At 33.7% G+C, this 51,694-nt stretch overlaps 4 protein-coding genes across 5 annotated transcripts; 2 read left to right on the top strand and 2 right to left on the bottom strand.

Moving 5' to 3' along the window:
- Positions 1-3,446: 3,446 nt before the first annotated feature.
- Positions 3,447-20,295, top strand: LOC128182307 (uncharacterized). Its single transcript, XM_052850889.1, has 26 exons — positions 3,447-3,529; positions 3,665-3,861; positions 4,769-4,913; positions 5,290-5,504; positions 5,997-6,176; positions 6,920-6,977; positions 7,210-7,316; positions 7,744-7,845; positions 8,289-8,381; positions 8,614-9,331; positions 9,613-9,782; positions 10,023-10,125; positions 10,299-10,366; positions 11,018-11,076; positions 13,715-13,901; positions 14,324-14,462; positions 15,020-15,234; positions 15,525-15,704; positions 15,993-16,050; positions 16,423-16,529; positions 16,854-16,955; positions 17,289-17,381; positions 17,623-18,346; positions 18,721-18,890; positions 19,189-19,291; positions 20,039-20,295. The coding sequence occupies exons 2-26, from the start codon at positions 3,666-3,668 to the stop codon at positions 20,178-20,180; spliced, it is 4,434 nt and encodes a 1,477-aa protein (XP_052706849.1). The 5' UTR covers positions 3,447-3,529; position 3,665; the 3' UTR covers positions 20,181-20,295.
- Positions 20,296-23,615: 3,320 nt separating this feature from the next.
- On the top strand, positions 23,616-31,770 carry LOC128181364 (peroxidase-like protein). The gene is made up of 12 exons (XM_052849738.1): positions 23,616-24,812; positions 25,174-25,312; positions 25,610-25,824; positions 26,091-26,270; positions 26,526-26,583; positions 26,815-26,927; positions 27,168-27,269; positions 28,441-28,533; positions 29,208-29,931; positions 30,547-30,716; positions 30,969-31,071; positions 31,597-31,770. Exons 1-12 carry the CDS (start codon positions 24,629-24,631, stop codon positions 31,754-31,756), a joined length of 2,241 nt encoding a protein of 746 aa, XP_052705698.1. The 5' UTR covers positions 23,616-24,628; the 3' UTR covers positions 31,757-31,770.
- Positions 31,771-31,953: 183 nt separating this feature from the next.
- Positions 31,954-43,812, bottom strand: LOC128181365 (uncharacterized). The gene is made up of 2 exons (XM_052849739.1): positions 42,775-43,812; positions 31,954-32,085 (listed from the first exon to the last, which is right to left on the bottom strand). Exons 1-2 carry the CDS (start codon positions 43,606-43,608, stop codon positions 32,080-32,082), a joined length of 840 nt encoding a protein of 279 aa, XP_052705699.1. The 5' UTR covers positions 43,609-43,812; the 3' UTR covers positions 31,954-32,079.
- Positions 43,813-44,365: 553 nt separating this feature from the next.
- On the bottom strand, positions 44,366-51,210 carry LOC128180942 (integral membrane protein 2B-like). Of its 2 annotated transcripts, XM_052849153.1 has the most exons (7): positions 51,053-51,210; positions 49,982-50,146; positions 49,074-49,085; positions 46,655-46,975; positions 46,425-46,535; positions 45,995-46,148; positions 44,366-45,624 (listed from the first exon to the last, which is right to left on the bottom strand). In XM_052849153.1, exons 1-7 carry the CDS (start codon positions 51,131-51,133, stop codon positions 45,521-45,523), a joined length of 948 nt encoding a protein of 315 aa, XP_052705113.1. In that variant the 5' UTR covers positions 51,134-51,210; the 3' UTR covers positions 44,366-45,520. The 2 variants fall into 2 exon arrangements, with proteins under 2 accessions (XP_052705113.1, XP_052705114.1); XM_052849154.1 differs by lacking the exon at positions 49,074-49,085.
- Positions 51,211-51,694: the final 484 nt, after the last annotated feature.

The following is a 51,694-nucleotide window of genomic DNA, read 5'->3' as shown; positions in this document are numbered from 1 at the left end:
CGGAAACGCACTAATTTACAAAACTTTGTCTTGGTTGCTTTTCCTTCGGGATACGATACATACACTGTAAAATCTAATAAAAGAAGCGAGGTCAGTGTACATGCATATTTTATTACAATCTGAGAAACAGTAATTAAATAATCTGTAAATCTCTGTATTGATTTTAGCTTAATTTTGCATATATACAACTCAAGCAAATGAAAATACACACTTCGAAGGAACTGTCCTAGTCAAAACTGTACACAGGAAAGCATTTTTTGTTATACATAATGAAAACAGCCTCATCAACAATTAATCTATTTTATTGAGAACCTTGAGATGTATCTCTACAGAGACAACATTGATAACAAAGAAGAATGGTCGAACTATGGCCAAGCGTGAGTTCTCGCTGATTTTGATACCAAACGCCGCATCTTTCCATAAAAAGAATTAAGAAGATTATCCATAGTTGAGAGGCCGAAAAGCTGAAGCGCTTAATGGTCGGTCATATTCTGTGTTAGTCTCTATCGATAAAATCTGACAGAAAAAGAATATATTGATAATTTACTCTTATTAGAAGCATGCTGTTTGTAAATCCTGCAAAAAGAAAGATTTTTTTATTTATTATTCCCCAAAATTGACTGTATCTCTATTGCTTCCTAGGTAAATATATATTATGTTGAATAAAACTTAGCTCATTCGAGAGTAAATTGTAATGTACATCAATCCACGTATTACGGTTAACAATTGTAATGTACATTAATCCACGTATTACGACACCATGTATTACGGTAAACTATTGTAATGTACACTAATTAACGCATTACGATATCGACCACGTAAAAAATTGTAAAGTACATTCATCCACGTACTACAGTAAACAATTGTAATGTTCATTAATCCACGTATAATGGTAAACAATTGTAATGTACATTAATCCACGTATAACGGTAAACAATTGTAATGTACATTAATCCACGTTTAACGATACCACCTATTACGGTAAATAATTGTAATGTACATTAATCAACGTATAATGGTAAACAACTTTAATGTGCATTAATCCACGTATAATGGTAAACAATTGTAATGGACATTAATCCACGTATAATGGTAAACAATTGTAATGTACATTAATCCACGTATAACGGTAAACAATTGTAATGTACATTAATCCACGTTCAACGATACCACCTATTACGGTAAATAATTGTAATGTACATTAATCAACGTATAATGGTAAACAATTGTAATGTATATTAATCCACGTATAATGGTAAACAATTGTAATGTACATTAATCCACGTATAATGGTAAACAACTGTAATGTACATTAATCCACGTATAATGGTAAACAATTGTAATGTACATTAATCCACGTATAATGGTAAACAACTGTAATGTACATTAATCCACGTATAATGGTAAACAATTGTAATGTACATTAATCCACGTATAATGGTAAACAACTGTAATGTACATTAATCCACGTATAATGGTAAACAATTGTAATGTACATTAATCCACGTATTATGATATCGACCACGTAAATAATTGTAAAGTACATTCATCCACGTATTACGGTAAACAATTGTAATGTACATTAATCCACGTATAATGGTAAACAACTGTAATGTACATTAATCCACGTATAATGGTAAACAATTGTAATGTACATTAATCCACGTATTATGATATCGACCACGTAAATAATTGTAAAGTACATTCATCCACGTATTACGGTAAACAATTGTAATGTACATTAATCCACCTATAACGATACCACGTATTACAGTAAACAATTGTAATGTACATTAGTCTACGTTTAACGATACCACCTATTACGGTAAACAATTGTAATTTACATTAATCCTCGTATAATGGTTAACAACTGTAATGTACATTAATCCACGTATTACGGTAAACAATTTTAATGTACATCAATCCACGTATTACGGTAAACAATTGTAATGTACATTAATCCACGTATAATGGTAAACAACTTGAATGTACATTAATCCACGTATTACAGTAAACAATTGTAATGTACATTAATCTACGTATAATGGTAAACAATTGTAATGTACATTAATCCACGTATAATGGTAAACAACTGTTATGTACATTAATCCACGTATTACGGTAAACAATTGTAATGGACATTAATCCACGTATAATGGTAAGCAACTGTAATGTACATTTATCCACGTATTACGGTAAACAATTGTAATGTACATTAATCCACGTGTTACGATATCGACCACGTAATTAATTGTAAAGTACATTCATCCACGTATTACGGTAAACAATTGTAATGTACATTAATCCACCTATAACGATACCACGTATTACAGTAAACAATTGTAATGTACATGAATCCACGTATTACGATATCGACCATGTAAACAATTGTAAAGTACATTCATCCACGTATTACAGTAAACAATTGTAATGTACATTAACTACGTATTACGGTAAACTTTATTATTATTGTAAGGTGCATTTATCCACGTATTACGGTATCATCAATCCACGTTTAACGATATCACGTAAATTATTGTAAAATACATCCATCCACATATTACAATATCATGTAAACAATTGTATTATACATCAATCCACGTATTACGATATCACGTAAATTGTAATTTACATCAATCCACGTATAACGATTTCAGGTAAACCACTGTATTGTACATCAATCTGCATAATAAGATATCACGTGAACAGTTGAAAGGTACATCAATAAGATATCACGTGAATATTGTGATACATGAAAATTGACTGACATGTAAAAGTGATTTAACTTCAAATATAAAACACAGGCAGCGTGCACCGTTATACAGCGTGAGAGGAAGAGTGTGTAGTGAATTGAGATGGCAATACAATACATGTATATTGTTAGTATATGTACAATGTAAATGGGTAAAACTTGATTTGAATTTGAATTAATAAAAAACATTTATCTCTTTAATACTGTTTTATTGATTTGGATATTCACCGAGTATATTTATTGAAAACCAAAGAATTGTTTTAACAATAAAAGAAAACGAAACGAAACTCAAGCTGAAATGAATATACTTTAAAATTAGAAGATGAAGCAAAAGTACTTTGTCATGGTCATACAAAGAAATTATTTTTACTCTCATGAAATAAATGCACTTATTCTATGTTTAAGTGGAAATAAACATGGAACTGTTAGCTTCCTATTTATCAGCAAATTCAGTGCCGGACAGAAGAACATCCACAGTAAACCCTGACTCACGTTCAAAGCTTCGCTATATTTGTCATTTGGTTCGGTCGGTTCTTGTTCGTTCTCACATTTAATGATAAGTTTACAAATCATCCTCCAAAAATGTACGATGAAATGCAGAAAAAGCCATGTTTTCCTATTGTCGTCCCTGTGAACTTAGCAAGACATTGCCGTGTTTTGGAGCGGATGACAGGGTTTTCTTGCTGAAACATGGCTTTTCTATCACGCGCATCCTGTGTCAATACGCCACATTTTGAGACGCTTTCTCTGACAACCGTGCGCCCGAGCAGACGATAGGTAGGTAAAGCGGGAAAACTATTCACTAAATCTCGCAGAAAATTCAGACTGTTTTGAAGAAAAAAGTATGTGCTTTTAATTCAACTGATTACATCACAAGCCTGAAATCCTCAACCAAGTTACGTCGAATTTTAGAATGGCGGTTTGGAGTTGGCCATTTCTGGCCCTGCTATGTCTTGGTAACGTTAAGTTTCATGCTACGGAACAATCGGGGAGGGAGAAACGCCAGGTATCGTACCCCCAGATTTACCAGACCGTCAAAGAGTGCATAGAGGAGGCAAACAATGAGCTGGCCATCCAGAAGCAGATAGACAAATACATGATGGACACGGGTAAGTTATCTAACAATCTAACGATGTGAAAATATATTTAGAACATACTATTTCATTTTTGTGACGCCTCTACTCGTAACCTGGTAGCTAGTACACCATGAAAACAAAGATTTGAACTAGACGAGGATGTTATACTGACACTTTGTCAACTCGTTTTTCTCAGATTTTTACTGTTTCTCCCCTTTCACCGTTTAGAGATGAAACTGAATTATTATCATAGCTATTATTATCATAACTGTGGATAGATTGCACTTCAATGAACATTAAATTTCATGGACCAGCCTAACAACGAAATCCACGAAAATTGGTATTCATCGAACATTGGTGAAACCACAGTATATAATTGCGTGTGTAGCAGTTTTTGGTGAGATGCAGTTATGGCAGACGTTTTATGTTGTTTTAAAGTTGGTTTTGTCGTGCAATGTGTAGTCCATCATAATTAATGCAATATGAATGTTTGTTATTAAAAGGAAGGCTTTATTGCCATGTTTTAACATTCTATTTCATTACTTTCAGCTGCTTGATTTTGAGGCTTATTTTAATTTCTTAGAATCCAGACAAATATATTTCTATTTAACGTTTGTATTGAGACGATGTTCTCTGCTTCTAATGTGAAACCAAAACATTCATTATTCTTGTGATCATTTCTTTATAAAAAAAAATTATCGAAAGCATTAATATCATTATTTGAATAAAAAATTAAAATCACAACGCTTTCATTTGAAATGTATTTCTATTAAAACAGTCGATGTGCTTTTAGACAATTTAGATCAAAATGACAGAGGTTACCTTGATATATTTTCACAATCATTAGCAGCCTAAATAAAGATACTGATTTTAAGGTTACAACACACTCTAAAATGACAAGTATACAGCAGTAGTGACTCCTATGATTCCTTTGATACAGGTGTGGACCATCATGTACGGGACGGAGGAGTGAGTTACCTGTCCCACCTTGGTCGCTTCTTGTACACCAAGAATGCGGAGAAGGTTAACACGCTATCAGACAAAGCCTGGGTCACCGTGGCAGCCACCAAGAAACTACTCAGAAGGTAAAAGACTAAACTGATTATAATCCTTGATATACTGCGAAGTTAGATCCTACAATATCACATAAACCACATAGTTACATTCTACAATACCGCAAAGTAAGATACTACTATACCACATACTTAGATCTTACAGTACCACATAGATCCTAAAAAACCACAGTTAGATTCTACAATACCACATAGTAAGATCTTACAAAACCACACACTTTGATTCTGTGATAACTGGTTCACGGCGACTTATTTTAACCAAACCCTTTTATTAAAAATAAACATACAAAATAATTGATAAATGGTTCGCATAGAGAAATCTTTCAAATGATTTCAAATATTTTTTTTAAATCATCTATGAAAGTCACACATTATTTTCGTTGAATAGGACTGGAATGACACTTCCCCAACTGAAGAGCCACCCCGGTTTTTTGGACGCGTGGAGGAGGCAGGTGTCCCAGTCCTGTCCGTTCGTGGAGCCGCGGTGTGACCCCAGCGTCATATACCGCACGGCGGACGGTTCCTGTAACAACTTAAACCACTCCTCCGTGGGGGCCGCTTACACCCGCCAGCGAAGGATGATGGACAACTCTTACGAAGACGGTTTGTTGTTGTTGTTTGTTGTTGTTGGTTTACTTTGTTAATGCCCCCCCACCCCCCACCCCCTGCCAACGAAGAATAATGGGCAAATCTTACGAAGACTGTTTTTATGTTGTTGTTTGTTGTTGTGGGTTTTTTTTTTGTGATGCCCCCTTACCCCCGCCAACGAACGATGATGGACAAACAACTCTCTACCTAAATTGGAAAATTCATTGTATTATGATATCACGAAAGACGGAAGCACAAATGACAAACTTGCATCGAAGGGATTATGAATCAACAACTTACCCGATCGGTCTTACAAATGACAATTTACAAATGATCATAAAAAATTATCGAAGACTCAATAACAGAGTTAACATTTCGCATTTCTCTTTTTACATTAAACGAAGACAACTATAGAATTACATAGATAGAATATCGAACCCTTTGGCTTTTCATAGTATACATGTATACCTATAAAATTGATTTCAATAATTTTTTTCTTTTCATCAGGAATAAACCAGCCACGACAGGTCAGTTGTAAGGGCGGACCCCTGCCAAGTCCGCGCACGATTAGTAATATCATCCATAAATCCGGCCATTGCTCCCTTCCTAGCAGACGACTCACGGTTCTCGCCATGCAGTTTGGTCAGTTCATTGAACATGACGTCATATCTACACCCCTTCAAAGAGGTATATTTACATCTACCAAGTATTATTTTCTCTATTCCTACGGAAACTTATAGTTAATTCATAGCTCTATAAAAACAGCCAGACTGAAATCTACACGCCCTGTTAATCAATTGGTCGAAATCTACAGCGACTGAAACTGACAAAAAACTGACAGGACTAAAAATTGACACGCCCTCTTTATCGATTGGTCAAAACCTACAGCGACCTAAGAAAAATCACGGACAGCACAAAATAATCATGATGTCAAACTCAAAGTCTCACAGGAGACGATTTGGCTGTTTCTTTTAGCTAGCGTACTTATGTACATTAACAGTAATTAAGTGAATTTTACTTACTTTTCATAATCAATTTATTAATCAAATAAAAGAAAGATATTAATATAAACTATAAAATGCTTTCTTTGATGATTCATGCGGGTTATGAAGGTAGCGATCATTGCAGAAAAAATTACATAACCCGCTAATGCAGGTTATGTACTTTTTCTGCGAAGTCGCTACCTTCATATCCCAAATGCATCACCAGAGAAATCATTTTATTGTTTAAACGTTTCACTATTCTCTAAAAAAAAAAAAGAAATGTGCGTCTTTTGTGATAAATGGTCATCCATTTTTTTTGTTCTCTATGAAATTTTTTTAAACCTTTTCTTAGAAAGTACTTTTAATTAATTAAAATCAGCCTTAACTACTTTTATATGTAGCAACTTTTTCGCAGATGTGGTTCAAAAATTGTGCATATTTTTACAGGATTCAATAGCTCAGATATTATGTGTTGTGGACTTCCGGAAGAAATTCTAAAAAAGAGGTTGGTTTTACATTGAATCAGAATAATTTGCCCATCGAACTATTTTACCAATCGAAAAAATTAACCAAAGAAAAAATTCTAATTCCCGAAAACTATGACAATCAATGAAATACTTTCAGTAAAAGTTGATGTCTGCTGACGTGTTTATGTTGTATGTATTTGCTTATAGAGATATACATGTAATGGCAATATACATCTTATAGACAACAGTTTGTCTGGTCTCTGTTTCCAGGTCTCAGTGTTTCCCCATCACTATCCCGGATGGCGACCCCCGATTTAAGGAGCACTGTATGTCCTTTGTGAGGGCCACGCCAGGCTTGGATAAAAACTGTGACATGGGTAAGTGACATCACAGGTGAGGGCAACAGGTAATCTACAGGTAATCTACTGGACCCCCAACACAGCAATGATGTCCAAAGCCGAGGGCGATACTTGTCTGAGGGTCAGTACTCTCCACTACAGAGACAAGTCAAATGATTTTATGTAGCAACCAACCACTTGCACTGCACTTCGGCTATTTCCGTTTTCCCAAGATCGGGCGAATATTAATTAGATGTGAACAAAGCGGTCCAACAAGATAACTGCAGAGAAATAAAGTTTGATGTTATTTATTTCGTGTGATTGTGAAACATCTAACAATTCATTTTGTTATCCCTATATAATTTGTTTTTAAACTACAAATTTAAAAGACGTAATTCAAATGTACCAAACTTAAATATAATGGTTTATGAAATAACAATTCATTACCATAGTTACCTTCCTGTAGGTGTGAGGTCGCCGATGAACCAGGCGACGTCTTACCTGGACGGTTCACAGATCTATGGCGTCGACGTGGACGAGCAACTCAAGCTCAGAGCTGGTGTTGGGGGTAAGAAACAGAACTCAAGATGTATGAAAAATAAATCCTGTACAATCAAAACCCTGCTTTTGTTAATTGGAAATTACCTTTGAGTTCCTTGAGAAAAAATCCATAATCAAAATGTTGGAATGAAAGAAGAGCAGTTGTCAATAATCCACGATTTAATCATAGCTTTATATTGTGGTGTCATTTAAAGAACTGCGTTAAAAAAATTGTATGTAAAATTATTTGGTTAGGTCTAGGAAAGAAACGAACATCAAAGTTATTAGTTATATATTTAATCAGAACCAGAAAACATTACATTTCTTTATACTTAGTAGTTAGAAATGTCATAGACATACGTTGATGTAATTTTTTATGAACTGTTTTTTTGTTTATAAATATCTATTGAAATGGTGTTACCGGTATTTGTCTATCAATATAAACACTAACCTGCCGTTTCCTCTGGTAAGGATTAATGAAGATGACCCCTCTTGGTTTACCTCCACCCACTGAAGATCCAATCTGTATCCAGGAGGAGCCAGGCGACTACTGCTTCGGCACAGGTGACGCTATAATCTCAAATGACTGTATAAGTTTTCTTGTGTTTATATATCGTATGTTTTCTGAGCACTATCTTTATAAAATAGAGCTCGTTAAATTATAATTTTTAGGACACTGTTTATAATCTTTGGATCGCATGCATGTAGTCTGCAAGACATCAAATAGGCTTCATCCCTTTTAACAATATCGTTATATCCATGAACTCTCAAATATAGCCCAATTGTTTTCCAACAGGTGATTTTCGGGTTAATCACGTTCCCGGTTTGACTGTTATGCACACCATTTTCCTGAGACAACACAATAGAATAGCCACTGGGTTGGCTCTCCTTAATCTGCACTGGGACGATGAACGAATTTTTCAAGAAACAAGAAAGATAATCATTGGATGTCTTCAGCATCTTGTATATAATAGCCTCCTCCCAACCATTCTACGGAATGAAGATATGGACAGATATGGGCTCTGGTCTTCAGACTACGGCTACAGCAGCTCGTATAACCCGAACGAGGACGTCTCCATCATGATGGGATTCTCGGCGGCGGCCATGAGGTTTCCCCACACCAGGATTCCAAACGTCCAGTCGATGGTGAACAAGGATTATACCGTTAGACAGGACGCCCCGATCTTTGAAACCTTCGACAAACCAAAGTTTGTGCTGCAGCACCTCGGTAAAGCTCTGGCGGATTTTGGTAGGTGGCTGGTCTCATTTCCAGTCATGGAAGACGATCGCTTTGTGGAAGACGGTGTGAGAGACTTCCTGTTCCTGGACGATAAAGGTGAAAGCTTTGACCTGATAGCCTTGAACCTTCAGCGAGCTCGGGAGCAGGGGATCCCTCCCTATAACCAGTGGAGAAGGTTATGTGGGCTGAAACCAGCGCTTTATTTCTCCACTGGACCCGGAGGCTTAGTGGATCACGAACCCGATGTTGTTAAATTGTTGTCATCGGTATATAAGTAAGTTAATGCAGTGGCTCGCTGTCATAGCCGTTATGCAATAACAAACTTTAAGTGTAATCTTACCCAGATAAAAATAACCTTTAAAGAAATTATGTATTGTTTCACACAATGATTATGATTGTCATCCCTGGCTACCGCTTAATGTGCATTACAAAAAATTTGAATGAGGTACTGGATAATAAAAATATGTACAATCATACATGATAAAGAGATCAAATTTGAGTACTATCATAGAACGTCTATTGTATATTCTATGGTGTAAATCATGATTTTCACAGACATCCGGATGACATTGATCTGTTCAGCGGAGGATTATCAGAAAAGATCCCGGTAGGGGCTGCCACTGGACCTACTTTTGCTTGTATCATAGCAACGCAATTCAAGAATGTTAAAGTCGCTGATCGGTTCTGGTATGAAAACTACAACCCATACACTGGCTTTACTCCAAGTAAGAAATGCTAATGCACTGCTTTAGGACAGGTAAACTTAAGTCAAATGCCTGTCTTGTCCACAAACTGACATTATTTTTTTTGTATTAAATTTTCATCTTTTTGGTGTATGCAAAAAAAAATGTAATTTCAAAATTTTATTATGCTCATTTGTGGTTTTTAAAAATCTTTTAAAGTAACTTGACGCCTTTGTAGCTATTGGACGGTATTGAGTTTAATTGTTTGTGTTTGCTTTTCAGACCAACTGAATGAAATAAAAAAAACCTCATTAGCAAAAATAATGTGTGAAAACCTAGATATCCAATACATACAGAGAGATCCATTATCCTTTGTTTCCGAAAAGTAAGTGTATTTTTGAGTCAAACACATTCATTAGATAAAGTGTATATTTGATACAAACACAATCATTAAATGATAGTTTTTACCCATAAGAAGAAATAAAATCCACGACGTACAATAATTATTCCATTTTGACATTTTTATAAACTTTTTATAACATTATAATTTTGTTACAGGAATCCAAGGGTTTCCTGTCAGTCACTTCCGGGCATTGATCTTCAGTACTGGCAAGAGAAGATGAAAGGTTAATTCAGCTGAGTGTACCAAAATAAATGTGTTACTTTTTGCTTTTCTCGTTATTTCTTGATAGTAATTTTTGCTCAAACTAGGACATACCTATCGTCTCGCATACGCATAGTATGATACAGGCAGTCAGAATAGAGTATGGATTATTTATTAAAAAACGAAAAAAATGCAGTAAGTTGGCCGGTCTTTCCGACGATAAAAAATAAAAAGATTACGACGATTTTTTTTTTTGGGGGGGGGGGGGATTTCAAATGCTTCCTCGCCCCTCCCCCTGATATAAAAAAAATATAAAAAATATACAAAAAATATGATTTTTTTTAATCAACAATTGTAAAAATAAAATTTATCTTCACAAGATTTTGTTTTAGAGGAATATTTCTGGTGGTAGCGATTTTTTCCCTAGATTTCTACTCTTACTTCATCTTCCCAAGTCAAGGGTTTCTGATCCGCACCGCTTCTAAAAAGGGGCGCGGATCAGAAACCCCTTGACTTGGGAAGATGCTCTTACTTCAATGTGACGGAAGTTTTGGCTGTCATTTTCCGTCTTTGTGCCGTAAAATCTCGTAATACGTGTCTCCGTTTTGCGCGTCAAAAGATGCACCTGTTAAAGATGTGGGTCAGTTTTGACGGTGCCACAGCTGATGAATAGCCCGTGAAGTCATACAGCTCACACCTTCAACTTACCTGACGGCCCTCAAGTCGGCGAATGTCAGGTAGAAAAAAGACAGGTAACAATGAGTAATGGATGCATAATTTAACGGAAGAGCAGACGATCGATTAAGGATTCAAACAAAATTTTTTTTTAGTTTTAATTGATGTTTTTGGATTTTAATAATAACTTTGACTTGATTGGCAGAATATTAATTAATAAATTAAGACTAAGATAGTTCACTTTCTCGGAAAGACAAAATGATCATAGGCTTTTAAATAAATAGCCATTTTAATGAATAAAGGCTATTAATTTATTTATCAATAATATTATCAAGATATAAACTATCAAAATGTACACTTCTTTATGCTTAATGCTACAATTTCTTTCTGTCGACCTTAACAAAAGGACAACCTGTCTCTTCAATTGATGAAATCTAATACATCAAGTCGCTGTTTATTTGTTCGTGAAATATAAAACGATATAACAGTATACAAGAGAACTTCACATATAATGAATGCCGACAGAAAGAAACATTAATATTCTTGTTAAAAGGCGTTAGATTTACAATCGAGCATTTGTTCACTGGAAGCCTGAGGATATCTATATAACTATGTATTTCGCGTATTAATACATGCTGTAGTCAATTTTTATTTTTAATTGATTGTCATCAATCAAAAACAATCATAATTTCCATAATGACAATGGAGAGGAAACACTGCGGAGACCAGTGTTACAACAGCCAGAGCCGACACAGCATGCAGTAGACATTTACATTAATATTAATGGGCTTAAAACTGCCCCTTGTCGTGGACATATTTTATTCACAAGGGGAATTTTTTCTGATAACCGTGTTCTGTATCTAGCCTCAATGTAAGGTAGGTCCACACTTTTTATGTATCCTATAATGTCTATTTTGTATTGTTTTACATTTACAAGTTAACCAATTCAGTGAAACGATAGCATATAAAAATTTACCACCGATGATTTGGTTAAGTTGTGTTCCGATCTTGTCAAGAAGGTGTTTTAAAAAATACATGAAACAAAGGGGATCTCTCACATTATAGCTTTTCTTGCTTTTTTGTATACATTGTTATTTCCTGGAACTCACCTTGTCCTTACATACACTGCATTTTGATGTCTGACGTCATTTCAGACGTTTATCTCTTGTATATTAAAATGATATAGCTTATCTCGTGTATGGATCTAGTGAAATATTTACTTGAAGCCAGGACATTTTATTTTATCCGATGCACAGTTTCATTACTGACTAAGTGCGAAATCAGAACGTATATACATGCAAATGCATTCATACCAATGAAAAGTCATCAAATTTTACTCTTTGAATAAAGGTATGGTATACTTATCGAATATCTACCCGTATTACATAATATATTTACCATGAGACCAATTCCTATCAGGAAAGTTATTTGGTTTGCATTCAAGAAATATCCCATAATATGTACTTTACCATTGTAATAGACTAGTATATTGTTTTGTTAACACTGTGTTTGTGTAATATCTGCAAGTTAAGCAAAGCGAATCCAAAAAATATAAAGAATGCAAGCAATTGAAACTTATATCGATATTTTGATACCGGATATTTAAGTACGTATAAGAGATAAAGTGTGTGATTTTATGTTGAAAATTTTAAAGAGAAGATGAATAAAGTTTTAATAATCAGCGTAAATAATGGGCATTTTGAATTTAAAAAAAAAAAGAAAAGGGAAATTCAAACAGGAACAATAGAAATATCTTGAAGTTCCTTGTATATTGCGTACAACCCAACCATACATGTATATCCAAAAAATATAGAATTGACGTAGTTTTATCATTAGAATTTAATGTTTTATTGAGTAAATTATCATTATTATTGTTATTATAATATTTATTAGTATCTCGGATCCAAAACATCTTCTGTTCTTTTTTATTAAAACAAATCTGAACAGGCCCACAAAAATTAGCAATACTAGTATTCATGATTATGTAAGCATGAATTTATACTTATCAAATGCATTCTTCTTTGTAAAAGAGCAGTTTACTAAAATGGCTTTCCACGGTTTCTTACTTTTTGAAGTTTAGCAAAATTAATTTTTTTTGACGAAGATGTAATGAAACATTTAACGATTTCTTCGTACTTTTGCTTTTGTGACTGTTAAAAATAACTCCATTCTGCTTGCACGTTTGTACCAGTGTCTTACCATGCATTGAAAAACATACGCCGAAAGAACTTTTTCTTTGTTCAAATTCAGACAAATAGATGGGGAAAATTCATATTGAAATAATAAAAAGTTGAATCAATGCACATCTTAATTCCATATTAAATTTTCTAGAAATTTAGATAACTTTAGGACATCTGACAAACTTGTTTGAGTGTTTCCGCGGTTTTGCTATTGATGTGTGATGGATTATAACGGGTCACACCGACATACACGTACGTACAGAATTAATCCGCCTTTATTATTTTCTTCTACACGCATTTGATCAGAAACCGTAAGGGCTAATATGCACATCACGTTTGTCGGAATGCTCTTCGCTGAAAACAGAACAAAAGTTTGATTTATATGAAAATGACACAAAATTATTACAACCTTTTCGTTGTGAGGATCGCAATTCTTAATTGTAAAAAAAATTTGAAAAACAAAATCCCACAAGAAGATATAATTCTAGTAATGTTTGTGTATTTGTTAATTCTAGGTCATGAGGCCTTCCCCTGGGGTTGTAGCCGCCCTTTTTCTGACCTTATGGGCTGTGTTGGGTGTGGTTGAATCACATAAATATGACACCCTCATCTCTACCTCCGACATGATCACAAAATGTATCAAAAAAGCTGTGAACCACATCGAAGCTCAAAAAGCGCTTGAGAAAAAGTACTACCTGCAAGGTTTGTATAAAACTTTCTTTCATTACATTTTAATCGTTTTGGAATTTGGAATAGGTTCCATTGATCACAAATATAATTATTCGGTATGGTTGTGGTTACAGAACTATAAAGATATTCAAATAAAGTTATTAATTAAAGTAAATACAGATAATAGATGCATGTATAAACCTGTAAGTAAAATACACGCAAAAATAATTATTACTTCCATTTAAAACATCTGATGAAAAAATTGAATTGAAGAAATTTTCTTTAACACATTGAATAAAGTATATTGACATCAAAGACGAACATTGTGAATATGTATTAAACTTTTAGCAACTTTATCTCTGGCCATATAAAATAATATTAATTCTGAAAACGAAACATTATGACATGAGTTTAGTTTGTAAATTGATTCTTTGTTGTTTATTTTTATTGAACAGGAACTGACTGGTTTCCCGACAATGGCGCGTTTAGCTGGCATCACTCAAAATTCATGGGATTTGAAGACCCCGGCAAAATTCATGTTATGAACAAAAAAGCGTCCATTGTTTTAAAAGCCATTAGCTACTTCCAAAAGCTGTATGTTTTATATCATACAATTATACGTATATCCTTTTTGTTTCAACGTTAAAATGAGAAATTTTATTATTTATAAGCATACCATAAACATCAAAAATAGATGTTAAGTTAGCCAAAAAAAAATGAATTAAAAAATTTCTGCCATAAAAACATCATATTGAAACATTAGAATATATAAGCAGATATCTGTTGTATGAAATTGTATTTTAATCTAGTAAAAAAGAGCCAGTCGTTGGTTTTGGTTATTATATTAATACAAGCGGGGTGATCAGATAAATGTATCATAATGCCCGAAAGACTTAATGATAGATTTGACCACGCCCGATCGTATTCGATCACCTCATAATATTCAGAGAATGATTTCTTATTACTTGATTAATTTTCAGCAACTGTACGATTAATTATTAAAAGAGACTAAGCCATTGGTGAAACGTATAGGACTATACATTAAACATTCGATTTGTTGTGTTATTGCAGACAAAGACACTAAAAAAATTAAAGATCTTATTTGAGAATATATCTTTAAAACACTTTACAGTTGCCAATCCTTTTATTAGATCAGGCATTCCCCTGAATGAGCTGAAGCAAGACAGCGGTCTCCTGAAGGTGTGGAGAAATGTGATATCGCCGCACTGTAATTGTCCCCAACCCAACTGTAACCAAAGGGAACGTTACCGCTCCCCAGACGGCAAATGTAACAACGTGAAGCATCCTAAATGGGGGTCCACCTTCACCCCACAGCACCGCTACCTCCCGCCGGCTTATCACGACGGTAAATTTGTAATATGAATTACGAATTTTTTTTCGGTAATTTGAAATTTTTGTAATGTGAATCTGTATTCGCATGAACAACCTTCTTGTTCTAATATACATGTTCATAACAAAACCCAGTGGTTGAAAGAAATCAATGAATGAACTATGTTTTGAACAATTTTTGCTATCTTTCTTATATCAAGAATAAACTGAATTACTTCTAGTTGCTGTCTTCGTGTAAATTTAATGTCCTTATAATTGGTACATAATCTAACATCCTCTGGATACACTGTCTCTCTTTCTCCCCAGGTGTTAACACTCCTCGCATTAAGAGCGTGACAGGAGAAGCGTTACCGAGTGCACGTCACATAAGTAACGTCATTCACAAAGCAGACAAATGCCGGTCGTCTGGGCAGTTTCTGACCATGATGTTCATGTCTTGGGGTCAATTTCTGGATCACGATTTCATTGGCACGCCGATGAACAAAGGTTAGCTTTTGGGAGTATGTGTACGCCATAGTAAATTGAGTTAACAGCTCCAGTATATACCCTTGTCATATTCATATTGGTGGTCAAGATAATGACAACGATGGCGAACCTTTAGAACTTGTCTAAATACAGGTGATTTTTATTTACGTAAATTGACCCGAATTTTATTGCCAAACAGTTGGTCATGGCAACTTCGAATGTATACGTAATCCATTTGGTACATATATATCTTAACAGTGCCAGGTATTTTCCAAATTTCTACATTTCAATTTTTATCATAATTGACAGGCTTTAATGACTCCACAATTACTTGTTGCAAGTTGAGTCCTACAACACTGGTACAAAGGTAAGAATAAGAGTTGTTTCGTATACCTGCAATATTCAAAGGACTCCAAAGCATTATAGAATATCGATTCAGGCACTTAACATCGTTGGGTGGGCCGGACTCGTCCGAAAAATCTTGACAAGCAAAAATGAAAAGGGAAATTTGAAATCCCCCCCCCCCCCGATGCTACGTGCCTGCGATTACTTAATAAACTGGTCTTTCGGATATTTTAATGGTATTCCATGCTGCATCTTTGTAATTGTACCAGGGTCTTGTCAAAAGATAAAATTATTCATAGTTGTAAAAGTACTCAAAAGAAAAGTAAGCACGAAACACCGTACTGATGATTAACTAGAGTTATACAGCGAACTAAGATAGATGCAATCGATTCAGAGAGTCCTGCTTTCCAATCCGGATACCTGACGATGACACGTTTTTCTCGGACAAGTGTATGGAGTTTGTCCGATCGGCCGCGGCACCGGAAGACGGCTGTGTTCCAGGTATGTGTCAGTGGCACCCTTTTTTAAAAATTATAAACATGGATTAAAATACCTGAGAATTTGTTACCTGTAAATTGTTAAGCTTAACTTAAATAAATCTAATAATAATGTATCAGCTAAAATCTATCAACAAAGCGACATTCCAATCTGACTAGCCAATACTTTAAACGGTGTAAACGACTCCATTTTGTGATATTTGTATTAAAATATTAACATCCGGTGATGTTAATACAGTTGAGGTCAATTTTAACCATACGCTGCTCTCCTGTGTTTTAATTCTCTCTCTCACTCTCTCTCTCTCTCATTTTGTTTCTTCTCCCATAGAATGGAGGAACCAGATCAATCAGCATACCTCCTTCATTGACGGTTCCATGGTGTACGGGGCCACAGCCAAGGACGCCAGAAACCTACGTGCTGGGTACAAAGGTATGGTCCTGTAAGGTCAAAGACTGATCACATCACAGCTAATATCGCTCTCAGAACAATGGGTGGGAGTGTACATTTAAGACTTGTTTCAAAGTACAATATTCGTATACTGATTTGGTCATTGAGTATACTAGCAGGTACTAGCTTGATATGACCATCCTTGGTAACTAGTATTTATTTTTTTGAAAGTTACTTTAGTCTAACCTTTGAAAGTCATGAATGATTTGGACATTCAATAGGCTAGCATGCGCAAATTTGATGTAATCAACGAGTTCACAGTGTTTCACTTCTGTATTTTGAGATGACTTTAAGATTTTTTGTTTGTCCCCATAGGTCTGTTGAGAGTGACAGACGACGGAATGCTACCACAAACCAATAAAAGCGACTGCATAGTGAAGAAGCCGTCGGAATATTGTTTTTATGCAGGCATGTATGGGATTCGCCAAGTTAGTAACAAAAAGACATAGTAATATTAGGTCTACACTTAACAGTTTTCAAAAATATATTTAAGTGTTTTCTCATCTGAAATCGATGCAAAACTATATGTACGATAACAATTCAAGTTAATGATGAAAAATACTTTTATGTCAGACGATTTTTTTTGGTTAGAAAATACCATTTCCGACATTTTATACGAAACGAATACAAATGTAGCTGTTTTCTTTAGGTGACAAAAGAAGTATGGTGGCCCCATCGCTGACATATTTACATCTATTGTTTGTCCGTGAACATAACAGAATAGCCCGTGGTCTCTCCGCGGTCAACCCCCACTGGTGTGATGAAACATTATATCAGGAGACTCGAAAAATTATCATTGCTGCCATCCAGCATATAACATATACCGAGTACTTACCTCTGCTCCTACCGAGGGACATTCGATCCAAATATTTTCTCCACTCGAAGAGAAAAGGCCATGACACCGTTTATGACCCAAGCGTTAATCCGTCCATCTCAAATGTGTTCGGTGTGGCTGCATTCAGGTTTGGTCACTCACAGGTTCCAAATAACCAGGTGTTGTATTCCCCCTCTCACAAGCCAATTCAAATCGTTCCCATTGAGAAAACTTTTAACAGGCCCGAGCTGATCTTGACCAAAGATCGTCACGGCCGAGGCTTCGACGGACTCGGTCGATGGATGATTGGCGATTTCATGGCAGCAGACGACAAATGTTTTGATGATGGCGTCAGGAATAAGCTGTTCTTAGATAAAAAACAAAAAAGTTTCGATCTGGCAGCTCTGAACATCCAACGAGGGCGGGATCATGGAATCCCAGGGTATAATGCTTGGAGGAAGTTTTGTGGGTTGAAACCGGTGGTTCATTTTAGCTCTGGTCCTGGAGGTATGGTTGATCACGATCCAGAGGACGCTACCTTATTAAAATCTTTATACAGGTAAAGATCAATTTATTATAAACAATTTATTTCATGTAATGCCCCCGAAAATAAACCATAACATTTCCATTAAAATTTTGATGTAAATGACATTGTACTCTATCTTAAAAATTGTGTTTCAAATACTTTTACATTTTGAATCAGATGCTTTAAATTCATCGTCTTTTATCAAAGTATTAACTGATTTACATTTTATTAAGTATTATTTAATTCAGATAGGGAAAATTTAGGTATTGCGTCCGAATTTCTTATTCTCACCCCACAACCTATGTATATAAAAATACAAAAAGTATTTAAAGGTAAAAATGTAAGATCAGATATGAAAGTATTTATGGATTTGCATGCTTTATAACTGTTTTACTACTCAACATCAGACATCCAGACGACATGGATCTGTATCCAGCTGCCTTATCAGAGCGCCATCTACCGGGGGGACTTGTCGGGCCGACATTTGCCTGTCTTATTGCAAAACAGTTCTACCACCTTAAAGCTGGCGACAGATTCTGGTACGAAAATAAGTTCTTATCAATAGGATTCCAGGAAGGTAAGAACTTCAATTTTTCAGGTCTCTAAATTTGCAATTTAACTACTGTTTACGGGGTTATTTTCGCCCCGTGTTTTTTCGCTCTTCTTTACTTGAAATCAAATTCGCCCTGTCTTGATTTGCCAAGACACAGTTGTGATAAAGAGATATAAAATTGCCAAGTCTTTAATTTGCCAGCGAGGGCGAAAAGCGGCAAAATTGAAACGTGCGCGAATATTTTCCGGTATACAGTATTTGTTTATGGCTTCAGCTTATTCGAACTGGTTACTTTGTAACTCAATTTGATTTTATGTTTTAGATCAGCTAAACGAAATAAAGAGACTAAGACTGTCACGTATCGTGTGTGATAATACACAGGTGTCGGAGGTACAAACCTATGTATTTCAGCCTTCAGGATCTAGGTCAGTGGTAAACAAAAAAATGGAGATTTTATCTCAGGTGTATTTTAGGCTGTTAGATTGATATTTTTCTCATATGCTAATTTTAAAATGTAATATTTATTTAGATATCAATCAAAATTGTGTGGCTGTATTGTAACACAAACATTTAGAAAAGAGAAAAATGAAACAAAATTATTTCATTTTTAGCTCGTCTGCAATGCTTAATATGTGATATAAACCACCCAGTTACAAATGTGGCCCAATGTGTAATGGCTCAATGTTTAACTTAAGAACTTTTGGAGAAAATTTTGAAAACCTTTTTATACGAGATCTATTCTACTATGACTACATTAAGCTTATTTTATAATGGCTATTGTTGCTCATGTAAGAGATTTGGCCCATGGGCCTATTGTTTGTTGTTAAACGCTTTTAACTTTCCGGGTAATGACAGTTGTAAATACGATGAATTGATTGTGCAAAATTTTAAGCCATAATTTATAAGACAAATCGAACCGTAAACATTAAATCTGGCCGTACCAGGATATGCATGACCGTTTTAAAGCTATCAGCGATTAGAGTTTTTACAATATGTGAATGAAATTATAATGGAAGAGCCTAACATTTCAATTTTAAATGATGTTTTAACATCTATGCTAATGTGAAATTGTTTTTCCAAAACATCGTTCCATAGAAAATGAGCATTGAATGACAACATATCTCAATGAAAGTAAATTGTAATAAGATGATATAATGATTTTTTTTTTATAGCAATGATGTTTATCCATGTCGAGATCGACGATTTTCTCTTAATTTGGAACTTTGGCGGGAAAATTCAAAAGGCGCCAAGAACATGCATCACGGATACAATGTTGGACGGAAGACTCCCCATCACATTAACTTATCATATTAAAATTTCCTACGGTGACCGAAGGTTTTGTTAACATTATTTATTTATTTTTATCCAAGATAAAGAATCTTTTTGTTGTTCTGTTTTTGTTTTTATTTGTCCAAAAAAAGATAAACAAAATATTCACAAACATTTTTGTGTTCTTGTCGTCATAAATGGGCCGATTGCTTAGGACCTACAATGAATGCACACGTTTAGTTCGTCAATGGACAAGAGGAAGTCACGTCGTTGAAGAGGAAAGAAATAATGAATTACAAGAAATGTTTGCCATTTTCTTCATGATGTAGTTGTTATGCTAAACAAGAGGTTTGAAAAATTAAATACATGATGATAACTTGCTGGACAATATACACATAAACACCTCTAGTGTAAATGGAATTTTTTAATAATCAAAGTGTTCAATGGTATTAAAAATCATTGTGCCTGAGAAATGAGTCCATTCTTTTTATTAGTTTTTGAAAACTTCTGCAAGAAATTATATGCGCATCTGAAGAAAAATAAGTACATCTGAATATAAAGTGATACAGTTATCTTTCTTTGTGTATAATAGGTTCTTAAATGGACATCGGGTTATAACAAAGCGTTAGGCATTCATAAAAATCAGCGAGTATATTTGTTATTTTCTGTCATTGGAGAAAGGTTTTAAGGAATAACAAAAAGAGGTTTGGTTTCAATTAATTTGAAAGAGGTAGTATACTTCCAATGTGTTTTATTTTGTTATAAACAGGGACGAAGATAAAGAAGGACGATGGTGGGGCAATAATTTCTCAAAAATACACAAATTAATTTGATTAAGAGCTTCAAACCTCGAACGCAAAAAATCATCAGATTAAAACTTCCGGCCAATATGTGTATCTAGTTGCTCCTAAGTCAACAGCAAAATTCTAAATTCAAAAGGGCTGAGCTTCCTAGAAAAATGATAGGATCCGAATTCTCTAGCTGAAACTATGCTCATCTACACTTTGTATCCTTACTACCAAAAAGTTTACGAAGTTATGTACAGCACTTTAAAGGGACTTGGACACGATTTTAGAACAAAATTTTTATTTTTATTTTCTATATATAAAATGGTTATCATGCACATTTTGAATGATTGACCAAAATTTGAGTGTTAGAATTTAAGTTATAAGGAAGATACAGAGGTAAAAACTCATTGTTATGTAAACAAAGCTCGAGTCTTATATTTGTTTACAGATAATGTAAAGTAAGGAATTACTATTTCTTTGACATAATAACTCCTGGGAAACAAGGCAAACCCATTTAATGTGTTTATAAAATATATTATCAATAGAAGAAGCAACATTTAATTGAAACTTATACCAATAAAACACATATTTAAACAATAACAAGGCTCGAATTTTGTTTACAAAACAATGAATTCCAAACTCTGTATCTTGCTTATAACTCAATGTCTGACGTTCAAATTTTCACAAAGCATTAAAAATACCCATATTATCCATTCTAAACAAATGGAAAAATTAAATTCAAAATTTTGAGCTCAAATCGTGTCCAAGTCCTTTTAAGAGATTTTGCATTTAAAAACTGTTCAATACTATATTCAGTATATGAATAAGTTTCTAAGTTTAAAAGAGCCGACATTCCCCGAAAAAAAATAGAATCAAAATTGTCTGTAAATATGCATATAGATCTACACATTGTATAAAAAACGGATGAAAACGAACTTGTTTACTAACAAAATAAACTCTTTATCGCCAACAAATCTTGAAGTAAGATGTCACTTAGATGTAATAAATTACACCTGTGTTTTTAGGACTTTAAATTTCTATGCATTGTATCTTGCACCAATAAACTGCATACACGTTGTGTGCATTAGAAATCAAACTGTGAACAATTATTAAAGATTGACCATTAGAGGCAATTCACTTTCTATCAAAAAGGTTACAATTGTTTGCCCCCTAAAACTAGGGTATAGATATTCCTCGTACTCTTGGCCCACTTGTTCCTACATCCCCCCCCCCTTTCCACTTTTATGAATTGATGTTTGTATAAACATCAAATACTGAAAGCGGAAGCAACATTCAGAGGAGTCATGGATTAATGTTTAAACATTCCAAAATAAAGTTTAAAGTACAAACATGAGACTCCCTGACAAGTGCATCTATTATAACATTGCCATAACTTCATGCAACTTTAGAATAAATCAAGTCTAACAGGATACGCATGTCCCTTTTGAGCGACCAGCAATTAGACATTTTACATTTTGTAAATGAAATTATAAATAACAACAAATTTATATTTTTACCGGGTTTTCCAAAGGAAAAATCCTGTTTATGAAATATTATTTTATTAGAAATGGCATGGGTGAGGGGGGAGGCGGGGCTAACAAAGTTGTACCCCTATTGTACGGAAAACTCCTACAGTTTTCAAGACAAGTTTTTGTTTTGCAGATCAGTTGTACATATATCAAAGATGTGCATGGTACTTGGATTTTGATTTTTCATAATTTAACCCGATGCATTTATTATTTTCTGTCATTGAAAAAAAAAATTGAAAGGAATGGAAAAAAGTCCTTCTAATTTTGATAAAAAGGGATTTAGTTTTAATTATCTTAGTAAAAAAAGGTTAACGCATTCAAAAGACCGTGCAATATTCGTACATCTAGGTGTGTCCCTGTTTTGCACACATTTGATAATTATGTACAGAACAATAGTAGTGAATTGTGTTTTGATAACAGTTATAGTTTGCAAACAATTAATTTGTTTATAATGGTAACACACTAATAAATATTCTATATTTTATTACGGTAACTAATTAGGCCTGGAGCAATATTTTTTACAAACAAGCTCTTTTGTATATTGCAAAAAATATCTTAACGTATAATCTTACAAGGCTATGTAAGGAATTATTACAAAAAGAAGATTAATGCTTATTTCGTCGTACAATAATAAACGTAATCTATTAATATATTGTTTTTAAACAAAATATATAATATTATAATAACATTTTAAATTAAACGTCCAGAGTTTGTGTACAGTATTCCAAGCGAAAAACTTCATTAACCTATGTTTTACATTTATTGGAGTCTCGGCAACATACGCGGGAAAGGACTGCTGGTAAGAGATGTACATGTAACATGGAAGGGAGACTATCGCAAGTTCTTTTAATGCTGTGGGCCTTTAGAATTTAATCTTTAATGTTACGATCATTTAACTGTGATTGATACTGGACGATCAGATTTTTGATGACTCCATTTTTAGCAGACTTATTTTTGTATTCTTATGCCGCAGAATTTATTCAAAAACTTGTACGTGGAAAAAAAATCCCTCGATGTGGCCTTCAACTCAACATTCAAGTTTATCGACGACGTAAATATCAATTAACAATTGTTATTTCCATACTTACGTCGACTCGATATATCCCAGTAGACTTGAAAAAAAAAACACCACAGAGTTTGCGTCATATCTTTCATATTTGGATATTTTAATGGAAATGGACATTGATTGTAACATAACAATAAGACTTTACGATGACTTCAACTTTTCAATAGTCAACTTTCCTTACTTATGTAGCAATATACCTTCAAAACCTGCATATGTTGGTTTTTTTTTGTCTCAGTTAATTCGATATACAAAAGTATGCTCTTCAAATGAACAGTTTCTAAGGCGAAGCAAGCTACTGACAAACAAGTTGATGAAACAGGACAATCAAGAGTCTCGTTTGAAGTCATCTTTTCGTAAGCTCTATGGTCAATACACGACCTTGTCTTCCACTGGGTCGCATGCTGACTGAAGTTTTTCATACTAATTGTTAGACCATAATTAATCACCTAATTGTCTACGGACTTTTCTGTTTTTCCCTGATTACGACAAAGAGCACACGGCGGCTGTGACCGGTCAGCAGATGATGCTCACTCCTCCTAGGCACCTGATACTAACTCTATCTTTTTAGAGGTCCGCGATGCTCTGCTTTGAATTTCTGTTTCGTTTTATGGATTTTTTAAAAAGGTTGACAGTTTGTTATTGTCTTTCTAAGGATTCTGACAAAACTGTCATTTGTTTGTTTTATAAGCGCTGGCATAATGGCAGCTAAGTCCTCGTTATGGATATACTTGTAGTTGTGTTTTAAGTTATTGTCTTGAATGGACTTGGATCGAAAAACAGTAACTTTATTGTTCATTATAGACATCCTCCGTAAGTACGTATTTTTTCATCCTGAGTGTAGAAATCTCCGCTTGCTCGCCGACGTATTTAAGTTTCGTTTGTACCTTGCTGATTATTTCGAATCTCGTCAGTGTCATTTTTGCAAATTGTGCAAAGAACGTGACACAATTTTGAGAAGGCGATTAACGGAACTTATTTCGAGGTATGCTTCACTTTTGCGATCGTGCTGACACTCTGACGTGTTTTGGTCTTTGTGTTAATCTGGATTTAAGTTGCTCTCTCCCATGAACATAACTCTTGTAAACTTTGTGTATGTGGTAATTCTAGGTCATGAGGGCTTCCCCTTGGATTGCAGCCGTCTTGTTTCTGACTTTATGGGCTGTACTGGGTGTGGTCGAATCACATAAATATGCCACTTTCATCGCTACATCCTACATGGTCACAAAGTGTATCAAAAAAGCCGTGAATGATATCGAATATCAAAAGACGCTGGAAAAAATGTTCTACTTGCAAAGTTTGTACAAAACTTTCTTTCATTACATTTGAATTGTTTTCGTATTTGGAATAGGTTCTGTTTATCATATAGAGAACTGTCCAGTATATTTTTTGGTTATATAAATAAAAAGACATTCATGTAAAGGCATTAATTGAAGGAAATAAAGATGAACAGATGTATATAATAATCTATGTAATACTAGTTACTTATATTTAAAACACCTGACACATTGGTCAAATTTTATTGACATCAAAAGGAACATTGTGTATATGTATAAAACTTGTAGTGACTTTATCTTTGGCCCAGAAAACAAAATAGTTTTCGTAGAATGAAACATGGTTTGTAAGTTGATTAATTGTTGTTTACTTTTAATAAACAGAAATTGACCGGTTTCCCAACAAAGCCGCTTTTAGATGGCATCACTCAAAATTCATGGGATATGAAGACCCTGGCAAAATCCATTTAATGAACAGAAAAGCATCCATTGTTTTAAAAGCCATTAGTTGCTTCCAAATGCTGTACGTATTATCTCTTTTGTAATTATACATTCTGTTTGTCTCATCGTTAAAATTTATTTAGTAATTTTATTATTCAAATGTAGAATAAAAATTAAAAATAGATATAAAATTTGTTTCGAAAATTTCGTCAATAATATCTTTTATTTCAGTATTGAAGCATTTTAATACTGGTATATGTAAATGTATTTTCATTTATGAAATTGTACGTTAATTAAGGATACAAATTAAAATGACATTACATATTAGAATGTATATTTGAAACAAAAAACACTGAACAATTAGCAATCAATTCATTAGATCAAGTATTTCCCTGAATGCCTTGAAGCAAGACAGCGGTCTCCTGAAGGTGTGGAGAAATGTGATAGCGCCACACTGTAATTGTCCCCAGCCCAACTGTAACCAAAGGGAACGTTACCGCTCCCCAGACGGCAAATGTAACAATGTGAAGCATCCTAAATGGGGGTCCACCTTTACCCCACAGCACCGCTACCTCCCGCCGGCTTATCACGACGGTAAATTCGATATTCATGTGTTTGGCACTTTTATTCTAAATTACATTTTATTAACACAGATCAGTGGCTGAAAACTCAAAGGAATCAATCAATATTAATATGTAAAGCAAAGTGATAAATTTAACATAGTTAACTTTAAGAATTTCTTTTAATTTCTTTTTTGTCTATCTTTTTTAAATCAAGGACATAGTAAGAATCAGTAGATGCTGACTACATGTTAACTTTATGATACAATCTTCTGTTATTTTACCTACCTTTCTCTCCAGGTGTTAACACTCCTCGCATTAAGAGCGTGACGGGTGAAGCATTATCAAGTGCACGTCACATAAGTAACGTCATCCACAAGGCAGACAAATGCCGGTCGTCAGGGCAGTTTCTGACCATGATGTTCATGTCATGGGGTCAATTTCTGGATCACGACTTCATTGGCACGCCAGTGAACAAAGGTTAGCTTATGAACAGTATGTACACCAAATACTTAAATGGATTTACTGCTCAAATATATAACCATTGTCATATTGATATTGGTGATCAAGATAATGAAAACACTTCTAGAATCTTTTTCAAACTTTGTTTAAACACTACTTATTTTTCCATATTTTAATGAAAGACTAAATTAAGATTTTTATGCTATCTATCCATTGAATGCATTTTTAAAGAGATAATTTTGCGAACGCAACATTTTTTTTCATTTTTCACAGGTTTTAATGACTCCACAATCACTTGTTGCAATCTAAGTTCTACAACACTTAAACTAAGGTATGTGATGATTAGAAAGTTTTCTTTTTCTCTTATTCATACAATATCCAAAGCAATTCATTGCATTACAGAATGTCGTATTTATGACTTGCCAATTTTTCAGTTATTTCAATAGTAACGCTTTTCTGCAATTTCAAATATTTATACTTAAAAAGAAATTTTCTAATGATAAATTAATGAACATACTGATGATCTACTGAGTAATATAATCACCCGTTGACTTTAATTCAGAGAGTTCTGCTCCTGCTTTCCAATCCGGATACCTGACGGTGACACGTTTTTCTCGGGCAAGTGTATGGAGTTTGTCCGATCGGCTGCGGCACCGGAAGACGGCTGTGTACCAGGTATTCACACGTGCAGTTAGCAGACGTTGTTGTCATGGTAACTTTTCTTAAAATATAACACAGAAGCATACTGAAGGTTGTCTTGGCACTAAAAATAATTCAGACATGAAATAGTCATAGTATTTTGTATTGTCAAGAATGCATGCATATGACTTATGAATTTGAGATGCATACCGTTAACGTTTCCTCTCTCTCTCTCTCTCTCTCTCTCTCTCTCTAATTTTGTTTCCTCTCCCATAGAATGGAGGAACCAGATTAATCAGCACACCTCCTTCATAGACGGTTCCATGGTGTACGGGGCCACAGCCAAGGACGCCAGAAACCTACGTGCTGGGTACAAAGGTATGGTCCTGTAAGGTCAAAGACCGATCACATATCAGCCATTCTCCCTCAGAGCAATGGGTGGCAGTGTACATTTAAGACCTGATTTAAAGTACAACATTTGGTCATTAAATAGCACATTAAAGTTCTATCTGATCGTTTTGGGTGTATACTAGTATTTACTTTTGGTTTAGTTAGTTTGACCTTTGAAAGTCTGACACAAAATGATTTAAACATTGAATATGCCAGCATACCGTGGTTAATTAGGGTCTTCCGTTTTCCAACGGAAGACCCTTTTGTTTTTCTACGGTTTCTTTTTTTTCTTATTCTTATTATTATTATTCTTTTTATTTTTTTTCCAACTCAAATATTTCAAAAACGCTTGCATCGATTGTTTTGAAATTTACAGGTTTAATGTATATATAAAAGATCTCTATGATATGAAAAAAGTATTTGATGACGTCATCAAATTCGTCAGATATTGACGTTTTTCACGTTTTAAAAAGTGATTTTGTCCGGAGCTTTTCTCATTTTCGATTTAATATAAAGCTATGAGATTTACAGAGTAGGTAGAACTACCGTTTTACTTATGACATAAGGCTGGAAACTCAATTCGGACACTTCCGGTCGAAACCGGAAGCAAAACCAATTTTTTTGAATTTTCATGTTTCTCAATTTTAAAATTTTTACGTACGCATCTTACAGTAATTTCCATGCTGAGTTCAAAACTGAAATCCGTTTGAAAATCGGACGATGCATTACAAAGTTATTGGGGTTTAAATATTGATTTTTCCGGAAATTTTCATTCCGCGTCCTTGGTTTAAAAAATAGCGTAATGTTCAAAGTAAAATTAACGCGTACCAAAAATAATTGTTAAGTCGTACTTGAACACATTCGGATTTTTTTTGGTTAAGTCGTTCTTGAAATCGGAAAGGTTTTTGTTAAGTCGTACTTAAAATCATTCGTATTTTGTTAAGTCGTACCAGGAATACTTCGATTATTTTCATCTTTTTTTTAGTTACTCTTGTTATTGGTTTGAGAGCTCTGCTTCTTACAGGAACTTCCAACTTTACTTTCGACATTAACGGAAGACCCACTCGTTGCTTTGCAACGAGCTTTGCTCTAGTTATTTCTGTGTTTTGAAGTTTTGACGTGAAATCATTTTTATTAGATATCTTATTTGTCCCAATAGGTCTCTTGAAAGTGACAAACGACGGAATGTTACCACAAGCCAAGAAAAGCGACTGCGTCGTCCAGAAGCCGTCGGAATATTGTTTTCATGCAGGCATGTATTGGATTCGCCAAGTTAGTAAAGGAAAGACCCATGCAGTTATGTTCGGTCTTCAATTAAACATCAAACATCTTTAAACCATTAAAACGTGTGATAAAATTATACATAAATTTAAGTATATTTTTTTCTAATTTGAAATTGGTGTATATATGAAATATATGGTTACTGTTTCCAAGTGTAAGTGATTTTTGGGCGAGGTTAAGAAAACTAAGCCTCGCCCTCTTCAAGTTTTCGACCCGAGCCCAAATATCCCTTATATTACAAGACAGTTATCATGTATTTTGTTTATCCTGCAACATAATGTAACATTTTGCGCCTCAAACTAGTTTTATTTGACAGACAAATTTTGCTGCATATCTGCAGTTGAAGCCATGAGGCCATGGCATAAACGAAGCAAGAAAGATGATGTCACAATCCATCTGAACGTCGAATAAATACACGAGGTTACATGATTATTGTATATTTGGGCATTGACCGAATTTAGCATAGGTTTGTTGAGTTACTTTATTCGGTCAATACAAAGTGTAGTTGCAGGATAGATAAATAAAACACCTATCATAACTTCCAAAACTTAGATGATTCATGTTGTTTGAGGAAATATATTCTCTTAGACTTTTATTCAGAGGAATTTATACAAAATGAATTCAAATGGCTGGGGTTTTTTTCAGGAGACAAAAGAAGTATGGTTGTCCCTTCGCTGACATATTTACATTTATTGTTTGTCCGTGAACATAACAGAATTGCACGTGGTCTCTCCGCAGTCAACCCCCACTGGTGTGACGAGACACTGTACCAAGAAACGAGAAAAATTATAATTGCTGCTATCCAGCACATTACATATACGGAGTACTTACCTCTGCTCCTACCGAAAGACATTCGATCACAATATTTTCTCCGCTCGAAAAGAAAAGGCCATGACACCGTTTATAACCCAAGCGTTAATCCGTCCATCTCAAATGTGTTTGGTGTGGCTGCTTTCAGGTTTGGTCACTCACAAATTCCGAATAACCAGGCTCTGTATTCTACCTCTTATAAGCCAATTCAAATCGTTCCCATTGAGAAAACTTATAACAGGCCTGAGCTGATCTTGACCAAAGATCGTCACGGCAGAGGCTTCGATGGACTGGGTCGATGGATCATCGGCAGTTTTATGGCAGCAGACGACAAATGTCTTGATGATGGTGTCAGAAATAAGCTGTTCTTTGATAAAGAACAAAAAAGTTTCGATCTGGCAGCTCTGAACATCCAACGAGGGAGGGATCATGGAATTCCAGGTTATAATGCTTGGAGGAAGTTCTGTGGTTTGAAACCGGTGGTTCATTTTAGCACTGGTCCTGGGGGTATGGTTGATCACGATCCAGAGGACGCTGCATTATTAAAATCTTTATACAGGTAAATTATTTTTTTTAAACTAATATACCAACTTCAAACTTCGTTATCTCGAACTAGATGGCCCTGTTTAAAAACTTCAAGATATCCGAGTATTCGAGATACTGAGGGTAAAATAATTTAAAAAATAAGTAGTTAGGACTCGCAAATGACTTCGATATATCCATTGTCATGATTCGAGATATTAGTGTTCGAGTTATCATAGTTCAACTGTATTTAAACACCATTTGAAAGATACCATCATTACATTTCAAACAATATCTGATTTCTTAAGATAAATAATATTGCACTCTAATTTCTCTTTGATTCAAATACTTTAAATGCATTGTGATCAAATCATTATCCGATTGACATTTTATTGTTTTAATAAGCATTTTTAAATCTAATAAGAAAATATGGGCATTGCTTCCGAATTTCTTATTTTCACCACCACCTATGGTTTTTACAACCATAACTGCAAGTCATTTCCGAAAATAATGTGAACATTAACATGTAGTTTACCCTGATGTATTTAAAAAAAAAAACGAACATTATTTTAAGGTAAAAATTGTTAGCTCAGATTATATGATATTTTTGTGCATTTGCATGCATAAATACTGTTATACTACTTAACATCAGACATCCCGACGACATGGATCTGTATCCAGCTGCCTTATCAGAGCGCCATCTACCGGGAGGACTGGTCGGGCCGACATTTGCCTGTCTTATTGCAAAACAGTTCTACCACCTTAAAGCTGGCGACAGATTCTGGTACGAAAATAAGTTCTTACCAACAGGATTTCGGGAAGGTAAGAACTTTAATTGTTCAGGTCTCTAAATTTGTAGTTTGACTTCTGTTTACAGGGTTTTAACGCTTATATTTTTTTTTTCGCACTTCTTCTCAGACACAGTTGTGTTAAAGAGATATGCAATCGCCAGTCCTAAACTCGCCCTTTGACAACGAGGGCTAAAAGTGGCAAAAATAAAACGAGATCCAATATTTCCCGTATACAGTTTATGTATTTGTTTATGGTAATAGCTTAATTGATTTTGTGTTTTAGATCAGTTAAACGAAATAAAGAAACTAAAACTGTCACGTATTGTGTGTGATAATACACAGGTGTCGGAGGTACAGACTTATGTGTTTCAGCCTTCAGGATCTAGGTCAGTAGTAAAAGAAAAAAGGAAATCTTATCTCTGTTGTATTTATGCCTTTTAGATTGATATTTTCCAAAATGCTTTATTTAAAGTAAAGTGTTTAATAAGATATCAATCAAAATCATGCAGCTGTATAGTAATGCCACATTCAGAAAAGAAAAAAAAATCATTATCATTTCATTTCATGTCAAATGCCTTTAAACTTTCCGGGTAATGAGAGTTGTTAACACGATGTGTAATTGCGCAAGATTATAAGCCATAATTTCATGCAGGTTTAAGATAAATCGAGTCGTACCAGGATACATATATATGCACGTCCGTTTTAGCGACAAGCGATTAAATTATTTATGTTTTGTAAATGAAACAATAAATTAACCACACATTTCTATTTTTAAAGATGCTGATTTAAAAATGCTAATTTATGCTAAATTGTTTTTTGCAAAACAGCGTATTGTGGGGAATTTGCATTGAATGACAACATATCTCTATGAAATTACATTGTATTTAGTGTTAACTATTTTCTAATTATAGCAATGTTGTTTACCCATGTCGAGATCGACGATTTTCTCTTAATTTGGACCTTTGGCGGGAAAGTTCAGAAGGAGCCAAGACAATGCATCACCAATCCAGTGTTGGGGGGAATTCTCCTCATCATTATTATCATTTTTATACTCAATTTATAACGGGCTAAATGTAAAAGGAAAATACTCAAAAGCGCTGTACATGAAAAAACAATTACAGACAAAAATAACAACTGCAAATTAATACTCGGACTAAAATATAAATATTTTACAAAGAATAAATAAAAAATATACAACATATTACATTACACATTAACTTATCATATAAAAATGTTCTGTCACATATGTTGTTAATATTATTTGTTTATTGATAAATAATTGTTCTGCTTTTTTGTGAGTATTTTTACGAATCTTGGAAGTCAGAAAGAACAACAATTCACAAAAACTTTGCCGGAGTCTTTGTCGAGCATTTCCATGGTTTTACATCCTCTGCTCAAACCTAAAAAGCACATGGAAAAGTTAATGTTTTGTTCGCCAATGGACAAGAGAAAAAGACAGCATTTTGATTAAATATCATGTTGTAGGATATGGAAATTATGAATGTAATGAATTTACAAAAGTTGGTCCTTTTCTTTAAGATCTTTTCCAGACATTGTCACAGACGTCGAGGCTTAATTATTACGCTTTCTTCCTTACATTATAGAGGCTGAATGGTTAACACTAATTATTCATGAGATCTACTCTTAAATTTTATATATTTTTTTTTTTGCTTTACAATCTGTTCATATATCAATATATTGATATAGTCCAGTCCTCTTGACTAATGTGGGAAAGAGAAATAATACCAATGCCGCCCTGACAACACACTCATGACATATTTAGTATTTAAAAAAAACCATAGAATATTTTTTAAATAAAAAGAAAATTACTATATATATTTTTTTCCTCATTAAAAAGGAAACTGTCCTAATATGGCTGATCATGAAAACAAGATAATGTCTAATATTTCATTTTTTATTTTTTGTTGCGTCAAAGTGAATTACAATTAATGATCGAAATTCGCTGCTCTCTTACAGGGCAAATTGATTTTACATTTTTTGTGTATCATCTTGTAGCTTTTACTAATGTTTTACCAGTTACGAATACTATCCGTTTTTCTATTTACATCCTATCAGTGGTTGGACATTAATTTCAAAACCGTTAGAAACTGTCTAGAACTATAAAGTAACAAAAATTTAAAACAAATGTTTCTGATAATACTAGCCAAATGAATCTAGGGATTAAATTCACATCAATCTTCAGTTATTTTGAGACACGTACGTTGTCCCTCTATTTGAAGATAACGAGTTCTTAAACGCTCCTTCACTGTGGATGCTTTATTACCAGTATGTTGAAATATGGCAAGTTAAAACAACAAATGATTTATGAGATGTTAAAAAACCCAAAAACATAATATCTCTATTTTAGATAAACACAAGAGTACACTTATACATGTTCTAGTTCATGTGAATATGTAAAAGCTTTTAGAAATTTCCGCCCGTTAACACCGAAAAAGTTGTCTTCTTAATTTTTCATTATTATTATTGTTTTTAACCATTCTATTTCATTTTTTCCGGTCAAAGATCATGAAAAATTTTAGACTGAAGTCAAAGTTTCAGTATCTTACCAATTACCTATTGCTAGTAATCATAGATTGACACTTGAAATGCTTAGAAAGCAACACGATATGAAATTATTATAATTAATAACATTTTTCGAAATGTTTGCAAACATGCAGTTATTAAACATTTAAAATGTGTTCAAATTATACGTTAGTATATGACAGCTTCAGATTGTATTGAACCAGTCCGATATCAAGAATATCACTTTTATCTTGCCAGTAATGTCAATTTTAGACTTCAGGAACAAAGGAATTGAAATGTGTGCAACCCGGCGCGTGACAACCAGAGAAATGTAACAAAATATTATTGTTGCTACTTTTTTGTTTAAGAATTCATTCAATTTGTATTGTAACTGTTTTTCATGTAACAAATAAAATAATCATCTATCAATAAGCGAGTTCGCTTAGGTTTCCTTCCTAAAAGTCAAGCAATAATAAACAAATGCAACGAGGCCTACAACTGCCAATATAACACGCAGTTATTATAAGACTTTCCTAGGGCATATCCTGGCTATTAATTGTAGAACAACTAACAAAAAAATTCAAAAATACAAAATCAACCTCTCATCAACTAACTGCAGACTGGGTTTAAACGACAATTCTTTTTTCTACCACTGTGCCACAACAGCCAATATCAAGTCACCAATACACGGTCAGTCGAAAGTCATTAATATACTATCGAAGTCGTTAAAATACTATCAAGTCACCAAGACACAAAGAACAGGGACAGGTTTAAGAACTGAGTGGTCTAGCTAAAAATTCTGTTGCTTTACGAAACAGCTCAAATCCCTGATCTGTATGACTCCAACCGAGGAGTTTCACCAGAAGACTGTTTGAGTCGTTCACTGGCAGAAGACTGACTTGGGTGGCTATATATATATATATATATATATATATATATATATATATATATATATATATATATATATATATATATATATATATATATACCCAACAAGTTCTCACCGAGTGGTCTAATTATACAATTCTATTGGGTATACGCTTATCACTGATAAGTTTGAAACGAATGCACCTGATTGGTTAAACACATGATACATTCAGTCCGGAAGGAAAACCATTGCAATACTACAGGGTTAATTATGGCAAAAAAAAAAGAGAGTTGATTATCATGAAGAAACTTCAAGTCCTATTCTCTCCAAATCTGATGAAAAGGTGGTGTATAAATGATGCTGAAAACATTTCAGGAGATGGGTCTGAACCCAAAGGGAGATAATCTAACTGAACTGGATCAATAGATCAAAGACTTATATCAAAGGATGAACTGCAAGATGTCAAATCAAATGTTTCCCATTACGTTTATCAACAGAAAAACAAGTATAACCAGAACAAATTCAACGATATTATTACTGTATTTTTCAAATGTCAGAAACTTTTCTGGTGGTGACAATAGAAGGGAGACAGCTTATTATATATGGCGATGTGAAGTAAAGATGTTGTTGAAGGAGTCAGGCTACACAAGACAGCAGAAAGATTATGCAATCCGTCGATCATAAACAGGATCAGCAGCTCATATGGTTAGGTACTAAGGATATAACAAGCCATTAAAAGAAATTTAGAAACATTTGAAAGTGTTTATGAAAACGTTGATAATAAGGAACAATTTCTAGTAGAATTTTGCAGTGCGAAACAACGTGATGATAATGATGTTCCTGCATGGAGTAACAGACTATAGGAATTCATATGAGAATGCCTTAAGAAGGGAGTAGTGAGACACACAGAGATTAATAGCATGTTACATGTGATTTTCCGAATGGAATTACGAAATGGCCTGAAGGATATAAGCGGACATAAATACGACACTATAAAAGATTTCAACAAGTTACGAATTGCGCTACGGCAGCTGGAGAAAGATTATAAAAATCCAACAAAGCATATCACAGCAAAATCAGTCATCGCTTTAACTTAAATCTTAAAAGAGAAATTAAACAAATGGTACATCAGCTCTCAAATATATCAAAATACCTGGAAACAATAACATATAAAAAAAACCATAAATCGGGTAGTACCCATTTCCATTTCTGATATATAGCAATGGAATGCACTTGTACAACAGTCCATGATCGAACAGCTGAAGAAAGATAATGGTATATCAACAGACAGATTCCCTTACCACACCGTGGTTTATGTCATTTATTTGTTTAACACTCGGAGAAGAGAGCTTCGGAGGAATGACAATAGACTGGGTGTAGTCAAATCTACTAGACGAATTACTCTGCTACAAAATTTAGTCACTGAAGTTGGGGGTTATCATGACAAGGAGTTACCATACCAAAATACCGCTTTTTTACCACAGTCCTCTGTACTAGGATCAGATTACAGAGATGGTGATGCCGAGCAGGCCTTCAGACCTTATCACTTCAGGAATAATTGACCAGTTACAGTAAAACTATCCAATACTACAACAAGGACGCTCATAATTCCATCAGCAGGAGTCTCGTGTTATATCCAGCCTGTTACAATAGAACAGTGCAGCCAATACTTACTGAAGAGTCTTAAATGTTAACCTGTTCAAAGAGATTGACATCACAGAGAGTGGCCAATCAGAGGAACAGTTGGAGAAATGTATTTATTTTTGAAGTTTGCGGATATATTTAGCCAAGGATGCCATGCATGATGTAGGACACGTGGAAAGAGTAAAACACTGGACTGACTTATTACACGAGACACCATTCGAACAGCGGTATAAGAGGCCCAGCAGCCATGATGCCACGACGGCAGGTCAAATATAAGACAACTGCTTGATATTAGGGTTATCAGATATTCACATCCCCATATACATCTGTGGTTCTTGTGAGAAAGAAAAAGTCTTTGTGAGGATTATAGGCAACTGAACCAATTAGCTAAGAAGGAAAGTTACACATATCCACTGCAGAGGCAAAGGCTTATTAGATAGATCAGGATACTGATATAAAGAGAGTGATAGAGTATATACGAGCCAAATTGAATAAGAAACTTTCATGGAGAGATTTAGTACCTAACCCCTTATTGAGGAATTTTAATATTTTGCGGATGTTAGATGGATTTGTGCAGAGAAACAACAACAGATGAAGGAGTAAAGCATCAGTTAGTTTTACCCATTGCTCATGTACCAAATGTAATGGATGCTTTGCACAATGACATTGGTAATCCTTGGAAAGATGGAACCCTTTCACTCATGAAAGACAGGTTGTACTGGTCTGGAATATACAGCAATGTAGAGACATGAATCATCGATCGCGAGTGTGGGAGGAGGAACATGGTGCACTGGTGACAATATTCGCCTTAATCATTTTTTTTATTTTCAGCAGTTTAACAATGATTTCAGAATAAAAATGTCATTTATAATTAGTTAACTATATTGTATTATAATATATTGTATGTTTGTTTTTCATTGGTCGTTCCTCTTTGTGATTCACCTGTGGTCACTTTCCTATTTATAGTTGTTTATAGATTTGTTTAGGAGGGAAAACTCTTGTTAAGGAAGGCTCGCTCTGTCTTGTTTTCGATGTTTTTTGGAACTAGCTGTCAGAGGGGACGGACATGTTAGTTCCAGTTTAGAGTTTTTATTGTTGAGGCATTCAACATATTCAGCATCAGAAATGCCATACCAAACCCTATTGTTTTAGATGTTTTACCTTTGCACCTCATGGGAGGGTCAACAATAGAAATTTGTTTTTGGTGCATGCCGTGCGCAGATGAAACCTACAACCAACACTGGGGTAAGTTTTGATTCTTTCAATTCCACCGGTTTCACATTATTCGGGCTATGAAGTTGTCAGCTTTGCATTTTTTTCTGCAATGCTAGCTACATTCATACATGCATGAGGCACATTTCCATGTTTAAAGAATATTCAAAAAATGAAAACTAGAAATGTACCAATGAAATTAATACCCCCTCAAGGCTAATTTCAAATTAGATAAAAATTTAAATGAAGTAACTGAAATTTATAACTGAATCATAAAAGTTTGTGCCACATAAATTAAAAAAATATTGTAGAATTGTAAAATAAATTTTACAGTTAACGAAAAAATCAAAACTGTTAAAACTTCGCTGTAAATATATATGTAGTACATTTCTGTACCTGATTATTTTCTTTTTTCAATGTTTAATTTTTATAGAGAAGAAAAAAAAACACCCCTCCTTTTGAAATGAAATGAAAACAGCAAAGAAACCTCTTCTGTGGATAAAACTTTGAATATGTTTCTGAGTCTTGACAGATGCAATTAGTTGTGGGTTTTTTTCAAAATTTCCTCACTTTTTCTAAGGTACTATGCAACTCCATATCTTAGATAATTTATCCCATGTGACGATATGATTTCTTTGATGAGCTTGCATTTTGTCAACATGGATAAACTCGCAAAACATGATCATAATTTGCATACTTCTATTATTTGAATTGAAAAGGAGGATTTGATATTACAAACTATTTAAAAAATGCCAAAACACTATTATAATCATATCATATCAATGATTATGAATTTTATTTACACAATGCCTTAAAGGGTCACTGTATCAATTTATTTGACTACCTAATTTAAACACCTTCTAAGTGTCATATTTTAAAATAATTCATTTCTTTATTTATAATGATATAATTTATTTCCTTATAATAATAGAAACTTTTGGTTTCCATTGCCCATTTTAAAGATAATCAATTTTTCCTAAACATATGCTCCATCTAAACCATGGCTCAGATAATGGCCCCCTTGGGACAAATGAATTCAGCTACACTTTATTAGCTCCTAAGAATTTATCATTTATCAAAAATTACGCATTGTGAGTTGATAGAATACTTATAAAACATAGATTTATTTATGAATTAAAGATAAAAAAAATGTTAATCTGGATGTATTAATATAAATATATATTTAAGTGTTTATTAATAATATCTGTAAGGATTACCTCTCTTACTTTTTATCAGTAGTGTACAATATATAGGATGAGGTAAATGAAAGGGTGATATTTTTATAAATTCAGTATATTTTTTTTTTTTTTTTATAATTTATTTATTTTTTGAAATACAAGCATACACATAATTACACCCTCAAAAACCACACACAAACACACCAACTCACACACTCGCCATCATATTTTAAATAATAAATTTTTTTAATTGCGCTAAGCAGTGGTTACTTGCTTGAAAAAAAAAAGTAATAACAGATAACAACAAAAAACAAAAAAGTCAGGAAAAGAAAAAAATTGTTGTAAAGTTCATAATACACAAGAAAGAAAAAACAAAACATAAAACAAATAAGAGACACAGAGAAAAGTTATTAGTCAAATATTTCTTTCCAACTATCCCACTGTTTTTCAAATTTATGCACTTTAGAACTTTGAATTGCAGCATATCTTTCAACATTATATTTTATCTTTAAATGACCAAGAAAACCAATTAGTGTTGGCACCTTGTTCAACATCAGACAAGAAAATAAGTATTGTTTCATAGATAGAATAATATAATTAATAACTTTGTTATGACATGTTAATGGAGCTTCACCGAACATGATATTTAATACATTAAACCCAATCCTTTCAGAAGTCTTTCTGTAAATATGAAGACTCAGGTCACTCCACAGAGTATGTATAATATCACAAGAAAAAAAAACATGGACTATGGTTTCTACATTTTTCTTACAAAATCCACAGCTGTCTAAAGACTTGATATTAATTTTTTTAAGGTAATATCCAACTGGAAGAATTCTGTGTAAAATTCTAAACTGTAACCACTGAACAGAAGAATCATGAGTTGTTTTAAAACAAATCTTAAAAACATCATTTACTGAAATATCATCAACACCATATGGAATATTAGTTCTGTCCTCCATTTATTTATAGCAGTTGGTACATCATCTTTCTCATTCAAATAGTTGTAAATAATTTTGGTACATTTTTCTGATATTAAAACAGGTTGCAAAAAAACTGGCATACATGGATTAGGAATTCTTTTTACAGAACTCCTGTCAATAGATAATAGTTTCAAATATTTAAAAATTGATGTTGTAATGCTATTATATTGCATAATACATATGTCATTGAGGTTATATATGCGTTTAAATACATCAAAGCTAAAACATTACAATCCTCATCAAGAAAATCTTGCACTACCTTTACCCCACTTTTATACCAGGATTTATAAAAGATTGTTTTGTTGGCTACTTTTATCTTGGAATTATACCATACTGGAACATTTAAAATGTTGTCTTTAATGGTTGGGTGGTTATTAATAGTTTTTATATAACATGACCAAGAATAGAGAACATCTTTCCAAAAAGCATTGTTTTCTTTATGTAGACATTCCAATACAAAAGTGTCTCCAAAATCATATAATTTCTGTAAAAAATCATGTCCATTGATGGTGTAAAAAATATCCATCCAAGGTTTATATGATTTTGTTAACCTTTTTATCCATGAACATTTAAGGGCTGTAATAAAGTTGTTTATATCCACCATTTTTATACCCCCTGAAAAATAATCTTGTGTTATAATTGATCTCTTAACTTTATCTACCTTAGATTTCCACAAAAATTCAAAGATACATTTATATAGGTATAAAATTGTCTCCCTTTTTGGAGTAGGCAGTGAAATAAATAAATGGTTTAATTTTGGGATAAGCAAACTTTTAATAACAGTAACTCTGCCAATAGGAGTAAGAATTCTTCTTTTCCACTGTTCAATGAGTGCAGAAATTTTTGGGATTTGAAGCCCAAAATTAATATCTATAATTTCTTTAAGATCAACTGAAAACTGAATACCTAAAAGATTAAAGGTTGTAGATCCCCAATCCAATTTCCATCTTGTATGATGATAGACTTGATCAGAAAATTTTTTGGAACCAATCCAAATTATTTTTGTCTTACAAGTATTTATCTTCAAGCCAGAAAAACTGGAATAAAAATTAATTGTATCTAAAGCTGCAAAAAGAGATTTAGGTGAACCATCAAGGACTAGTGAAGTGTCATCTGCATATTGTGATATTTTGTGTTCTTTGTTATTTATACAAATACCCTTTATGTCCTTGTTTTGCTTAATCAGCATTGCAAGGATCTCAGCACATAAGATAAATAAATATGGAGCAACAGGGTCTCCTTGTCTACAACCCCTCTGTATATCAAATTGTTTTGATAAAAAGCCACTCTGTAATATAGTGGCCGTAAAATTAGTGTTTAAAATCTTTATCCACTGTATAATATTGTCTCCAAAACCAAAAAACTCTAGAACTTTATATATAAAAGACCAAGACATTGAGTCAAGGCTTTTTCAAAATCTATAAGAACTAAAAGACCTGGAATATTTTTAAATTCAGTATAAGACATTATATCATAGATAAATCTAGTGTTTTCCCCTATGTATCTACCCTTTAGAAAGCCAGACTGTGTATCTGATATCAGCGAGTCTAGGACTTTTTTTATTCTCAAGCTTATACATCCTGAAATAATTTTATACAATACATTTAAAAGAGTAATTGGTCGCCAATTTTTTAAAAATTGTCTAGGCTTATCACCTTTTGGTAAGCATGAAATAACACCAAGTCTTTGTGAGATGGGGAGCTCCTTTTTGAAGAAAATACAATTAATTGCTCTTACAACAAAATGTTTTAAATCTTTCCAAAAAAATTTTAAAAATTCAGCAGTATATCCATCGCTTCCAGGAGATTTGTTGTTTTTCATATGTTTTATTACAGTAAGTACCTCTGCTTCCACAATGTCTTTATCTAAACTTTTGGCCACCTGCTTTTCTAACTTAGGTGAGTTGTAGTTATAGATAATATTCTCCAAATCTACATTGACTAAATTTGCATCATTGCATGAATATAGATTTTCATAATAATTTTTTACATTGTCTAATATTTCTGATTGGTCATATACCATTCCTGTACCATCCACTTCAATTTTTTTTATAGTTTTGTTTAAAAAATTACGGGATTCTAAATTACAAAAATATTTCGAAGGTTTTTCACCTTCTTCTAACCAAAGAGCACGTGATCTTATCATATGACCTTGTAATTTTTCTTTGCGAAGATTTTCTAAAGCATTTTTTTTTTCATCCAACAATTCAATGTCAATAGAATTATTTAACTCCAGAGCCTCAATTTCCTGTAGCAATAATTTTTCTCTATTGTCTTTTTCCTTTTTCTTATATGCCGAATAAGATATAGTAACCCCCCTTATTTCCATCATTAATACTTCCAAATATAAACTTTCATCAATACCATTTTTACACTGAAAATCGCAACTTCCTATGTTTTCTAAATATTGACTACTTACAGAATGAATAGTTTCTTTGACCTTTGATACATACTCTTTATCAGTCAAAAGACTATTATTAAATTTCCAAAGACCACGTCCTCTCTTAAAGGGATTAAATTTAATTTCAAGTAAAACAATAGAATGGTCTGACCTGTACCCTGGCTTTATTACACAATTCTCAACTAAATTGGACAAGCTATTAGAAATCAAAAAATAATCAAGACGGCCTTGCTTTAATGGATTTTTTTTACGCCAAGTATAAGCTTTTTTATCTGGATGCAAAACTCTATAGTAATCAAGGAGTTGTAAATCCTCCATGACTTCTAAAACTTTACAACGAGCCTTAGGGTTATTTATATTACAATAATTATGGGAATCCTGTAAAGGATTTAACACTAAATTAAAATCACCACATAATATATAGTATTCGTTGTCGAATTCTAAAAATATATCTCTAATATTTTCATAAAATTGAGGGTTATCTGAATTTGGGCCATATATGTTTATGAGGGTTACCCTGTTATCTTCAATGGACAAATCTAAAGCAAGTAAATTACCCCCACTGTCCCTCTTTTCACCATGGATTTTAAACTCAAAATTGTTGTTAAAAAAAATACAAACACCCCTTGAATTTGACATGTAAGAATTAAAATAACATTTATATCCCCACTGAGATTCAATGAATGGTTCATTATCCGGAATAAAATGTGTATCTTGAAAACAAATTATTGAATATTGTTTTTGTTTGTAATAATTAATAACATCTTTACGTTTACTGAGAGTTGCAAGCCCTTGACAGTTCACAGTAGCTATTGTTATGTTATCTGGTTGTGGCATTGGAAAAAATAATGTAAAAAGCAATATAGAATGACAGAGTAGAGAATATTTTCGAAGGTTTTGTGAACCTCTGGCAGTTCATCATAGCTACCTGTATTAAAATATTGTCAGTCGATGGCATAAGCTTGTGAACACGAACACAAAAACAGCATAAAAATAAAACAAAGTAATAAACAAATGGATAGTTTTCTATAAGCAAGCAACCACTTACCAGCCCCTGGTTAAACCCAAATACACACGCACCTGATCTTACATTCACACACTCATTCATTGTTTTTAGAGTATTTCGAGTCCGAAGATTTTTCCATTGTAATACCATGCACTTTGGATTCGATCGTCATTTTTTAATTCGCGCAGAAGTTCGGAATTCATTTGTGTGATATGGTCAAACATGAGGAATCTTTTTTTCACCTCTTCCTTTGATCTGTTCTTAATTATCTTTACCTTTACTTCCAAGTTCCTGAATTTAGCGATGACTGGCCTCGTTTTTCCTTGTGCACCCGGGATCCTGTGTATCTCCAGTATATCCGATGGGTCGATGGTCACGCCCGCCGCCTCTCGCATAATAGAACACAGATCCTCCCGTAGGTTTTCCTGCCTTTGCTCCTTCCAGCCCAGAAATTTGATGTTATTCTTTTGGGAGTACTGTTGATTGTTGTTGGCAAGTGTGAGGGCAGTTTCCGTCATGGCCTGGTACCGCTTCAAACTGTCCTTCAATGTTCTCAATTCCTTTAGCTGGTCGTGGAATTTCTCTCGCAAAGCCGTTAAATCCATGTTCACGCCATCAGCGATATCTTTTGTATGCGATTCAAATTCTTTTGTCTTGCTGTCGATCTTGTTTTCGAATTCAGTTTTGACCTGTACCGTTACGCTTTCTGTGAGTTCTTGTGTTAAAGTTGCCTTTACTTCCTCAACAATTTCCTTCTTGATCTCGCTCTTTATTTCTGACACAATTTTGGTTACGATGTCTTTAATATCTGCGTTTTTCACCATTGATTCTCGGATTTCGGTCAAACTAGCATGTATAAGTTTCAGTTCATTTGACATATCTGTACCTAGGGTAGGTGTTGAAGGCTCGGTGTCTGAGCTGCTCGTCCGTTGTTGTTTTGACGGCCTTTTATCCGACACTAGAGAACTTTTCACGGACGGCGGTGCCGATTGCAAATTTAAACTCAGATGTTGCTGTACCAACCTTTTGTCTGCTACTTTACTGATACGGTCAGCTGGAAGTTTTTCGTTTTTCTTGTCTATCTTATCCTGCTTTTGTTTACCATCCATTTTCCGACAGTTCGGTGAGCGAGAACTCACGGTGATTTTTCACTTCACAAAAGAAACAAAGTCAAAAACTCTACAAATACTCACAGTACGGTCACAGAATTTTATAAACCATATAGGACACTGCTTCTTCTTCAGTTTGAAATTTTTTGGAAGCTATTTAACGCTTTTAAGTGACAAAATTTAAAAAATTTGCGGAGCACTCAAATTTCCCTCACTCTACCACCATCACGTGACCGGAAGTCAATATATTTTGTTTGATCTGAATTAAACTTGCAGATGCACATCTTTGGATGGTGTTCGTCACATGTACAAATTTTCAGACTATGCCATGCAGTAGTAAAAGTTTCTATAGAGGGGACAAAATTGTGTCTACAAACAGACAGACAGATGGACAGGCTTTTCAAATACCCCCCTCAAACTTTGATTGGGGGGGGGGGCATAATAAGATTTGCAACAGATATAAATCCAGTTTCCTTCCTCATATTTTAATATTTATTAGATTCTTCGTATTCTTCCCTTTCCATAAACAGAAAATTCTACAAACACAACAATTTTTATACTGATTTTAATGATTCGATTTACATTTTAAAATGTTCTGAAATTGAAGTTGACAATATAAAATAAAACAGTATACAAAAATGAATCAAATTTAAATCGTTTAATCAATATACATGTAAAATTCTTGTTTATAAGAGAAAAAAATAAGAATTTCAAATTAAAAGAAAATGAATTTTGTACCTGCATGCTAATAAAAAAATTTTATATAATTGCTTGAGTTTGTTTTTCTAGGAATTACCCAGTAATCTTTACTTGAAAATAAAGGGTCATTTTCTTCCAACAAAAGACGACAATTAAATCACAATGTAGCACAGAAAATTACAGTTTTTTGACCAGATAGCATAATATTAACAATTACTTTCAAAGTAAAAATCTATACATGCTTAAAATAATGCTTTCATCATGATACCTAAATCATATGATGATAATAAGCACTACCATTACACAGCACTGTACAGTTTCATTAAAACATTTGATTTCTTTTCAGAGTGAAGATCTGATTTAATGACGTTTTTATATTAAAAATGAGTGGAAAAATGCAAATACAGAAATCCTGCCCGCGATGAGTTAAAAATTAACAATAAACTGACATGTTAAAATTTGCCATTTATAAGTTTTTTGTTTCTTAACATACATTTATTTATTTTTCTATAAAAATAACAATTACATATATGTACATGTACTACTTGTACATCAGAAAGTTTCAGTGCTAATATACACCCTAAATTGATTATTATTAAGCAAACTTTACAATCCTGTTAGAGATGAAACAAGCATATGCAGCCCTGAAAAGCCCAATCACATCGAAATGTATGGGAAATTGTAGGCTGTCTTATGAACAGGCATTTTGATGCTGGATAATTAAAATACATATAACAATTTATACAAAATACACATGACAAGGCTATAGTAAACCAAATGTTACAGATCAAAGCATATTTTATACGCTTAACAACTTGTATAACAAACAGAATAAAATCAATCTAAACATAAGGAAGGCTCTTGAGTCAAAATTTATGTTTTTTTTATAACAAACAACTTAAGAATAATGTGAAAACATGCATTTTCGATTCAGCAAAATGGCAGAAAAGTGGCTTATAAGATTGACCAACCATCAGATTTTGTTGGAGACAGCAATTTCATCTAATAGACACAAGAGCTTTCCTTGATAATCTATAATGTTCAATGTATTATTATATACAAAAACAGAAAAGTTTTTTTGTAGTAAACAGGTGGGACTTGAAAAAATCCCCTGAAAAAAGTACAACGTCCATCAAGAGATCTAAAATCCTCTTTCTTTCTGGCAACAAAAGTTCAACAACAATCTGCTCTCATACCTCAGCCCTGTTTTCTATTATTGAGATTTAAACAGCTGCATCTGAATGTAGCTATTGATGCGGGGCTCGTAGTAACTGTATCGAGCATTGCTCAATCCACGCACATCCCGCTTGGCAATGACTGTAAGAAAACATAAGGATGTAGTATGTGCAACGTCAAGTCTTCATCAAGAAAATGATTTCATTCATCATTATCATTTTACTAGAATTTAACCCAATATGCTTTCAGTGCTTTGTAAATGTAAATGTATCATCAACATTGGTGAATTACTGTAAACCAACTTTATATGAATGCAAGATAATTTAGCTAAGTTCATGAAAGCCTCCTCAGTGCAAATGTTAGAACTGTGAACCTAGTACCTTGGTGTCTTTTGTATTTGTTTTAGGCCGTATTCATAGCTATTGGCTTTGTTGTGGAAATAGTTTACTAGTAAATCACAAAATAAAGTTTGGTTTACAGTGTATATAATAAGAACAGTATTTATACATACAGTGGTCTCCGACCATTTTCTCCATTGTGTAGGTCTGGAAGTACAGGCACTCCTTCTCAATGTAGCGACCCAGGAACGAAATGTCCTTCAGAGCTGGCAAGGTCACACGATACTGTTTCCTGAGAACGTCAGCCCTGGGCATGTAGTAACCAGTCTAAAAGAGACCATTTACCCAATTCACACAGAGAGTAATTATTGAGTAAATCTGGTTATCTGGTTTAAATGGGTTAAAAATTTCATAGACATTTGGAAATTTGTGTTGGCATGCAGCACTTGTAAATAAGAAAACCATTACTGCCTGTTACATTTTAATTCATTCTCTTTCACTCCTTTTTTGCATGTTTGCAAAGTAATGATAATGCATTATAAATACAGCACATTTGATTTAAAACTGGAATGGGGGTAAGGGAGCTTAGGATAGTAAACTTACAGCGAACTTCTGGATGAGATCAATCCAATCCTTGGGAGGGGTAACTTTCACTCTATCCAACTTCATGATGTAGCAAGACCTTTTGTCATAATCCACAATAGCTGTGTAATTCTGGAAATAAAAAAACCCAAACAACTGCAACAACTCTTATTGACCTAAAAACAACTGCATTTCCATGCATTTTTTATTCATATCAATGTCAAAATGCTTCAATCCTCTGAGAATAATACCTTCTGGAAGTCATGGAGAATCATGGTGTCACGGAAATCCTTGAAACTTGGCATGTGGATCCTCTCCACCTGGTCGTCAATGACCTGCACGTCTTCCGAGAGGTCATAGTGCATCATCTGGGGCCGGTGGTGGCGGTGGTGCTTGTGGGGCTTGTTCAGCACCGGTTCTTCCGTCTTGTCCTTGCTCCACTGCTGGTCCAACTGCTGATTGGAGAGGAAGTACGGGTCCTTTGGAGCATCAGGTCTGATGTCATTGTCCATCATGGTGGACTGGTAGTCATACTGGAGGTCAGCCCGGAATCCACACTGTCCGCGGATTATCTGAGGGAGGAGAAATCGTTTGTTGATCAATAGAGTTTGAACTACTATTTCCAAGTGCTGAGATATTTTAGCACTTTACAGGCCTTATATTAATAATTCAAAAACTGATGACACTAGTTACTGATTGAGATCATTCTATCCTATATTGCTACTTGTGCCTCACTCTCAACTTTAAAATAGGTACAAAATTTCTATAATCATAATGTTTGTAGTGAGTCACATTTTGCCAAACATGTTTACTTCATATTTGCAATTTCATTTGTCAAAATATGAACCAATATCATTGGAATGAGCAATAACATTTAAAAAATTGAATTTTTTCTAAATCAATCACTGTAGCTTTAATTAATATTTTAAAAAGGGAAATGGGTACCTTAAAATAAACTTCCAGTGTAAATAAATATTTTAATTGTGAAAGAGATTAATGAATTTGAAAATTTGTACATAGTAATTCTGCACACAAGATTTTCCCAAAGCCATATTACAAATCAAAGCAACATATACCAGTACATGTGCCAAGTTTCCTGTTAAGCAGGTAATGATGTTATATTTTTAGTTCATTCAAACAGCGAGTCATCCACACATGATATTTTATCATTAATATTCCCCTTATAAACACATCCTTGCTAATTCTCCTAAAACTAATATGCGCTTCCTAAGAGCAGCATCAGTCTCGCCTACGTATAATTAGTCTGGGGCTGACGCTCTTCTACTGACAGACCAGTACAATGTAAAAACCTAAGCATTAGAGCTACGCTTTATCAATTAGTTTTCCTCTTTATAAGTGCAGCAAATGATAAAGAATATACAAGCAGGAAGATGACTAGTCTAGCTGTCTCAGTGGTGTAAAATAACAGGATGCTGATCATATCTCCTGTATTACATTTTAAAATTCTATCTTTTGCATGAAAGGACAATGTCTTATTTTTTTGTTTACTGTCAGAAAAAATATTGATAGCAAACATGTATATTGACAAGGCAAATCCCTGTGTATGCTTATCAAGTACATTATTTATAATGCTGAATTCATTTGCATTATGTAGCTCATTAAAACAATTAAATCTCTCAGTGTCACTAAAGGTTAATGAAATTAAAATTGTAAACAAAAAGCACTTCCTCATTTTAGTGGACTTAATTAGAAAGTACAATATTTTGTGTTGTTTACTCAAGGATTCAATTACAATTTTACACAATCATACAATGAACTGTAGTTTAGATTTTGCATGATTCCTTTTCTTGACCAGGCTGTTATAGCCAATTTAACATTATACAGAATTTTTCTGGATTGAGTTTGAATTTTAGAATATTCCAGATTTCCGGATTCGCTTTTGTTATATGGATTTTTCGCAGGGCACGAGCAGTTTAGATTTTTCCTCGTCCCTGTGCTGGTCTTGTGCTGAATACCATATTTTACCATGTTTACTATGTTTGTTTCTACGAGAGAAAACTTCTACGTTGTTAATCACATCACGTGTCGTCACATCAAGTCACATCACATGTTGTTACATCAGATTATATCAGCCTTTCAATGATTAAATAAAGATGTGCATTAGCAACAAGTTGCCTCTCCATTGATGGTAGTCAGTACACATGCCATGCATGTAATTTTAATCAAAATAAATTATCTTTTAAGTTCATTGCCACCTGTATTATATTTCATGAAACTCGTGCACTATTCTGTATAAATAGGAACATTTTATTAGGAAGAAGATAAAGCTTTTGAGGCATAGCAAATTCTTAAAATAGCCTTTATCAAGGCTCACTGTGCAGGAAAACAGCTGTTCTACATCTGATGCAATTTATGTCTGTATACACATAAACATGAATATAGATAATGATTTAGCAATGCGAGTTCTAAGCACAATAATAATTTTTTATTGTTAAAATAATAAATGCATGGCAAATATCAATTTTTCATAAATGTGTACTAAGATGCATTTTCCTGTTAATTAATCTATTGATCCAAAAAAGTAAACAGCCAAGAGAATGTGTGAAGCTCTGGAGCAAGCATTGTAGATTTTCTAATTAAAATTAGCAACTCATATTGTGAAAGAGACTCCATGTTTAATTTAATATTCATAACTTATATTGTACTTACTCCTTCTTGTCTCTACAAAATATACAGATAGTTTTTATATTTTAACATTTTAAGCATTAGTTAAAAGTTAAGCATTAAAATTAAAAGCCTGTGAAAACTGAGATATATGTGCATTTATGAACGGCTACAACTTGTGGCATATTGGGTAGGTGGGGGTTTGGTTTTTGTTTTCTTTTTAGGGGTGGGATGGGGTGAGAGTGGGGGGGGGGGGAGGCACTTAATACTTCATGTATTCAATAAGTTATTAGTTTGACTTTTGAGGTATTTTCCATTTTATTCTTTCATTTACCATTTTACCTCATTGGACACACTTTAACTGGGCAATTTTAAAGCTGATCATTAATAAAGCAGTTACGTTTACTCTGACATTTCATAAATTTTTAATCCTAGGGATGAAAATAACATTATAACGATCTTAACACTGAATACAAAGTATTTCATTTGTTAGATAAACAAATTATGCAAAACTTATAAACTGAATGATTCTCATCATATCCTTGTGTTGGTCATATGAATAATAGGAAGATTTAACCACTTGTTATTTCAACGAAATGTATCCTTCTAGATCTGTTTTTGATTTCAAGGAAATACAATTATCCCTCTTGATCTGTTTTTTACTGAATCTTCAGTGCTGATATTGAGATATTAAAGTACATGTACATGCATGATGTAGCCGTATTGTATAGTTTACTTGCAGTGTTCAGTTGAACAATACATGCGTAATAGTTAAGAAAGCTTGATCAGTTAATTTTCTCTCACTTGCAACTTAACTTAATGTCTTGTGGTTATGCTTGCTAGACAGTGACCAATATTGATAGGTATTTATTGATAAGGGATAGGCATTTTGCTGTCTGAACAACATCAAATGATGTTATTTGTCTCAGCAATGGAAAGATCTCTGTACGCACCTTGTGTGAGAGTCGTTTATACAGAAGAACTCCGCCTGTTATACCCGCCGCTAGAACCAGAATGGCCACCAATATCAGGAACAGGTTGAGCCAGGCCCGGGAGTGACGCCTGGGGGGTGGGGCAACATCAACCTCTACATGGGTGTCAGGAACTTCTGAATCAGCCTGTGTACATACATAAAAGAACAAACATTATGGAAGGGACAGAACATGGCATCCTTGCACTTAATATTTACCCTCCTTTCCAGTCTATGAAAGCCAAAGAAAAATTGTCAAAATGGGTTATTCAGTTTTGGACATAATATTAATAATTGAATATCAATTTAAAGTGCAATAAAATGAAAGTTTTTTTTTCAAATTGGTTAATCAATAAATACATTTCTTCCAAACACCAGGGCTGCGTTTTACAAAAGAACTTACGACTTACGACCAAATTAATAAATGCTAAATAATCACCAACTAATCAATGATTAATTCTTTTGCCTGGAAAATATAATTATGGAAATTGAAATATTTATAAACAAGTGGTTTTATGTCAATTTTGTTTTCCTAAAGATCATTTTACGAGACTGTAAATATTTAAGACTTTATCGTAAACAGCAAAAAAAATTGTTTACCAAAATTGTTTCATTTAAAGAAAATAAATGAACATTTACAGCAATGTAAATTAATATTCCATTGGGATCTCATTTGGGTGTTTGTTCTTAACTTGTATAATGTGGAGATAAATAACTTTATATGTATAATGACACTTATCAATAGGTTGATAATTGTTAAATTGTATTAAAAAAAATCACAACAAAGAGAAACTGATTTGTTGCGTAATTAAAGTCAAGAGGCTACCGTCAGTGATGGAAATCATATCAACATCAGACACAACTTGAAAATTAAGCATATATCTTAATACATGTCAGAGAAAAACTAGAAAACTTAAAAGCGTTGCTGCTGCTAATCAATTAAAAATCTTAAACCATGTCGGACGGCAGGAAACCTAAGTGACTTAGTAAGTCATCTGGTACAAAACGAGCTAGTATAATAAAAGTCTTTAAAAAATCACATGAAGATACATACCACAACGGCTGCAAGAAGTTTTTGTTCCAAAATATCCTTCTTTTCATTCTTTTCTTGGTTGTTTACTTTGTAAATCGTCATTTTTGCCCGCTCTGTTTATGAGGAGTTTGTTGTCAAAATGGCGTCTAAAAGAAACTATTCATCTATTTATAGATTTCGAGGAACGGTAACTCCAACGCATAATTTTTCTTATACAGGGAAAGAAATGAATATGTCATTATATTATGATGATATAAATTCCTGCGGTCGACAGGCGCTTTTAATTGGTCAAATCATTGTCCCTTGGTACATTCCATAATGTAATTTTCATTTTACCAAAGAAGTTTATTTCAGGTGAAAGGATTCAAAGGCAATTTAATAAAAAATAACGATATGGGCCTATATTTTTTAGAGAAAGCCGCATCCCGTGGAGAGGGAACGGATAAAACGATATAGGATGCATGTATATGTCACGACGAACAGTGATTAATAATATCCACTACAATCATTATAAACGAATGCATATTTCATGGTAAATACATGCAACTGGCACGTTTGAAAGTAGGGGTGTGGAGGGGACAGACTGAAAACAAAAATTCTTGACAAGCCCCAAATTAAGAGGAAAAATTCGCAAATCATGAAATGAAAACCCTAATGAGAGAG

This window comes from Crassostrea angulata, chromosome 4 (genome assembly GCF_025612915.1).
Source record: "Crassostrea angulata isolate pt1a10 chromosome 4, ASM2561291v2, whole genome shotgun sequence".
Lineage (NCBI taxonomy): Eukaryota > Metazoa > Mollusca > Bivalvia > Ostreida > Ostreidae > Magallana > Magallana angulata.
This window is presented reverse-complemented; position numbering and strand designations above follow the sequence as displayed.

Excerpts from the sequence above, each read along its gene's own strand:
- LOC128182307 (XM_052850889.1), top strand. The coding sequence starts at position 3,666 with ATGGCGGTTTGGAGTTGGCCATTTCTGGCCCTGCTATGTCTTGGTAAC. Across the intron at positions 10,367-11,017 it reads CTGGCAAGAGAAGATGAAAG|CCCGTGAAGTCATACAGCTC; the intron begins GTTAATTCAGCT and ends GCTGATGAATAG. Across the intron at positions 19,292-20,038 it reads TTTCAGCCTTCAGGATCTAG|CAATGATGTTTATCCATGTC; the intron begins GTCAGTGGTAAA and ends TTTTTTTTATAG.
- LOC128181364 (XM_052849738.1), top strand. The coding sequence starts at position 24,629 with ATGAGGGCTTCCCCTTGGATTGCAGCCGTCTTGTTTCTGACTTTATGG. Across the intron at positions 29,932-30,546 it reads TTATTAAAATCTTTATACAG|ACATCCCGACGACATGGATC; the intron begins GTAAATTATTTT and ends ACTTAACATCAG. Across the intron at positions 31,072-31,596 it reads TTTCAGCCTTCAGGATCTAG|CAATGTTGTTTACCCATGTC; the intron begins GTCAGTAGTAAA and ends TTCTAATTATAG.
- LOC128181365 (XM_052849739.1), bottom strand. The coding sequence starts at position 43,608 with ATGGATGGTAAACAAAAGCAGGATAAGATAGACAAGAAAAACGAAAAA.
- LOC128180942 (XM_052849153.1), bottom strand. The coding sequence starts at position 51,133 with ATGACGATTTACAAAGTAAACAACCAAGAAAAGAATGAAAAGAAGGAT. Across the intron at positions 46,536-46,654 it reads TTCTCCATGACTTCCAGAAG|AATTACACAGCTATTGTGGA; the intron begins GTATTATTCTCA and ends TTTTATTTCCAG. Across the intron at positions 46,149-46,424 it reads ATCTCATCCAGAAGTTCGCT|ACTGGTTACTACATGCCCAG; the intron begins GTAAGTTTACTA and ends GGTCTCTTTTAG.